General features: G+C 43.5%; 22 non-coding genes across 22 annotated transcripts; 13 read left to right on the forward strand and 9 right to left on the reverse strand.

Moving 5' to 3' along the window:
- The first annotated feature begins 1,066 nt into the window (after positions 1-1,066).
- TRNAI-AAU (transfer RNA isoleucine (anticodon AAU)) lies at positions 1,067-1,140 on the forward strand. The gene has a single exon. It is a non-coding gene; the product is annotated as a tRNA-Ile (tRNA).
- A 5,133-nt stretch (positions 1,141-6,273) lies between these two features.
- TRNAI-UAU (transfer RNA isoleucine (anticodon UAU)) lies at positions 6,274-6,367 on the forward strand. Its single transcript has 2 exons — positions 6,274-6,311; positions 6,332-6,367. It is a non-coding gene; the product is annotated as a tRNA-Ile (tRNA).
- Positions 6,368-11,597: 5,230 nt separating this feature from the next.
- Positions 11,598-11,669, reverse strand: TRNAH-GUG (transfer RNA histidin (anticodon GUG)). The gene has a single exon. It is a non-coding gene; the product is annotated as a tRNA-His (tRNA).
- A 5,861-nt stretch (positions 11,670-17,530) lies between these two features.
- Positions 17,531-17,601, forward strand: TRNAG-CCC (transfer RNA glycine (anticodon CCC)). Its single transcript has one exon. It is a non-coding gene; the product is annotated as a tRNA-Gly (tRNA).
- Positions 17,602-27,975: 10,374 nt separating this feature from the next.
- Positions 27,976-28,048, forward strand: TRNAV-CAC (transfer RNA valine (anticodon CAC)). Its single transcript has one exon. It is a non-coding gene; the product is annotated as a tRNA-Val (tRNA).
- Positions 28,049-28,677: 629 nt separating this feature from the next.
- TRNAV-CAC (transfer RNA valine (anticodon CAC)) lies at positions 28,678-28,750 on the reverse strand. Its single transcript has one exon. It is a non-coding gene; the product is annotated as a tRNA-Val (tRNA).
- Positions 28,751-29,397: 647 nt separating this feature from the next.
- On the reverse strand, positions 29,398-29,470 carry TRNAK-CUU (transfer RNA lysine (anticodon CUU)). The gene has a single exon. It is a non-coding gene; the product is annotated as a tRNA-Lys (tRNA).
- A 770-nt stretch (positions 29,471-30,240) lies between these two features.
- Positions 30,241-30,313, forward strand: TRNAK-CUU (transfer RNA lysine (anticodon CUU)). Its single transcript has one exon. It is a non-coding gene; the product is annotated as a tRNA-Lys (tRNA).
- Positions 30,314-30,960: 647 nt separating this feature from the next.
- Positions 30,961-31,033, forward strand: TRNAV-CAC (transfer RNA valine (anticodon CAC)). Its single transcript has one exon. It is a non-coding gene; the product is annotated as a tRNA-Val (tRNA).
- A 629-nt stretch (positions 31,034-31,662) lies between these two features.
- On the reverse strand, positions 31,663-31,735 carry TRNAV-CAC (transfer RNA valine (anticodon CAC)). Its single transcript has one exon. It is a non-coding gene; the product is annotated as a tRNA-Val (tRNA).
- A 3,288-nt stretch (positions 31,736-35,023) lies between these two features.
- On the forward strand, positions 35,024-35,095 carry TRNAH-GUG (transfer RNA histidin (anticodon GUG)). The gene has a single exon. It is a non-coding gene; the product is annotated as a tRNA-His (tRNA).
- Positions 35,096-44,133: 9,038 nt separating this feature from the next.
- TRNAI-AAU (transfer RNA isoleucine (anticodon AAU)) lies at positions 44,134-44,207 on the forward strand. Its single transcript has one exon. It is a non-coding gene; the product is annotated as a tRNA-Ile (tRNA).
- Positions 44,208-46,292: 2,085 nt separating this feature from the next.
- TRNAI-UAU (transfer RNA isoleucine (anticodon UAU)) lies at positions 46,293-46,388 on the reverse strand. Its single transcript has 2 exons — positions 46,351-46,388; positions 46,293-46,328 (listed from the first exon to the last, which is right to left on the reverse strand). It is a non-coding gene; the product is annotated as a tRNA-Ile (tRNA).
- A 1,731-nt stretch (positions 46,389-48,119) lies between these two features.
- TRNAS-UGA (transfer RNA serine (anticodon UGA)) lies at positions 48,120-48,201 on the forward strand. The gene has a single exon. It is a non-coding gene; the product is annotated as a tRNA-Ser (tRNA).
- Positions 48,202-48,368: 167 nt separating this feature from the next.
- Positions 48,369-48,441, reverse strand: TRNAK-CUU (transfer RNA lysine (anticodon CUU)). The gene has a single exon. It is a non-coding gene; the product is annotated as a tRNA-Lys (tRNA).
- Positions 48,442-48,681: 240 nt separating this feature from the next.
- Positions 48,682-48,754, reverse strand: TRNAK-CUU (transfer RNA lysine (anticodon CUU)). The gene has a single exon. It is a non-coding gene; the product is annotated as a tRNA-Lys (tRNA).
- Positions 48,755-49,699: 945 nt separating this feature from the next.
- TRNAK-CUU (transfer RNA lysine (anticodon CUU)) lies at positions 49,700-49,772 on the forward strand. Its single transcript has one exon. It is a non-coding gene; the product is annotated as a tRNA-Lys (tRNA).
- A 167-nt stretch (positions 49,773-49,939) lies between these two features.
- On the reverse strand, positions 49,940-50,021 carry TRNAS-UGA (transfer RNA serine (anticodon UGA)). Its single transcript has one exon. It is a non-coding gene; the product is annotated as a tRNA-Ser (tRNA).
- Positions 50,022-51,752: 1,731 nt separating this feature from the next.
- On the forward strand, positions 51,753-51,848 carry TRNAI-UAU (transfer RNA isoleucine (anticodon UAU)). The gene is made up of 2 exons: positions 51,753-51,790; positions 51,813-51,848. It is a non-coding gene; the product is annotated as a tRNA-Ile (tRNA).
- Positions 51,849-53,933: 2,085 nt separating this feature from the next.
- Positions 53,934-54,007, reverse strand: TRNAI-AAU (transfer RNA isoleucine (anticodon AAU)). Its single transcript has one exon. It is a non-coding gene; the product is annotated as a tRNA-Ile (tRNA).
- An 11,278-nt stretch (positions 54,008-65,285) lies between these two features.
- Positions 65,286-65,359, forward strand: TRNAI-AAU (transfer RNA isoleucine (anticodon AAU)). The gene has a single exon. It is a non-coding gene; the product is annotated as a tRNA-Ile (tRNA).
- Positions 65,360-68,728: 3,369 nt separating this feature from the next.
- On the forward strand, positions 68,729-68,799 carry TRNAG-CCC (transfer RNA glycine (anticodon CCC)). The gene has a single exon. It is a non-coding gene; the product is annotated as a tRNA-Gly (tRNA).
- Positions 68,800-69,409: the final 610 nt, after the last annotated feature.

The raw sequence follows: 69,409 nt of genomic DNA on the forward strand, positions 1-69,409 counted from the left end.
TATTTCTCTGTCCTTGGGCTCTTTGTCTCTGTTTCTACCAATAAGCCCTGGCTCTTCCGCGCTCCACCCCTCTCTGTTCTGTTACACCTACACAGTGCTCTCCAATCTCAAGGCCGCTTCTCTAAAATATGTTCTCTCGCCCATTTCCCACCTTTCCCAATAGGTTCTCCTTTGATTTCGGGAGTTGCCTGTGATTAAGGCCAGGGAGACTGGAGGTCCAATCAAAAGGGAATGGGGCTTCCCTCCTGCAGGTCCAGCGGGTAAAAAAGAAATGCTAACGAGGTGAAAACAACACCAAAAAAGGCAGAGAAGTGTTGGCCCTGAAGTGTCTCCCACTTAGTCTCCTGCCGTCCTCTCTCTGCTAGGTGCCAGTCTGGCTTCTGGCGTTCTACCTCGCAGGCTCCTGGGTAATCAGTCAGAACCCCAACAATCCGCAGCTCGGCGGGAGCGGGCCCAGTCTGTTAGAGCTCGGCAGTGCAGGGGACGCGCCTAGCTTGGAGGGCTCAGGAGTGGATTGGAGGGGAGAAAGAGAGGGACAGAGACAGACACAGAGACAGAGACAGAGACAGAGATAGTGTGTGTGTGTATGGTGCGTGTGCGTGGTGTGTGTGTGTGTGTGTGTGTGTGCGCGTGTTTATGGTGCATGTGTGTGCTCAGCAGAGGTGACCTGTAGGCAAGAGCGTGAGTGGGCGCGAGCTGGAGATTGGTGTTTTGTGATGTTGGAAGCTCATGAGGTGGGTGTGGAATGGGGGCTATTTGGCTTCAAGACCAAGTTGACTCCCGGTAAGGCAGATCAGGGACCAGAATCTGGAAAGCAGCTGTAAACCCACTACAAAAGGTCAGTAAACAGAGAGCGAGAAACTTCGGGTCTCAGACACATCTCTTGCAGTAAATTAGAAACCAAGTTCTTTTCAGGAGCCAGTGGAGAGGGATAGCTGAAATCCAGTGTTACTCTCTGGAGTTTATCCGGGCTTTGTAAGAATTAAGAATTTGAATCATCATAAACGTCCAGCCAAAATGTTTTTCCTTTTAATGTAATTCTTATAAAAGGAGCCAAACGTATATTGGCCGGTTAGCTCAGTTGGTTAGAGCGTGGTGCTAATAACGCCAAGGTCGCGGGTTCGATCCCCGTACGGGCCAAGATGTTTTAGCAGATTAGTTTACTCCTCTTGAAAAAGTGGTTTTCACCGAGAAACTTCAGAAGTTATTCTAACGGGAGTATGTGATCAAACCCCGAAGTTTACATAGACTGAGCGTCTTCTTTAACCATGGTTATACATGGAAAGGCTGAACCTTATACGTCTATGTTCCCAAGGGATCTTAAATAGGGCAGTAAGCCTCGGGTATTTAAACCCAGTGAAAGAAGCCTGTCTACAGTAGTAGGTGGTCATAGGAACGTGTTTTTGACCCTATGCATTTAAGCAATTTTATGAGTGCTTTGGATAACAGCACAAATAGTATGCCTGTCATATTTCCAGGTGATAGTCAAAATATATTTATCATGCTAAGCACTAGGAAGAAAAGAAGAAAAAAATCCTGCCCTCAAATTTACATTCCAAGGAGAGAGAGAGAGAGAGAGAGAGAGAGAGAGAGAGAGAGAGAGAGAGAGAGAGAGAGAGACTGACTAGATGGAAGATCTTCTCAGAGTGGAAGGCATTAGGACCTGGGGGGACCAGGAAAAACATCGTACTGGAAAGAAGGATTTGAGCCTAGTCTTGAAGAAAGCCACGTAAACCAAGCCACAGAGATAAAGGTTTGGGAGACAGCCTGTACAAAGAGACCATAGAATACATAGAGTGACCAGTTTGAGGAACAGTGAGAAAGCCAGTGGAGGGCACAAAATACGAAGAGTTTTAAATGTCAAAGATAGGAATTTATATTTAATCCTGGACATAACAAGGATCTGCTGGAGTTGATTGAATAGGAAAATTACGTAGTTAGATCAGAACTTTAGGAAGATCACTTTGGTAGCTGAGTGCAGAAAGGATTAGGGAGAGAACTGAGCTATGTGAATTAACAAAACAGAGATTGCAGTTGTGCAGGTGAGGTGATGAAGATTTGAACTAGGATGTCAGCTCCTATGAGTGGAGAGAAGAGAGAGGACTTCTATGAAAGGGGAGAGGCATAGACTTGGTGAGATTTGGCAGTGTAGTTAATTAGAGTGAAGAGTTAAGGCTAACTCCAGGTTGGGAGCATGAGTGACTGGGAAGATAAGTCCCCCAAACTGTAACAGGGCTGTTTGAAAGAAGATAGTGGTTTTGGGGAAAAGAAAATGAATTCTATTTTCACATGGTGAGTTGGAGATGCCAGGAGACAACTTAGATGACCAAGGCAGGATTCAGAAGGCTAATTGAGGAAATAAGGATAGGAACAGAGGGCCGTTAATTTCTGTACCTACCTGGAGTGTTAAGTACTTTGGTGGGGGGAGTATGGTAAGGAATTCTGAGACATCCCACTACCAAGCTGGGAACTGAGACCTCAGACATCTACTGCTCCACAGTGCCTGTTTCTTCCCCGCCCTCAAGTACCTTGACTATTTCCAAGTGACCCCACACTATAGCACCTCACATGTCTCATATAAGGCCTATTTGCTTATTCCATTCTATTCTCATACTGTCAGGGTTAATTTCTGAGAAAGATCATTACCACATGGTTACACTCAAACTCTCCCAGGGTTCTAGGGGTAACTTTATTGTTGGGGAGTGCATGCCCCCTACCACTTCAGCTTAGAAACCCTCACTCTTGTCTTTTCATTTACACAAAATCAGCCACTCACAGTAAAGACACTTTGGGATCTTAAATATAATTACCGAATATAATAATAATATCACAAGTACTTATGTATTAAGTACCAGAATAATAAATATATCATAATCCACACATAAACCTGGATAAACTATCCCACCAAAGTACTCAGCATCTGTCTGTGTGTGGGAGGAGGGGGGTACACGTAGAAATGTGTCAAGGAAGCTCATGAATTAGGAAAACCTATGTGCTAGGAGATAACTAATAAGTCTAGGTGAATAGACCTCAGTGTTATCTTTCTGTCTCAGGATCAGTCCATAAAATTCCTTGATGAACATAACTTCTATATTAGACAGATTGTTCCACTGCTAAGTTGAGATGATCCATTCTGTGCTTACTTAACACTTCCCTGGACATAATGGCCTCAGCCAATCTGGTCAATATGCTTAGTGATCTCTCTGCTTTCAAGTTCTTTCCCTTACTTGAACTTATTTCTCAATAGCAACATCAATCACTTCCAGCTTCCAACTTAACAGATGTAATTTTGAAATCTGTCCTTTTCACTTCTCTCTCTGTCCTCTTTCTGGGTGCAAACTCTGAGTCCTCTCTCAGGATGGTCCAACTTTGGCTCATGATGAATAATCAAATTCTCATTTTCTCCCTGTGATTTAATAGACATTTGTCCCATTATTATAAAACAGTTCTTAGTGACATTCATATCATTCTTGCATACTACAACTTGTCACAGTAAAAAAAATAGTAACTATTTTTCTTAGAATTCTAATCATATGAAAAGTCGGTAACTTAACGGCACATTGCCTCACCTTGGGGAAGCAACAAGGGGAAGGAATGTGAGTTGTATGTAGAATGGTCTAAGCACTTTCTCCTTCCAACCTGTTCCAAACAACCAAAGGATGAACTTGGAGGCTTTGCACATCTCCCTAGCATTACCTGCTGCTTCCCTACCCTCAACATCTCTGATCCCTTCTGTCTCTTTTCATATTTCCCATGTTTAGCACAGTAATTGGCACATAGTAGGTGCTTGATAAATATTTATTAATTGATCGATTCTGTTGCTCTCTCTCTTCCACATTATTGTGTGTATGAAGGGAGAGACCACTGTGTGCAAGCATCTCTATGGCTTGGTAAACTTTGTGTTGCCTGCTTTCACCACCTTTTTTGTCTTAATAGAGGATAATGGCTCTCTGACAACTCCTGTCTAGGACTGACCCTCACCTGCTATAAATTTGAAGAAAATATTTTCCTGCACAAGACAGGAGTAGTGGTAGTAGAGAGAAGAGACTGCTGAGTGGGGAAAGATGCCAGACTTCCTCTTTCAATTAGCTGCTTCACAGGCCACATGTGACTTATATAGGACCTAGTTGTCAAGAAAAATGAGTTAAAACAATGTAAATGTCAAGTGATCCACAGGGGTAAACTCTTATATGTACCATGTCCTGTGCTAGGTAATGGGGATATAAATAAGAAAAAAGAAAGTTCCTGCCCTCAAGGAGCTTCTGTTCTAATGGGGGAGACCATACCCAAAAAGAAACTGAAAAGCAGGGACTGGGAGAGTGCAAGAGGGTACCTATGGCAAGGGATGATATTAATAGAGTGAAAACCAAGCAGAGCAGCTGGTGGGAAATAAAGTAGGAGATGACTCATCAATGGGATGATCACCCCTTGGAAGAAGCTGAGACCTAAGAAAACCTAAGCCATGCCCTGGCTTGCCAAGAGATATAGACTTGTGAATGTCACAGACAGACACTTCAGATATGAAAGTCAAAAGCCTTTTCAGCACTTCTTCTAACATTATCCCCCAAAGAATATACCAGGTTACTATTACAGGTTTTAAGGATCTCTTCATAACTCAGTTTACAGGCATTTTGGATGTAACAGGATGTTCATGAAGATCTATCTATGCCCACTGGAATACAGGAATTCATTAGTTTATCTGTTGGGGTTTCTAGACTGCCTTGCAACTCTGACTGATAGCTTCAGTCCAATCTGAAAGAAGTCAGACCCCAGAGAGCAAATGTGGATCATGGATGAGATCCAGACAGGAACAGTCAGTTGTGTGTGTGGGAGTCACATGAAACTAAATGGAATAGAGTCCTACTGAGAGACAGACCCTCTGAACTGGACTGTCACCAAGCAGTGCCCCCTCAACTTCATGTTTTCATTGATAACACTGTTAGAACTGGTATGCAAGTAAAAGCTGAGATGATTAAAAAAGAAAAAAGGAGAGAGTGAAATGGAACTATGCAGAAGTCACAGACAATCATTGTAAAGCGTCTGGAGCTGTTCATCCTGCCTAAAACAGAACTGGGGAATTTTTGGTTTTTCATTCTTTTTTTTCGCCCCCCACCCCCCCAAGAGTTTTCCACTCTCCTTTTCTCTCGGGAGAAAAATAATGTTGTTTTCCAATTCCTGTTTTTTAAGAGTTCGTTTTGCTTTCTGTTTCAAGGTTTCTCTGAAATAGTGATTATCCACTGAATTGTGCATCTGGGTTTGAAGAAAGAGCAAGACAAAGAGGCAATAAGTAGAAAAGTGTGAAGAGTGGAGGGGGTAGGAGAGAGAAAGAGAAAGAGGCAGAGAGACACACACAGAGAGGGACAGACAGAGAGAAAGAGACAGAGACAGAGACAGAGAGAGATTGAATTTGTATAACTCTTGGGACCTTCCTGACACCGCGGGTGGTCTGAGCGATCCAATGGAAATCTGCATCTGCTGGGCGGATAGTGTGGTCAAGGAAAAATTAGAGTGATCTGCCCAGGTCCACACAGACTGAGTGATTCAAAAGACTGGACTTGCGAACTTTCAAATAGTCCTTATCTCTAACTCGCCCTGGGCTGTATTTTCTTGCCGGTGGGTCAAGGAGACCTTGAGCGGGCGTGTCTCCTCGCGGTGTGGGTTGAGCCTGAGCGTCAAACTCAGCTCTGAAACTATTACTCAGTTGTGTGCCATAATAGACTCATATTTGTGTATTTGGGCCGGGGTCAGTGAGCTTGTGTCTCTTTTCTGCCATTTTCATATGAATTTCACGTACAACGTGAATGTGTCTTTGGTCGTTCCTCTCCCAGGCTGTAACTGTACTTATAGACCAGAGTGTGTGTCAGTCCTGCGTTTCAGATTGCTATGACAACGCCCATACACTGCAGGAGAGTGTGCTGGTGATCTGAGAACAGTGGTCACTCTCCTTTCCTGAGAGATGTTTCACACAGAGGATTCGGCCACCTGTCTCTAATGTACTGAGGCTCCAGACAAAGGACTCTTTGCCTGGTGGCCAAAGGATTTTTGTATAATAGGATGGGGTTCTCTAGACATTTCCCTTTACTTTCCGATGGATGTCCCTAATCTTAACTCCTACTCTTTTTACTTGGACCTACACCTGGTAACCCTACTGATTCAAGTTCACTCAGTGGAAAATGTCTTTAAAACCCATTTGATGAAACCTGGCTTTAAAACTGTAGAAAAGAATTCTGATTCCGATTTATGTACCTTCGCTTGGCTTCCCTTGCTGGAGAAGCTCCAGTGGCGCAATCGGTTAGCGCGCGGTACTTATACGACAGTACAAAGGCGAGTAATGCCGAGGTTGTGAGTTCGATCCTCACCTGGAGCAGGTGTTTTCCCTCGTGCTTAAAAAACTGGTTAGTTTGAAAAGTTATTTGGAATTTTAGTCCAAAAGACCTGTTATGGGTGAGTGGTGGGTTACAGACTGGTGACAGGTCTTTCATTCCTGTAGTCTACTGTTTTGGGTTGGGGAAGGTATTTCATAAACAGCAAAATAGGCAGACATTAACTTACTAGAACTTTGCAAAATGGTATTGGTTTGTTAAATTATCACCAGGAAAGAATGTGAATTACAGAGTTTAATTACCAACTGGGCCCTATGGACCTTTCCTAAGATTCTGTCCTAGTCACTAAAGAGCTATCTAAGATTTGGAACTATGGATTTTGCCAAACACATTTCAGTAGATTTGCTGGAGACAGCAAATATCAGCTCTGGTGGGAGAGTGGAAGAGTGGGATAATTGAATAAATCAACAATCACCCTACTTGCAAGTGATATGATAATCAATCTCAGTCATAGGCTTCAGACTGTGAAAAATCTTTGGATTCTGTGTAATGACTCTAGGAAGGTTTGCATTTGAATGAGGGATTTTGGTAATGCTTTCCATATTCCCACATAAGAGCACAGAGTTAGCTGGAATTGGGGAGTTTGTTAGTAGCATACTGAGGAAGAAAGGGAGAGAGTATTTCCACCAAACTCCCAAGGAGGATCTTCCTAGGGTTGGTAGCAGGAGAAGGAAGAGAGGCTTTGACTTAGATTTCTTTCCCCTCACTCCTTATGTTGGAGGAGGATCTTCAAGGTTGTTGGACTTCCCATCTTTCCATTGATACCCTAGTTGCATCTCTGATTTGACTAACAGGAGGATCTGCATTGGGAGGCAAGGACACACTATACACAGATTCACAACTACATAAGGAGCTCAGCAAAGAAACTGCAAGGGAACTTCTTGAGCACCTCTTACATAGGAGAAAAAGACTTCTAGCAATCTGGAGTTGGGTCATCCCTTTGCCACACATGGTTTCTAGGCTTTAATACTGCTTTCTTCTGGACACTTTGCACATTTGTAAGACTTATAGAGACTTTTGGTGATTACATTTTATATCTACTGTTCTAATCTTAGTAAACACTCCTTTAGAAAAACAATTTAGTCCGGCTGACTAAATTAATTTGGAGCTGATTATCTTGGGTGGTAGGCAGAGGAGTTGGGAAACACACAAGTGGGGTGGGCCAAAGACATAAGATAATGACTCAACTTCTCAGGGAGAACTGTAGAACTGTGAGAGGGAGATATAACTTTGCTCTGGGACCCAAGTTGTGTCTGTTTGAACTGGGACAAGTGGAACATTTTTTCAGTGCTTACTTACTATGTGTCAGGAAGTGTGCTAAACACTTGGAGATAAAAATACAGTCAAGCAAGAGTCAAGCAAGGAAGTTACAATCTGAAGGGGGAAGAAAACACATAAAGGAGCTGGAAAAAAAAGATGTTAGTAAAGAAATAGCCAGGAAGAAGTAAACAAGCTTCTATTCATCTATCATTGTGACATTCCCACCCAAACCCACAAAACTGGTAGTTAAAGTACAGTGTTGAATTCAATGTTAATTTGCACTAGAAACAAAGAAGTCAGACTGAACACCAATGAACTGATGAAAAGTGAAGTGAGCAGAAAAAGATAAAAATAATATACACAATGACCTAAATGGAAGGAATAACTGTTGGGGTCCCCTAGACCATTTACGGGAACCCCTGATCCCGACCCAAGGCTCTTGTCCGGCAAGAGGCCTTGATCTCGTGAGCAATGAAATGGGGCGGGAGACAAAGGTGGTGAAGACTCCGTTTTATTCATCTAAAACACAGGCATATATAGTTTTGACTATGTAAAACATTTCTAATTACATTGAACCTATCACCTATCACCTTTCACATTGAACCTATCACCTATCACCTTTCCTTATATGGGTGTCTTCTCCACTGGACATCCGGAGCCAGGACAAAGAACTGCCATGTTGCAAACAAGGACGAGACCCTTCCTCCTGAATCCATCTAGTTCCACCCCTACTGACAAGCCCCTAGGTTATCTAGGCAGGCCCTCAGTGTGGCGTCCTGAAATGGCTAGGGGTCGGCTCTAACTCGTCCCGTTACAAATAACAACATCAAAACTATACATTGTGCAATTATAATGACTGATATTGGAAGCAAAGAGTGGGTATGAGGATGTACCTCTTATTTTGAAAGGAAGGGGGCTGAATGGAAGTGAAATTAATTTGTTTTGCTGAACTTTCTGGCCTCTCTTTACTTTTTATTTTATTTTGTAAAGCCTCTCTGGATTGAGGAAGGGAAAGAATATATTTAGAAAAGAAGATTATGTAAAAGCAAAAGGTATAAATTAATTTTAATGATAAAAAAGTGACCTACTACACCTAAACAAATAAAATCAATTAATAAATATCTATTTCCTTCGTGTATTCCTTAACCCAAAAGGAAGAGCTGGGTTCTGAGAGACTGGAGGAAAGGGGGCTTTACATTTCTAATGTGCTGAACAGAAGGTAAGAATGGTCCAGGTAGTGGAAGGTCAAGATATTAGGGACACTTGGAATGGAAAGGGAATGGGGCAAAGCCAAGCAGTGGCCAGGGAATAGTTGTCTGTAGTGAAAAGGGGATATGGAGAAGGAAGTGCATATCTCCAACTGATAAAAACAGAGAGAAGATACGAATCAAACAGGTTTACTTGGTGTAAAATGGACCTACTAGAAAGTGGAGCAGTTAGGTAGCAAAGTGGATAGAGCACCAGGCTTGGAATCAGGAAGACCTGAGTTCAGACACTAGCTCTGTGAACCTGACCGAGTCACTTAACCCTGTGTGTCTGAGTTTCCTCATCTGTAAAATGAGTTGGTGAAGGAAATAGCAAATTACTCCAATATCTCTGGCACAAAAGTCTCAAATGGAACAATAAAGAGTCCGAAATGACTAACCATCAACAACTAGATAGAAGGAAAAATGCCTCATCATCACCTTTCAATGACTAGTCCTGACTTCAAGACAAATTAATTATGCTTTTTGCCTGAAGAAGTTTCAGTTCAAACCCACATTCTTTACCTAAGATAATTTTTTTTTTTTAAATTTCCCCATGGTAATCCTTTAAGTCTATTAAGAAATGGTCAGGCAATTCTATTCAAGAAAGATGAGGAGAAGCCCTGAAACTGAATCACATTCATCCTTATCATCAACAATTTATTGAGCACCAATAGACACAATATGCTAGGGGGCTGTGCATACTAAGATGTATAAAATATAGTCCCTGAGTTCAAAGAGTTTACTATTTGGTTGGTAAGCCAGGACACCAACAGAAAAAGATAACAAGTAAGATCAAGTAGCATTTGATACATCCCACATGACAGGTCAGCACTGAAAATGAAAATTTTTGTAGAGTCATATGTTCAAATTTGTTAATTATCAATAAGAGTGGGTGGATTTTGTTTTTGCACATTATTAAAATATGAAGGAATTTTTGAATTGGTGAGACCATTGAGTTCATGGGCTTTAAGTGTTACCTCTGAAAGATGAGGAAACTCAGGTCAAAGAAATAAAGTGGCAATCACCATTGCTTAGCACCATGGTTGAATTAGGACCAAGGGACTAGAATATTGGTGTCTATTGAGCAGATGAACTATCTAGCACATTGCATTGCTGAGCAGCTTATAGTGTCTGAACATTCAATTTGTCCAGGGAAGTGGGGGGAGAGATTTGACCCAACTCTTTTTCTCTTAATTTCTAAGGATTTACTATCAATTCCATTGACTGATTAATTAATGTTGTCCTATTAAGGGTATTCTACAAGTAGGATAAATTATACTGCCAAATGGATCACATTGTTTGAAAGGATAAATTTAGTTTTTGCCATGATCTCTAACAGAATTAGGGGTATCTGGGGATTGGAATAAAGCACAGGACCTGGAAACAAATCTGGCCTCAGACACTTACTAGCTGTGTGACCCTGGGTAAGTCACTTCACCCTGTTTACCTCAGTTTCCTCATCTGTCAAATGAGCTGGAGAAGGAAATGGCAAACCTCTCCAGTATTTTTGCCATGAAAACCCCAAATGGGATCATGAAAAGTCAGAAATGCCTCAGTAACAATAGAATTGCAAAATTTTATAGAATTATAAAATTTAATGTATCAGGAAATGTGATATAAAATAAAGGATATAAATAAATAAAATAAAATGAATAAAATGATAGACCTTTGTTTGGAAGGATCTGGTGATTAAAAAAAAGTAACCCTGACAAACCTTACAATTAAAAAAAATTGTGAAAACTAAGCTCCACAAGTCTAGGTGAAGTATTTCAGTTAGGGATCGATGGGATTAGTGATCTCTGGCTTTGAATACCTACTTATCTGAGTACTCTTGTTTTACTGTAGCTTTCTTTGTATTGATGTGACATCAGTGCCCGTCCTGTGCCAATCTGGTGGGGCATGGCCAGTGCTGAAATAGAAACATCTTGCCACACCTGGTTTGTTTCCTTTTTTCTGCAACCTACAGTAAAAAGTAAGTTGTGATCAGGATCAGCAAGGGATCAAACTGCATAACTTGGCCTGGTCCTCAAGTGGCAAATAGCTTCACCAAAGGCTCTTTAGTCGCTTTCCTGCTCTGGCTTTCCCAGCAACTGTAGCTAGTAACCTTATTGCTCACTGAAGGTGCTCAGTTTAAGAATGCTTAGACTATTTGCTCAACATGGTATCATTCTCCTCAGGTCCCTCCTTTTTCCTTGGCATCTGGAAGAGTTATCACTTTAGGTATAACTCGATATTAGAAATAAAAATCTGAACCTGCTGCTTTAACCCTGGTGCTTGTTTCTGGGAAAACGGAGGATGGATTCTGTTGTCTGCCTTTTGGGGGCTGTGGGAGATCTTCCCTAGGTGAGAGGTTCTAGACTCACCTCGACTTAGGGCATTCTGCCAAATTTCCATCTGCACAACTCCATCCAGAAGTAGAAAGAGGGAGGTGGGGAATCTTTGGGAGGATGGAACTGATTCTTATTAAGCCTGTGTTCCAAACGGCTTCACTTTCACGATTGCGCCGGTCTGACCCTAAAATTTGGCTCTTGTCCTGGGTGCTAGTCTATGCTCCAGGCATTCATTTACGGAATAATGGTACTAACAAATTTCCGCCAGAAGTCTACAGGCTGCGAACTGTAATAGATACACTTTCCGAGGAGGAAGTGGGACGAGAGAACTGTTGGCCGGTGGCAAGGATTGTCATGAATAAAAGTCAAACTTGTCCTGCCGTGACTCGGATTCGAACCGAGGTTGCTGCGGCCACAACGCAGAGTACTAACCACTATACGATCACGGCTCGCCACGAAACAAGGTACCGGATGGTGTTCCACCACACTCTTTCAATACCATTTAAATCCGCCTTCCAAAGGAAATTGCTGCTTTTCGGGGGAGGGGGTAGGAACTGCGGGTGGCAACTGCACCTTCTTCTCTCGCTCTAATCTAAACTCGATTCCCTAGAATAAAGTTCAGTATGGAGAGCACACCGTGAAACCGCTACCCACGAAGCTATTACAACACAGCTTCTTCTTCCATAGAATTACGACACAATTCATGTCCTCTCCATTTCCAAGGAGAAAAAATAAAATCCCACTGCATCTGGGACCATCTTCAACCGTCCTGACCTATATCTTGCCACTGGACTCAGATGATCTTGGAGAAGAGAGCGAGGCTGATAACTTGTATAGCCCTGTCTCACTTAAATCTAAGTCACTTGCAAGTCAAGACATAACCCTCCTGAGGTCTTTGGTCCTCTTCGAGAAGGAAGGATAAACAACAATTCAAGGAAATACAATAGAAATACTTTCCATTCCACAACACCGCACCCTCACTCACCTCTCTTTGTGTCTTTCGGTCTTTCCCTTTTCCTACCCCTATATATTTCATCTCCTAAAACTGACAGTTTCCATCGAACCAGAAGGACAAATTACTTTCCTGGGGTACACATCATGATGTTGTCAAGGAACAGTAGAGATGCACACTGGGCTTCCCAGGTGAGAGCCCAACTGAATGTTTCTCACTGTAAGGGAAAAAGGAAAATGGCAGCCAATGAAAGGGACTTGGAGGAAGAATGTAACTGACTGGGTCTACACCGCTCTGCTCTTTCTTATTCTCTTCTGAGCAAAACATAGTAGATGGACAAAAATTAAAATACAAATGAATATGAAATCTGAATGCTATAGACCATGCAAAGAAAAGGGATGGAGAAAAGACTGGTTCGTTTTTCTGTCCCTCTGACTGTTTCTAACCTGAAGGGTCAAATGGAAGTGTACCAGATTTACTTGGGCATCTGGCCTGTCTGGGTGCTTGGGAGAGGAGTGTGCTGGAACATTTTATACTGAGACATCTTCAGGTGATTCCCAATACAAAGTTGGTTCTCTCTAAGGATAAGCTTCTCTTCTTGACTCTCCCCTCCTTGCTCACACTGGAGTCACAGTTCTTTGCTTATTCCAAACCATTCTGCCCCAGTAGTGTGGTTTTCCTGCTTCTTAAGGATTCATGATAACACACTCTGAACCCTAATATACCACACAAGTTTTTACCCATTGAGATGGTCTTTGTGGATGTGGTTATCTGCTTTTTCATGTGCAAATATTTATTGAGTTCTAACTAGACCCAAAACTGGGCTAGGTGTTAGGGACACGTTGGTAAAATCCAGGAAGTGTCTAAACTCACTGAGCTTTACTTTCTCCTGGGAGGTACAAATGTGCATAAGTAAGGGTAGCTTAAGTATATACAAAGAAATGCAAAGAACTTCATGAGATGGCCGAATTGCTCATAACTGGGATTTATAAACCACAGGCAGACATATAGGTAGGAGAGGTCTTCCATAGGAGGTGACATAGGAGCTTTTCCTGGAGGGAAGCTAAGGATTCTGGGATGCCTAGGTGAGAAAGAATTGCACTGTAGCCAAAGGGTACCACTTGTGCAAATGCACAAAGACCAGAGGTGGTCTGTTGCGTACAGGGAACCTATCAGGACAGATGGACTGGGACAGGAGTAGGGGAAGGGAAAGGTAATATGACTGGAAAGGAAGGTGGGGGGTCAGGTTACCGGGAGTTTTAAAAGCTAAGTTGAGAGAGCCATGCTGGGTACACTGAACAGTTTTGAGTAGGAAAGTTATAAGGGTGAGCCATTTTGTGCTTGGGCCACTTTGTTGATGAAGTAGACACAGTTCTGGACCTTTGTTGGAAGGTATGCTCAATCAGAGTTTCCAGGTGGATGCTCAAGGTCTCTGTCAATGGATGTTTTCTTGAAGATAACTGGTAACTGAACAGGAAGAGTTGCCCACTTCGAAGGCTTAAAAACAAAAATCACTTTTGCTCCAGTTCTCTCTCTTCCTGGCACCTCCTCTTTCAAGTCACATGGAAACCCTGTAAACTCTACTTTGCATTTCTCTGCATGGGTAGGGGGTATAGGCAGAAAGTGTTTTCCCTCTTCCCATCTCCAACAGTATTATTCATGTTCAGCATTACCTGACTTGAGAAGTAGGCAAGCCTGAGATTGGATCACAAAATGTTTTGTGTTTTTTTTACTGAGCATGAGTGACCCCGCACTCATCATTAGGGAAAGGATTCTAGACCTGGAGACTACTGCCTGAGCTCCAGAGGTTCAGGGTCACTGAGAATTCTGATTGCAGGTGGAACAGCAGAAGGTGTTTGCACAGCTCTGATTTTCTCAACATTGGTGTCAGTAGTTATCCTTGCTGGGATAGCCACAAAATATGGACCTTCCTTGAGTAGTGACTCCTACAAGAAAGACTGAGATAAACATGATATTTTTTCAGGAGTCTTCAAATTCTCTCTGGAGTTTTTTCTACCTCTGTGAAGAATAAAAAAAGGAACAGTAGGTGAGAGTTTTTATATTAAGTATGGACAATTTTGTTTATGAGTCTCTTATGTTTTAAGCATTTCTTTTGTGGTGGAAGAAATTGGTAACAGCCTTATATCCAATATTTACTCAAAGGACTGAGTAACTTTTCCAGAAAGCATTCTACTAACTCCCTTTTGGGAAAGACAGATATGAGTCATACTTAAGCTTTGTTTGAGATTTTCCCCAGCAGTTCTGCACTTTGATGGGGTGCATCGTGAACCAGGGAGCATGAGAGAAACTTGATTTTCTCTTTTGGAAGCCAGAATGCCCCAGGACTTAACCCAGATTTGGAAGACAAGGATGGATGCCTTTGCTGGATGGGGTTATACTCTAGGTAGCCTGTGACATTTTGAGGTTAGCTGCTACTGGGATGAGTCAGAGGAGAGTTGCCTAAACGACAGAAGAGTACCAAAATACAGCCCTGCAGGAACCTCCAGGAACTATGGAGAACAACAAGGAAATCCTGCCCTTGTGTCCTTTAGCAAACAGCAAGGAGCATTGCACAAGTTCACCTCTAGGGGAAGTGCTTCAAACCAGCAGATGGTGGTGGGGTTCCCTGATTTAAGCCTGTTACATTGTCATAAAATAAAAAGAGTTTAAGCAGCACCAAGGGCAGATGACAACCAGTTAGGCTAACAGCTAATCTAATGTTGATCAAGCCTCTTTGGCCAACCTGTCCTGGTTTCCATGTATAGTCTCAATACAACTTCTTGTACTTTTTACCTTCCTTTTAGCTGCTGCCTCAAGGGGCGGCTTTGCTGTTTTTTAAAAATTGTTACAAGCATAGATAATCTTTAATTCAATTCAATAAACATTTATTAAGCACAGTGCACAGTGATAGGCACTGGGGTTACAAAAAGAGGTAAAATAGAGTCCCTGCCTTCAAAGACCTTACAATCTAATGGTAGAGAGAGCATGCAAACAAAAATATACAAAGCAAGTTACATACAGAATAAATAGAAATTAATTAACAAAGAGAAGACACTGGAATTAGGAGGGGTTGATGGAGGCTTCCTATAGGAGATAGAATTTTAGTTGGACTTAAAGGAAGCCAGGCAAGGCAGTAGCTAGAGTGTGTCCCAGGCATGGGGGACAGTTAGAAGGAATGCCCAGACTCAAGAGATGGAATGTCTTGTTCATGGAACAGTCAGGAGGCCAGTGTCATCAGACTGAACATTATGTGACTTGGAATATGGTATGAGAAGACTGGAAAAGTAGGAGGGGGTTTAACTCTTAAAAGCTCTGAATGCCAAACAGTGCATTTTGTGTTTGTTTCTTAGGCAATAGGAACCCACTGTGGTTTACTGAGTGTATGTGTGTGTGTGTGTGTGTGTGTGTGTGTGTGTGTGTGTGTGTGTATGACATGATCAGACTTGTGTTTAGGAAAATCACTCTAGTAGCTGAATGGAAAATGGATTGAAGTGGGGTGAGACTTAAGGCAGGCACACCCACCAGCAGGTTACTACAGTAATCAAGGTATGAGGTGATGAGATCTTACACTAGAGTAATGGGAGTGTCAGAGGAGAAAAAGGGGTGGATATTCAGGAGATTTTGCAAAGCTGAAATCAGCAGGCCTTGGGAGTTGCTCAGATAGGGGTTGTGGTCGTTAGATATAATGGGAAGTCCAGGATAAGTCCTAGGTTGTGAACCTGAGAGTTTGGAAGGATGGTGTTGACTTTGACAGTGAGTGAAGGTGTGTGTATATGTGTGTGTGGGGAGTGGGAGGATTTAAGAGGAAAGATAATGAGTTCTGTTTTGGACATATTGAGTTTAAAATATCTACTTCAAGATGTCTGAGAGGTACTTGGTGATGGGAGATTGGATGGCAGAGAGGTAGGGGAAAGAAAGGTATATTTGAAAGTCATTAGCATAAAGACGGTAATTAAATCTGAGGAAGCTGATGAGATCACTAAGTGAAGTTCTATAGAGGGAAGAGAAGAGGACCCAGGACAGAACTCTGAGGAACACCTACAGTTGGATCAATCTACAGTTGATCTGGAAGAGTATCTAGCAAAGGAGTCAGAGAAGGATTGGTCAGTTAGGTAGGAGGCAAACCTGGAGAGAGAGAGAGTGCCCAAAAACCTAAAGAGAAAAAAGTATCAAGGAGAAGAGTCATCAACAAAGGCTGCAGAGAGGTCAGAGAGAAAGAGGATTGAGAAAAGCCCATTGAGTTCAGCATCTGTTAGAAATACACTGCACACTAATAACGTATCAAGGAAAATTTATCACAGCAGAGTTCAGAGGAATTGAACACTTTGAACAAAGTGGGCCCCCACTCTCTTTTTAGGAGGAAGGAACACTGAGTACAGAAGCGAGATGAGTTATATACCATTAGTTCAAGACAGATCCTCCCACCAGGAGATGGATTGGTCCATTCTCAATTAGGTCACCATCTTCTCTACATGCCCATTACATACCCCCCCCTTAGTATAATATCCCTTCCAAAACATGCTCTAACATAGGACCCATGATCAGAAAATGGAGGGACAATTTTATGCGGGATGTGTCTGCTTATGTACATGGGGTTCATTAAACAAGTGCAGTGAAGAAAAGCTTTCTCCAGGTTATCCTAGGTCATTTGTCTTGGCTAGTTCCAGCTAGTTGTAGATTTGGTTCCTTTGTCAAAAACTTTGTAATTTTCTGAAGGCCACTGTCTGTCTTTTGATTGGTTGAATATACCTGCAGTCTACTGGGCTTCTTATTATCTAATTTATTCTCAATGACTTCATCAATTAACAAAAATTTATTGCAGAAACTTAACTTTTGCTGTCTCTCACAGCAACTGAGAGACCATTAGTAACTTTAACTCTCTAGGTTCCGAGTTCCAACTGTCAAATTGAAAGAATTTCATTATTGCTTGATCACCCTCATCACTGCCACTCGACTACCTCTTGTTTCTGCTTAGACTGCAGAGTCTGGGTCAAAGTCTGATCTGAATCTGTGAGGTTGAAGTGATTGACCTTTGGTTTCCTCTTCAAGTGTAGTCTTGTGTGAAAAAAATATAATTGAGTGAATGTTAAGAGTTAAGAGCTAGAGATAATTGTATCTAGAGGTGACTCTCTTGAAGGTGGTCCAAGTCAATCCTTGACTGAGCTGTGGGCAAGTGTGAAGAACCGCAAGGGCAAGAGAAGTATAGGTTCATAGATTTCGAGTTTTCAAGGACGCTAAAGACTATGTATGCAAATCAGAACAGACTCACATAAAATCTAGAAAATTTATTCTGGCATCCTCTAACAGTTTGCTTGTAAGAAGAGGCTCATGAGATACCTACTTACAAAAGTAGCCAAGGCATTGGTGGTTCAATGGTAGAATTCTCGCCTCCCACGCGGGGGATCCGGGTTCGATTCCCGGCCAATGCATTAGTCGATCGTTCTCTTCTGTTTTCTATCCTAAACCAGAGTATTCATGGCTCTTCAATTTCACAAGTGCCCTTCGAAAATTTCATTTCATCTATCCCGGGACGCTTTTCTTTGAATTCAGTTCTAGAGCAGTTGGCCCTTTCTTCTGGGGGGATTAATCCAGTGCTTCAAGAGGCAATGGGCGCCTGCTGTGGGCTAAGATGAATCATGGATTCGCTTGCACTCTCTCTCGACAGAAGGGAGAGGAGGAAGCAAATCTAACTACGTCCATTTCTTGTTCTTTGCCCCAGTCTCAAGATACAATGAGATCCAGAAAACTTCGAAGTGGAGCCTGCAATGTGAAAAGCGCCGAGCTGCGCTGCGCCGCTCTGAGGATATCAAGACAGAGGGAAAAGCTGTATGCCCTCAGAAAGCATAATTACATCTGGAGGGACTGTCAGATCCGGCTGTTGCTGGAGATAGCTCAGGTGATGCGGGGGAGGGGGGGGGGAACCAAGGGCCGGGCAAAAATAGAGCGCTAGAAAAGGAATCATGAACCAAGGGCCTACCTTGAACAGCCCCTTAGCTAGGGAGAACCTCGACTAAAAGGTCCCACCAAGGTTTGGACTGGGATCGTATGCGTCTTTGCAGCACCCATGCTTCATGCTAAATTGTGGTTCTGTCAAGAAACCCTGGCCCACGCCTGAAGATTCCAGCATCAGCTCCGATGCAGACACACTTGCTGCCACATGCACTTGACCTCTCTCCCATATCTCTTTTTACTTTGCCCTCACACTCCAGCAACTGGAAAACCAGTTCACCCAGGCCACTCACAATATAGGGATCTCCCTCCCTCTATATTTCTATGTCTGTCTCTGTCTCTCCTCACTCACCTGTGGACACACAAAAACTCTCTCACCTTTTTCTGATTAATAGAACGATCAATTATAACTGCCGAGGATAGCAGCTTCCTACAGCTTCGAAAAGAGGTGGCAGACTAGAGGCAGACTGAGATATATATCCTCAGTCACAGAGAATATGTGAACTTGTTTTGCTTTATTATATTTGATTGTTACAAGGTAGGACTTTTATTTCTCTTGGTGTTGAGCGCAAGGATGGAGTGGGGTATCAGGTCCAGGCCAGAACTTGGATGAAGTCTGTTCTCTGAGACTGTGCTCACTATCATCCAGCATTGCTCTCCATAATCTCTGGATTTTGCTGTAACCGAGAGGTAAACAGAGAATGTACAGAGTACAAGGAGATAGGTAAAGTCAACAGATGTCCTAAAGGATAACATTCCTGAGAACAAAGAACTAGCCAAAAAGACTAGGACTGAGGACAAACAATTTGTCACTTATACTTGTGGTTTTTTCTCTTTAAAAGTCCTGGCCCTCAGATAGATAAACGGAGTTGTCCGATCTTCCCTCCCCTGCCCCTGTTTTTCTTCACCACTGCATCATTGAGCTACTTGGAGATGCTGGCTGTCGCCCACATCTTGGGGGTGTGCAGAACTGTGGCAGATAAAAGATGAGTAGTGATTTTTGATGAAGATAAGAAAAAAGACCAGAAGAAAGGGAGAGAGGAAGAAATGAAAGAAGAGAGGAAGCAAAGAAAGAAGGAAAGAAGTAGTAAAATGGAAAATTAAAAAAAAAATACCTGGAAGAGAGTAGAAGGATACTTAGAAGGGAACACACAAGCAGAGAAATGTTCTTATTGTTCTATTAAATTTAATATACACCTAAACAAACTCTACTGTTAAAAAACTGCAATTTCATACACAACTTTTTTCTGTTCTTTGTGTATTGAAATGTTTGTTGGTGTTGGTTAAATCCATAATCTTAAATTCTTTAAAACCACATTAAACTTAGTGAATGCTTTCTGTACTCATGTTGAATGTAATTTTTCTGCTATGGTTATGTAAATTTCCTTTGATAATTGTCAAATGGACTGGTATACAATTTAGAGCATGAGCTACAAGACCATCTTGAATCAGATCCAGTCTACCTATAACAACTTGGAAGTGAACCTGAGACTTTGGGTTTCCACCAGAGAATTGTGTGTTTGTCCTTTGTTTTTGAAGAGGATCATGACCTCAGAGAAATGATGACATGACTTGCAGTTGACTTTGATTTGAATGAGTAAGGGCTGTGCAAGGTCACCAGTCTTACTTTCTCCTCCACAGCCATCTGGATCCAGTGACCAAATATTCATCAGGATGACTGGAAATGACCCAGGATGCAATGGGAAACCTTGGCCCTTTTAGGCTAAGGTCTTTTCACATACTTACTTAGAGTGAGGTAATGCCCATTCAGTGAATAGGCTTCTTTAAGAAGTAGTCAAGGGATGGCCCCTTTAATCAGAAAAAAAAAAATCAAGTTGGGAGGGAAAGACCCTCAGGGTTGCTGTTCCAAAGAGAAACAGTAACCATTGATATTCACTCTAAGCCCAGAGGGCCCCAAAAAACAGAGCCATCAGGGTCCAGTGGCCAGTTATTCATCAGGATGACTGCAGATGGCTCTCAATTGTGTGTTCATCCTTTGTTGCTGAAGAAGACCATGCCATCAGAGAAATGATCACATGACTTGTACTTGACTTTGTTTTGAGTGAGGGAGAGCTGTGCAGGTCACCAGGCTCACTTCTCCTCCAGAGCCATCTGAATCCAGTGACCAGATATTCATCAGGATGACTGGAGATAACTCAGGATGAGGCAATTGGGATTAAGTGATTTGCCCAAGGTCACTCAGCTAGTGAGTGTCAAGTGTCTGAGGTGAGATTTGAACTCAGGTCCTCCTGATTTTCTGCACTGGTGTTCTACCCGCTGCACCACCTAACTGCCTGGAGATGGTCTAGGATGCAATGGGAGACCCTGGCTCTTTTAGGCTAAGGCCTTTTCAGGTTCAACTCTCAAAGCTATCCTGCTACAGACGTAACAGACCAAAAATATACTCCTGAGAAACCCCTTTTCCTGGTTTCCAGTAGCGAATGACTCCTGTTACTGAGGTTGTGTGTTATCACCTAATTAGCATATCTGCCAGATAATCCACTACTTTTCCGATATAAGTTTTAGCATCATTCCTGTTAAGTTGCAAGTTCCTTAAGCAACTCTGCCTGCCATACTGATGTTACAATAAACCTTTGCCAACTTGACTTAAAGAATGTTTGAGTCCGTGAATTTATTTCAGATGGCCATCCCCCTCAAATCGCATTACCTTCTCATTATAGTTGCATTAATTCTTTTCTGGGAAAATCTTTTCATTTCATATAACTAAAAGTATCTAATTTCTTATCAATTGTTGGGGGACAGCTCTGGACCGGGGTCCTCCGTGAGGACCGTGAGACGCCTGAGGGTCCGAACCTGCTTACATGGCAGGCTAGCTGTTCTAGTAAGCCACGGGGTACTGGGATGGCCCTGGTAACAGGCTGGCTCCACCCACGGGGAGGCACTTGGGAGGAGCTCGCCCGCCCATGGGAGGTACGGGGGAGGAGACAGGGGATAATAAAAGGGGATGACCACGAGAGCTGGAGGAGGAGAAACGCAATAAAGCTTGCTGGCTGCAACTCCTTTCCGGTGCTCTGCCTGTTTATTCCCCTCCCCCAAGAGGGAGAGGGAATTCCCCTCCCCCAACCAGGAGAGGGGCCAGAGACGTCCGAAGACTGGGGATAGGTAAGTAGAAGGCGAAGGCCCGGGAGTCGCCCTGGGCAATCAATGACCTCTGTTAAGAGTTTCCCTCTTTCCCACCCATTATTCCTTAGTTGTGAAAGGTACCTGATCTGCCTCTCTTCTAATTTTCACATGTGGCATGACCTTTAATTTCAGGTCATGAATCATTTTGAGAATATTGCAAAGCAGTGTAAGATGTTGGGCTAAATTAATTTGTGACAACCTGCTTTCCAGATTTCCTAGAAATTCTTGTCAAATAGGCACTTATTTCTCAAGCAATTTATGCCTTGGAATTTATTGAACACCAAATTATTGAATTCACTTTCCCCCTGTTTAATCTGTTTAATGATGTTCTTTTTCATTAAAAAAAATACAGCAAAATTGCTTCAATGATTTGTTGTTCACTCTTTGTGAGACACTCTTGTGTCTCACTCTTTATGACCATAGCACACAAGACCCTTCTACCCTCTACTGTCTCTCAAATTCTGTCCAAGTTCACATCTATTGTTTCCATGGTATTATCTATCCATCTCATCCTCTATCATTCCCTTTTCCTTTTGTTTTCAATCTTTTCCAACATCAGGGTCTTTTCTAATGAGTCCATCTTCTCATTATGTGGCCAAAATATTTAAGCTTCGGCTTCAATATTTGACCTTCCAGTGAATAGCCTGAGTTAATTTCTTTAAGTATGATTGACTTAATATCTTTGTTGTTCAAGGGACTAAAAAATCTCTGCCATCACAATTTCAAAGCAGTGATTCTGCAGAACTCAGCTTTCCTTATAGGAAAGCTATATATTGCTACTGGAAAAACCATAGTTTTGACTATACAACAAAGACTATACAGACTTGTTGGCAAGGTGAAGTCTTTGCTTTTTAATATGTTGTCCAGATTCGCTCTAACTTTCCTTCTAAGGAGAATGCATTTTTTTTTTCAGGACCCGCAAAAAAAATCTCCCTTTATTTTAAGGAAAAACACGGTGATTTATAAAGACATATTTGGTATAATTTTAGAGCAATATTCTGAGTAAAGTTAATTTACAGAGTGCCTTAGAAGGAAAATCAACATGAGGCAGGTTATGACGGCACCAAGTAAGTATCAATTTTCTTTTTTTTTTTTTTTAATTTTTTTTTTATTTTGTAATGTTTAACAATCACTGCCATACAATTGCAATTTTATCCCTCCCCACCTACTCCCCACTACCCCCCTCCCTCCCCACAACTGCATACAATTCTGTATAGATTCTACATATACTTTCCTATTGAGTATATTTTCACTATAGTCATGCTATGTAGTCAGACTAAGATAAATGAAAGAAATCGTATAACAAATCAGAACATGATACACAAACACATACACATACACAAACATGTTCTGCTACAATGTGTGAGTGACTTCCATATTTCTCTCTCTGAGTGTGGCAGGCATTTTGCCTTGAGATCCTCCATTGGGATTTTTTTTTTTTTTTGGTAAGAAGTTCTTGTGCTATTACAGAAATCTAAGTCTACCAGAAAAAACTCTCACACACTGTGGTTGTTGCTGTGCATAAAGTTCTCCTGGTTCTGTTCCTTTCACTCAGCATCAGGTCATATAAGTCCTTCCAGGCCTCTCTGAAGTCTTCTTGTTCATCATTTCTTATGGCACAATAGTACTCCATTACATTCATATACCATAATTTATTCAGCCATTCCCCAATTGATGGACATCCCCTTGACTTCCAGTTTTTGGCAACTACATAGAGTGCTGCTATAAATATTTTTGTACATGTGGGACCCTTTCCCATTTTTATGATCTCTTGGGGATATAGTCCTAGTAGCGATATTGCTGGGTCAAAGGGTATGCACATTTTTGTAGCCCTTTGGGCATAGTTCCAAATTACTCTCCAGAATGGTTGGATGCGCTTGCAGCTCCACCAACAATGAATTAGTGTTCCAACTTTCCCACATCCTCTCCAGCATTTATCATTTTCTTGTTCTGTCATGTTTGCCAATCTTATAGGTGTGATGTGGTACCTCAGAGTTGTTTTGATTTGCATCTCTCTAACCAATAGTGATTTAGAGCATTTTTTCATATTATTATAGATAGCTTTAATTTCTTCCTCTGAAAATTGCCTGTTCATATCCTTTGACCATTTATCAATTGGGGAATGACTTGTATGATTATACATTTGGATCAGTTCTCTATATATTCTAGAAATGAGGCCTTTATCCCCAAGCTTAGCTGTAAAAATTCTTTCCCAATTTACTACATCCCTCCGGATTTTGGTTGCATTGGGTTTGGTTGTGTAAAAACTTCTCAGTTTAATGTAATCAAAGTTATCCATTTTGCATTTCATAATGCATTCTATCTCCCCTTTAGTAAAGAATTCTTCCCTTCTCCATAGATCTGATAAATACACTATTCCTTACTTCTCCAGTTTATTCATGGTATCAATCTTTATACCTAAATCATACATGATTTAGGTATAAAGATTGATACCATGAATAAACTGGAGAATGCATTTTTAAAAAAATTTCATAGCTGCCATTGACTGTCTACAGTGATCTTTGAGCCCAAGAATATAAAATCTGACACAACTTCCATTTCTTCTCCCTCTATTTGCCAGAAAGAGATGGGACCAGTTACCAAGATCTTAGCTTTCTTATGTTAATCTGCAAGCCAGCTTTTACACTCTCCTCTTTTATGCTCATCAAGAGGCTTCTTAATTCCTCTTCCCTTTCTGCCATGAGAGTGGTAACATCTCCAAAGGTTTATATTTACTCCAGCAACTTTAATTCTGACTTTTGATTCATTCTGCCTGGAATTTCACATGATGTACTCCACATATAAGTTAAGTAAATAAGATGACAATAGATAGCCTTGTTGTATTTCTTTTCCAATCTTAAACAAATGAGTTGTTTCATGTTCAGTTCTACCTCTTGCTTCTTGGCCCACCTATATGTTTCTCAGGAGACAAGTAAAATGATCTGATGCTCTCATCTCTTTGAAGATTTACTACATTTTGCTGTGATCCACACAGTCAAAAGCTTCAGTGAGGTTAATGAATCAGAAGTAGATGTTTTTTTCTTCTGAAACTCCCTTGCCTTCTCCATAGTCCAACAAATATTGGCAATTTGGTCTTTGGTTTCTCTGCCTCTTCAAAACAAAACTGCTTTACTGATAATTCTTGGTTCACATATTGCTGAAGCTTACCTTGAAGAATCTTAAGCATAACCTTGTTTGTACATAAAATGAGAACAATTGTTTAGTAATTTGAACATTTCTTGGCATTGCCATTCTTCAGGATTGGGGTGTAACTAGATCTTTTCCAATCCAGTGTCCACTGTTGAGTTTTCCAGATTTGCTGGGTGTTGGGGTCCCCTAGACCATTTACGGGAACCCCTAACCCCGACCCAAGGCTCTTGTCCGGCAAGAGGCCTTGATCTCGTGAGTAATGAGATGGGGCGGGAGACAAAAGTGGTGAAGACTCCGTTTATTTCAGCTAATTCACAGGCATATATAGTCTTAGTTATGTGAAACATTCTTAAGTCTTACATTGAACCTATCACCTATCACCTTTCACATTGAACCTATCACCTATCACCTTTTCTTATATGGGTGTCTTCTCCACTGGACATCCGGAGCCAGGACAAAGAACTGCTACGTTGCAAACAAAGACGAGACCCTTCCTCCTGAAATCCATCTAGTTCCACCCCTACTGACAAGCCCCTAGGTTATCTAGGCAGGCTATCAGTGTGGCGTCCTGAAATGGATAGGGGTCGGCTCTAACTCATCCCGTTACAGCTGGGCCTCATCTTCCAATGTCATCTCTCTTTTCATTTTAATACTGTCCATGGAGTTTTCTCCACAAAGATATGGGGGGGGGGGGGTTGCTATTTCCTTCTCCAGTGGATCACCTTTTTCAGAATTCTTCCCTATGACCTGTCAGTCTTGGGTAACTCTGTATGGTATAGCTCATAGTTTGATTTAGCTATGCAAGCCCATCTGCCTCTACAAGGCAGTGATGAGGGTTGAAGGTAGGATGGGTCAATGATTACCATTTTATAAAGTAGTTTGAAATCTGAAAATATTATCCTCCTCCCTTTTCATTCCTATTTTCTGTCATTATTCACTTAACAATATAGAACTTTTGCTCCTTCAAATGAATGTTGTGATTATTTTTCTAGCTGTGTAAAGCATCTGGTTGCTAGATTGATCAATGTAACACTAAATCTGTAAAGCAATATAGATAGCATCTACTCTAAGGTGTGCAATGATTTAAAAAATGATTTGATTTACAACATAATATTTATAGTAGCACTTTTTGTAGTAATGAGGAACTGGAATTAACTGGCACAATAATGATCAACTGGGGTAAACAAGCTAAGCTATAGGAATATAATGAAATATTAGTGTCTTGTTGTTAGGCAGTTTTTTTCACTCATGTATAACTCTTCCTGTATGAAATGATGACTATGATTAATACAAAAAGTATGGGAAGACATAACTGAACTGCTGCAAAGTGAAGTAAGTAGAACCAGGAAACCAATACACATAATGATTAGAATAACATAAATGGAAAGAAAAAAACAATAAAAGACTAAAAACTAAATATGACAAAATCAAGCCATGCTTGACCTCAAAGAAGAGACATTTGAATAAGTGGGTTTTTGTGAAGAAAGATCTCTACATAGAATGTCAAGTATCTTATTGTCAGAATGTCAGAAATGTTATTTAGCTTTGCTGAACTATTTTCCCCTCTTTTTTGAATATGATTAAAAGGCCTTCTGATAATACAAGGGATTTATTGATGGTTGTAGGGAATGTAAGCAGAGATATTAATAATAAATATAATAATAAAATAACAAAAGAAAAAAAAAACTTCCAGGAACAATGAAACTCATTTTGGCAGAAAATAAGTTTAGCTCAACATCTTCCATCATATGTTACAAAAAATTGCTTCAGTCAAACTAAGACCTGGGAAAGACCTTAGCTTAAAAAGGTCGAGAACTCCCATTGGATCTGGGACATCTCCAGTCATTCTGACCTATATCTTGCCACTAGACCCAGATGGCTTCAGAGGAAAGAGTGAGGTGGGTGGCTTTGCACAGACCTCCCTCATTTAAATCCAAATTCACTTGCAAGTCATGACATCATCTTCCTGACGTCAGGGTCCTCTTCCATAACGAAGGACAAACAACAATGAACAAGAAGTACCAAATAGAAGATACACACAAAAATCACATAATTAACAACTAAAGGAGCTTGGAAGGTGCTGTCTTTCATAACTACAGCTGAGTGGAAGTTCTTAACCAAATAAGAGATACAGATGAGATTAGATGAGAAAATAGAAGGTGTTTTCTTTTAAACCACAGAAAATTTTAAAAGTTTCTGCAGGAAGAGGATCAATGCAAGTAGCATAAGAAAGGAGACTGTCATGTACAGAAAAAACTTACATCTGAGACCACTTGAAAGAAGTCTGACATGCCGAAAATTTATTCATTTATGTGACACTAAGAACCACCTGCCACTTGGCAAAGCAGGGCATTCCTTCAAACGAATATGATCAATTTCCAAGACTTTCAAATGATTAAGGATCTAATAAAATATTGCTGCAAATCAAAAATAGTAAGAGAAAAAACACAAGTCAAAATGACTCGAAAGTTTCACCTCAAACCCAGCAAATTGGCAAACATAGCAAAATATGGGAATAGACAATGGGACCTCCGGAAGAAAGGAAAACGGAATCACTGATGGTGGAGCTCAATTGAAGATTTGTTTTACCATTTTGGAAAACAGTTTGGAGTTATGTGTTCATACCCTTTGATCTAGTGAACTTATTTCTGGGTATATATTCCCTAAACCAAGAGAGGAAGAAAAGTACCGACACATACCTTAACATTCAAAGCATTTCTTTTTGTAATAGGAAAAAACCCCCCAACAACCCTGGAAACAAAGGGTGCACCAAACAATTAAGGAACAGTTAATTAATTTGTGTCATATGAATACACAGCATAATTTCTCCGTAAGAGGAGAGAAATTGGAGGAAGGGACTATCCAGAGTAAAGTAAGCAGAGAAAGGAAAATAATACACTCAATGACGGAAACGGTGCGGATGAAAGGACCCTCAGATGAAACCAGTCTTGGCCCCGGGAAGAGGTGGGAAAGGTCTTTCTTTCCCACCCTACACACACGGATCTACGTTGCCCTAGGGATGTGAAACGTGTCAGTCAACTGTCAGAACACAATTTACTGAACCATTCGCTTATGGTCGAACATGCAGGTTCTTACCAGTTAGTTGCTTTGTTGTTTTTGCAAGTACATAGCACGCGACTGTGAAAGTCTTCAAACAACTCCTGGTTGTAATTGTCATCGACTTGGATAAGGCTTTCAGGTCGTACCAGGTAATACCCCTCCAAGGCGATATACGCCCGAGAAGAAAGTTTCAGAGGCAGCCTTCAGCGAAGTGGCAGAGAGGGCTGTGGAGAGGAACGGGGGAAGATTCAGGGAGGGGTGAAAGAGAGGCGTCCAGTTGTTTGTGGGTGCGTCGCTGTTGGGAACGCCCGGTAGGGTAGTTAGAAGTGCCCGACTTCCCCTGCGGAGGCTGTCTCATTAGGTCACCGGGGAGTCCTCTGTTCTGCCACAGATTCGAGGCCCTGGGGAAAATCGTCCCTAGTCCAAGGATCTCACCGAGGAGCCGAAACTGGAGAAGGAGTTTAGGGATCACAGAATGCTGGGTAGAGTACCTGCACGGCGTTTCCGTAGTGTAGTGGTTATCACGTTCGCCTCACACGCGAAAGGTCCCCGGTTCGAAACCGGGCGGAAACACCTTCTGTGACTCCCTTTCCTTTTTGACCAACCCAACTCACTTTGTCTCCCAAACCCGCCTCCATCAACCTGTGTCGCGCTGGCAGCTGGGAACAAATCCAACGCGAATCTCTGTTGTGACCATGCGCGCAATTGCCGCTTGCTGCTCCGGCTGCGGCCTCGCCTACCTTGTTGGTGGTAGGTTGTTTGCTTGACCTACCAGAAGGACTCAGCAGCTCACACGTGCGAGTGACGTGGCCATCGCGACCTTGAGTGTGTCAGTCAGACGACTTACCATTTATGAAAAGGCTCGTCCACTAGATGTGGAGCACGTGGCTAAGCGCTGAGGACACAAACGCAGGCAAAGGACAGGCCTAGGCCAATCAACGTGCGTGCGCGCGCGCGGGCCCTTGGCCGCGATTTGCAGGGGCTGTGCTTCGGCCTACAGGTGTGGGTTTGCTTCCACATCGAGATGGTGACAGGAACCCATCGTAGATGCATCGTAGATGCGGGAACGTAACGGTCCTGCTTCGGGCTCACTGACTCAGGCACCAAAAGCCCAGCCATCCCAGCCGAGTAAACGACTCGCTTGCTTCTCTCGTAGTTCGAACCGTGGACCGTCTGGCTGTCGGAAGCGGCCAAAGATGAGCTGTTTCCGTCCGGTTTCGAACCGGGGACCTTTCGCGTGTGAGGCGAACGTGATAACCACTACACTACGGAAACCGCGCCTGAGATGCTTAACAAGGATTAGCCCCTCCGGTGCCGAGGCCTTGCTGAGTCCTTTTCTGGGATCTTCATCCACTTTGGGTGGTCGCCTTCACCCAACTCATCTGTGGCTCCAAGAAATGGTAGCGTGCCCGGCACAATCCCTTCCAGACGCTGAAGCAGACCCGCACGGTGCACCGCGAAGAGCTCGGGCAGACATCGAAGACGCCAGGGTCGTCCACTGCATTCCGGGCCGTGCCAGTCGTCCTGACTTTTCTCCTGCCTCTGGAATTCCACGAGCCTGGAAGAGAGAGCGAGGCTGATGACTTTGTGTAACTCTGCTTCACTTCAGTTCGATTCATTCCCGAGTCCAGCCATCATCCCGTGATGTCATTTGGTCGTCTTGGAAAACGAAGGACTAACAACCATTACCTGTGGAAAGCTGCTCCTGGTCTCGCAAAGCAGAGGTTTGGTCACTGGCTCTCCTGGCTCCGTCCGCCTCTCTCTCCGTGTCTGTCTCTCTCCTGTCTCTGTCCGTCTGTCTGTCTCTCTTCCTTCCCTTCCTCTAGTCCCCAGCTTAAGTGACTGAGTAAATGATTGAGCGTGTTGAGTTGGGTGACTGGTTCTTCAAGGAAAATGGGGGAGAGAAAAAAGAAAAGAAGCAGCGCCCAACGTGGGGCTCGAACCCACGACCCTGAGATTAAGAGTCTCATGCTCTACCGACTGAGCTAGCCGGGCAACGTGCTGAATTCTTTTTTTCACCTTCTTCCCCCACATTAAGTCCTCTTTTCTTGGAATATAGTCCCTAGGAGATTGTCCTCCTTAAGAATCCTTTTGCCCTTTCCAGGGTCAGTTCAGATGCCAGGTTCTCGGTGAAGCCTTCTTGACCCCCACTTTTCTTCAATGATTTGTATATGTTTTTAATCAATTGTCCTCTTGTCCAGTTGCCAGTCACACCTTAACAAAACCAAACCTTGACTTAGCTCCATCTTCTACCTTTTCTCACCTATTTACCTGTGGCTGAAAAGCAATGGAGAAAGTTACGCGATCGAGCAGAGTGAGCTCGCTAGCCATTGATGTCTAATGTGAGCTGGGCTCTTACTGTCGACAACTCCATGGAAGGGCCCGAGTTACAGTGAAAAAATCTCATCAAAGAACCCAAAGTGGGAGCTGTATGTAGTGAACAAAATAAAAAAATCAGTGAGTGAACGTGCTGATAGGGAGTGTGTCTTTTTCCCTTCTCTCCATGCCCTTTGATTCTGCACCTCTTCCACGTTCCTGCACTCTAGATGATTGCGTGCATTCCCAGACCATGAATGAACCCTTCTCGTGGCAGAGGTGCGAAAGTGCGAAAGCCCCATAGTAATGATCCCTTACACGAGTAAGATGGAGAACTGGAAGAATATGGGCGGTACTTTTAACTTTCTCTTAAATCAAAAGCCAGATTCCATAGTCCTTCCCTTCTAAAAAACGAATGGAAAGGAAGAAAAAAAGCAGCTTAACTAATTCCCTGGCTAGCTCAGTCGGTAGAGCATGAGACTCTTAATCTCGGGGTCGTGGATTCGAGCCCCACGTTGGGCGCTGCTTCTTTTCTTTTTTCTCTCCCCCATTTTCCTTGAAGAACCAGTCACCCAACTCAACACGCTCAATCATTTACTCAGTCACTTAAGCTGGGGACTAGAGGAAGGGAAGGAAGAGAGACAGACAGACGGACAGAGACAGGAGAGAGACAGACACGGAGAGAGAGGCGGACGGAGCCAGGAGAGCCAGTGACCAAACCTCTGCTTTGCGAGACCAGGAGCAGCTTTCCACAGGTAATGGTTGTTAGTCCTTCGTTTTCCAAGACGACCAAATGACATCACGGGATGATGGCTGGACTCGGGAATGAATCGAACTGAAGTGAAGCAGAGTTACACAAAGTCATCAGCCTCGCTCTCTCTTCCAGGCTCGTGGAATTCCAGAGGCAGGAGAAAAGTCAGGACGACTGGCACGGCCCGGAATGCAGTGGACGACCCTGGCGTCTTCGATGTCTGCCCGAGCTCTTCGCGGTGCACCGTGCGGGTCTGCTTCAGCGTCTGGAAGGGATTGTGCCGGGCACGCTACCATTTCTTGGAGCCACAGATGAGTTGGGTGAAGGCGACCACCCAAAGTGGATGAAGATCCCAGAAAAGGACTCAGCAAGGCCTCGGCACCGGAGGGGCTAATCCTTGTTAAGCATCTCAGGCGCGGTTTCCGTAGTGTAGTGGTTATCACGTTCGCCTCACACGCGAAAGGTCCCCGGTTCGAAACCGGGCGGAAACAGCTCATCTTTGGCCGCTTCCGACAGCCAGACGGTCCACGGTTCGAACTACGAGAGAAGCAAGCGAGTCGTTTACTCGGCTGGGATGGCTGGGCTTTTGGTGCCTGAGTCAGTGAGCCCGAAGCAGGACCGTTACGTTCCCGCATCTACGATGCATCTACGATGGGTTCCTGTCACCATCTCGATGTGGAAGCAAACCCACACCTGTAGGCCGAAGCACAGCCCCTGCAAATCGCGGCCAAGGGCCCGCGCGCGCGCACGCACGTTGATTGGCCTAGGCCTGTCCTTTGCCTGCGTTTGTGTCCTCAGCGCTTAGCCACGTGCTCCACATCTAGTGGACGAGCCTTTTCATAAATGGTAAGTCGTCTGACTGACACACTCAAGGTCGCGATGGCCACGTCACTCGCACGTGTGAGCTGCTGAGTCCTTCTGGTAGGTCAAGCAAACAACCTACCACCAACAAGGTAGGCGAGGCCGCAGCCGGAGCAGCAAGCGGCAATTGCGCGCATGGTCACAACAGAGATTCGCGTTGGATTTGTTCCCAGCTGCCAGCGCGACACAGGTTGATGGAGGCGGGTTTGGGAGACAAAGTGAGTTGGGTTGGTCAAAAAGGAAAGGGAGTCACAGAAGGTGTTTCCGCCCGGTTTCGAACCGGGGACCTTTCGCGTGTGAGGCGAACGTGATAACCACTACACTACGGAAACGCCGTGCAGGTACTCTACCCAGCATTCTGTGATCCCTAAACTCCTTCTCCAGTTTCGGCTCCTCGGTGAGATCCTTGGACTAGGGACGATTTTCCCCAGGGCCTCGAATCTGTGGCAGAACAGAGGACTCCCCGGTGACCTAATGAGACAGCCTCCGCAGGGGAAGTCGGGCACTTCTAACTACCCTACCGGGCGTTCCCAACAGCGACGCACCCACAAACAACTGGACGCCTCTCTTTCACCCCTCCCTGAATCTTCCCCCGTTCCTCTCCACAGCCCTCTCTGCCACTTCGCTGAAGGCTGCCTCTGAAACTTTCTTCTCGGGCGTATATCGCCTTGGAGGGGTATTACCTGGTACGACCTGAAAGCCTTATCCAAGTCGATGACAATTACAACCAGGAGTTGTTTGAAGACTTTCACAGTCGCGTGCTATGTACTTGCAAAAACAACAAAGCAACTAACTGGTAAGAACCTGCATGTTCGACCATAAGCGAATGGTTCAGTAAATTGTGTTCTGACAGTTGACTGACACGTTTCACATCCCTAGGGCAACGTAGATCCGTGTGTGTAGGGTGGGAAAGAAAGACCTTTCCCACCTCTTCCCGGGGCCAAGACTGGTTTCATCTGAGGGTCCTTTCATCCGCACCGTTTCCGTCATTGAGTGTATTATTTTCCTTTCTCTGCTTACTTTACTCTGGGTCGGTCCCCATAGACGTTCCAGTTCCTTCGATTTTCGTTTTGTTTTTTAATTGTATTTTCCCCAAGAAGCGGTTAGCTCATTTCGCTAGGGCGTGCCCCTAATAATGCTAAGGTCTCCCTCTAACCCGATACTAGCTATTGCACTTTAGGGGAGACAGACTGCTGGAAACCATATTACTTGTCTAGTAAACTGTGATCCACCTCAGACCCACTTGGTTGATACATGCAGATGAGGTGGTGGACCGGCGGGCGACCAACTCGGAAGCAACTCTGCAAACAAAGTGTGCGATTGAAAGGCCTATAGAAATGTGTACAGCATTCTTACTATTCAAGGCGCAAATCCCAGGATAGAGGGAGAAGCAACAAAGAAGAAATTTCAGATTCATCAAGGATTGAATTATGAAACTCTGGGAAAATACCTTTCTCAATAAACTCCTCTTATTTGCTTTTTAAGAGAAAAGGAGGGAGTAGATTGTTGGGGCAATTCACAATGGCCAAGAACCCACTGGATCACAAATTCAATGTAAGCATGTATGTACGTGTTTGTGTGGGGGCGGGGGGAGAGACAAAAAGACCAGCTACACATTTTGATTGTCTTATCCATTGAGGAAAAATGCTAAGAATGAATTTGACTTCCTGTCTGGGATAAACTCTTCAGTTTGTTTCCCGTAGTTTCTGTCACTTACATCGTTATCTGTTCTTACAAGCGGCAAAGTACCGTCGTTTAACTGGAAATTGGGAAGAAACGCCTGGATTTTTCTTCTGGGATCGGAGACTTGGGTATCGCAGAAGAAAAATTCATCCTCACCTCTCAGTGAGAATAGAGGTAATGGTCAATTAAAAGCCATCGACTGACAAGGAGACAAACAGCGGTCTTGATCCTCAAGCTCTGGAGCAAAGGTTTCGCTTTTCAGGTATCTCGTGCATAATGGCACTGAAACAACTGAACAATTTGAGTAGAAATCTTTCACTGCCTTTTTTCCTATGCCAGGGAACCCAGAGGTAGGGAAAAAATAAAATAAAATAAAATTAAAAGTCGTCTTCTTCTCGTGGGAGAGGAGGCAGCGATACTCGAAGAAGGAAAGGAGAAAACTAGCCTCTCTAGCACGATTCTTAAAGAGAACATGGTTGAGACCAACAAGCACCAACGAATTTCCAGGTTGTTCACTAGCAACAGAAGGCAGGGAATAAGCCAACACTCTATTTAACGCGCTTCGTTGCCAGTTCATTGACTTTGCTTTAATTCCACGGGATAAAGCTGACGTTCTCCCGAAACACAGGTTGCTTTTATTGGATGTGTACGACACATTCTAGTATCTCCGTCCTCTCATGCACTCACCCCTCCCTCCACAGGGAGCATGTGTCTCCTTTATTTTGTATTAAATGAAATTGTTTATTTAAAATTAAATTTAGTTGTTTCAGTTGGTTTAGCCGCTGACCAGCTGGCGGTAGGGAGGGAAGGGTGGTGGTGGTGGTGGGGAGTGGTGGGCATGGTAGGGTGTCTCTTCTTGCCCTTAGGGTGCCCTGGTTCCTTTCCCACCTCTGTCTGGCCTTCCAGATCCTAGTGGGACGTAGAAGGGTCTTCTCGATTACGCCCTTTAGGACTCAGGTCGTGCCTTAACCGGAGGTGGGGGGGAGGGGGGAAAGGTAGGGTGACGGGGAGCTAAAGAGACAGGTGGCAAGGAGAGATGGAAGTGTGGGGTGGACATTTGTGAAGGTGCAGGTGAGGAGAAACCATCCCCAAGCCCAAAGGAGTCTAGAACCTCTCATCCAAGAAAGATCTTCCACAGCCCAAAGAAGGTCAGACACCTAATCCATCTTCCTTTCTCCCAAGCATAGGTACCAGAGGCAGGCTTAACCCCGAAGGCAGAGGGGCGAAGAGATACTGATGACTAAGATCCAATAAGAGGGGTGAAAGAGCTCAGCCAAGAATAAAAATCGAGGGAAGTCGTATTATCCTCCTGATTTATTTCATCTCTTGGAACACGAGTCAAGTTCCTTGGCAGAAGGTCAGAGAGAGTAAGGGAGAAACCAGCTCTCATGCACCTGTCACCCGCTTGCCATCTCCCCAAAACATTTTCCCTGGACTCTGTTACTTTTTAGGGAAGACGAAGATTTCACAAATCACGAAAATTCAAACCCAGACAAGTCCCCAGAGGATTTGCCACTGGCTTGAGGGTGTGGGAGAGAGAGAGAGAGAGAGAGAGAGAGAGAGAGAGAGAGAGAGAGAGAGAGAGAGAGAGAGAGAGAGAGAGAGAGAGAGAGAGAGAGAGAGAAAGAGAGAAAGAGAAAGAAAGAGACAGACAGACAGACGGAGGGAGGTGTGATGTTGTGGATGGGGACTGTTGTTTTTCCCTGTGAATGGAGAAGAGTCCTTTTTCTGATTGTTCTTTAGGACAGGTTTCACAGTGCCCTCTCCACAGTGAACTCCACTCTTGGGAAGTGAGTTTAGATTTGAGTAGAAATAGGTGTCATTTGAAAGGGAAAAGAAGGATGACAGTTAAAAAGAAACAACTTCCTTGGAAAGAAAGGTTTAAATAGAGTTAAAAGTGGTAGGTGAAAGTCTCAGGCTGTCTCGTTTCCTGGCGGGCCGTGATCGTATAGTGGTTAGTACTCTGCGTTGTGGCCGCAGCAACCTCGGTTCGAATCCGAGTCACGGCAGTACAAGTCTGTTCTTGATTTTGGCTTTTTATTCTAGCCAACCACCAAGATAATTCTTTTGCACCACTGGCGCCAAGGAAACCCCAATCAAAATCCATTGCCTTCAAGACTTCCACCTGAGAGTTCTGCTTCCCTTATTTGGTTTGGGATAAATGCCAAGGGTAGGGACCAGCACTCCTAGAAGGTTCCAGTCCTATTGTCTCCAGAGAACAGTTGTGAAAGTGAAGTCCATTTTGACACAAGCCAAAAGGTAAAGTTCTCATCTTTTCAATGATTCCCAACTCCTTCCTCCTTCTGACTGGAGATAACGAAGATAAATGCAAATTTAGGAGAAAGGGGTGGTGAGTTCCCCAAGCCCAAAGCAGTCTAGAACCTCTCATCCAAGAAAGACCTTCCACAGCCCAAAGAAGGGCAGACACCAGAATCCATCTTCCCTTTTCCCAAGAATAAGTACCAGAGGCAGACCTAACCCTGAAGGCAGAGGGGCGAAGAGATACTGATGGCTAAGATCCACCAAGAGGGGGGAAAGAGCTCAGCTAAGAATAAAAATCCAAAATGAATGTCAATTTGTGGCAACATTCTAGACAGATTGATTTATATAGGCCCCATGTTCTTTCTCCACACTCACCTTACTGCTTCTTTTGCCAGTGTCCTTAAAAGAAGGAAATTCCCTTGTGATCTTTCATTTGCCTTGAGAAATAAACATGTACACATATACATATACACATACACATACATATACTCTGTGCACAGCTGTATATTTATTTTAGGTTCCACTTTCAGTTGGGGGAATCGTTATTTGCAGGGGGGTTATTGCTGTTATCAGAATATCAGATAATGTTGTCTTGTATCTAAATCTCGTATCCGATGATTACTACATGTGTGACCCTCAGTCAAGAATTTAACAGCCTCTCTGGCACTAGGTTTCCTTATCAATAAAATAAGTGGGGTTGGACTACATGGTCTTTAAGGTCCCTTCTGAGTTCTAAATGTATAACTCATATGTATAAACCTGAGGAAAATGGCACCAAGTATTCAAGATATCCTGGGCTATGCTTCCAAATTTGTCCTTTAGGTTGCAGACTAGGTCTCCATAAGGTTATATAGGGTTGTATATTCTGTGCATCTGGGCTCCTGCTACTTTGGTTCATTGTCCCTTTGTACTTTCCTTCAAGGCTTGTTGCTCTGCTTGGTGGCACTTTGAATAGAGGGCTGAGCTCTTATCTAACCCAGAAAGATCTAAGTTAAAAGCTCTCAGTCTCTAGCAGTGTGGATCTTGGTGTAATGCTAATGAGAGTTAAAGATCTTCCCCACTCATTAGTGAGTCTGCCCATTAAAGGAAGCTTGATTAGGGACGATTTGTTTCTGAAGAAGAAACCTTTTGTTAATTTCTAATGAGGCATCAGTTCTCAAGGGTCATGATGCCCTCTGTCTCTGAAAAGTGTATATATATTCTGAGGTGAGATGAGGTTTTACTTTGGGGTTTACTCGTTGGAAGTGTTTGTTTAACCAGATGAGACTCTGGGTAGTCAATAAGGAGCCCTCCAGCTTTGAAAACCTAGATGTTGGTGCTTCTTTCTCTGGTAACTATGTATGTATATAATGGTCAGACAGTTGGATCTGTCTCTTCATCTGTGACGTATTGCTTATGGTCAGACAGTTGGAAGCCCTGACTGTTGATTTTTATTTCTCTGTTTATATTTTCTCTAAAGTTCAGGGTACCGACTTTTCCTCCTGAGCTAAGTGAATGATATATGTGCCTGAGTAGATTGTTGACCCCTCAAAAGTTGCTTTTCTTTTAAAAAAGCAGATCTAAGAACCTGTACAACAGGCCCTCTTGTGTATGTAGGGATCTTTGCTGTTACATTTGGTGAATCCCTTAACTATAAAATGGGAATAATATTAACACCTACCTCCCAGGCATGTTTTATTTATCAAATGAGTTGATACATAGTAACACCTTAATAAATGCACGTTTGCTTCTTTCCTAAATCAGTGAGCAAACAGAATTAGTTCTCAGGAAAGACCTTTACCAAGGTAAGATAAGAACAGTAGCTATTAAATATTCTCTCCTCCCCTTGCTCCTCAAAATCTGGGTCACAAATATACTTCTGCAAATATATGCCATGTCTGTAGTTAGAGAGAGCACACATTTAGAGTAGCAGTAGTGAGGCAGACACGTAGAGAACATGTAGCTAAGGCAATTCACACCTCCAGAATTATAGAGAATTCAAGTCCCATTTTTCTCAGTGGAGTCCTCATATACTCACCTCAACTGGGCTTCCAGGGCCTGCTTCTCTCCCCCATCCAGCTCTTGATAACTAGGGTTAGATCTGGGGAGATGAATATAAAATCAAAACAAACCCTGCCATCAATATGTTTACATTGTAGTGGTAGCAAACCCAGAATTGCCAACACAAAATAAGTTAAAATACGTGTTGTTGATGTTCGCTGCTGCTACTGTTGTTCTTCTTGTTTGTTCTTCATTCTCAAAGAGGACCATGACATCAGGAAGGTGATGCCATGAGTCAGCTGTACAAAGTCACCAACCTCATTTTCTCCTCTGGAGCCATCTGGGTCCAGTGGCAAGATTTAGATCAAGAGGACTGGATATGGCCCCTAAAAATACATATAAAATGAATGAGGATTGGTACATCCATGTTGCATGTTTGATTGGTTTCTCACTTGATGCTTTGGCTTTTGTCTAAGCAAGAGCCGCCTATACTTATTTCTTCATACAGCTTGTAGATTCATAATAAACAGTGTGTCAATATTAATTAATTAAATAGAACAAGTTCTTCTGTATTCCTGTTCACTAGTACTCCAAACTAGATAAAAGGAAAAGAGTATTTAATTACCATCTTCCCATTCTCTCCTAGCTCCCCTACCTAGTTGATTAAAGAAAGTAAAGATAACAGAGTTGAGTATTCATATGGTAAGGAAATATATGTATTAACAACCTTGTTCTGGACTGAACCTAACTCAAGCCAGTCTCCTGACAGTTTATATTGACTATTAGGTTGAAGCAAGATTTTCATAGGTCATTCAAAAGTTTAAGAAAGGAAGTTTCTTCAGCAATGATAAAAAAATGACATCGAACAAAGATTTAATAGAGGACATCTCAAATTTATTCAGTTGAGTGAAGCTTTCCAGCCTCTCATTTGCTCATTCTGGTACACTTCTCTTTTGAAATAGATGCCTACAGGCTCTGGTAGACAGGGATCCTGCTGCTGTTTTTCCCAATAAAGAGGCTCCTTTCCAGAGCCATTGGGGACAATGTGATATTCACAGTGCCTACTGCAGCCATGAATATGCTGATGCAATTCTGAATCATTAAATACAACAGATTCTCCACATGGAAGACATAACCAAAACATTTATTCAGACACCAGAAAGCTAAATCCATCATAATCTATACACAATAACAATGCAGAGGGAAACACCAGCCTCAAGCCTTCTCCCTTCTAGGCTTCCCACAAACCAGATCCTTTAAACAAATCACAAGCAGGTTCCCTTAAACAAAATTACAAACAAGCTCTCTCACTCACACGGGCCAGCTGCCTGCTTGCTTGCATCCTTCAGTTTTGACTGCTCTTATGACTAACTTCTTCTAACCTCTGCTCCAGCTCTGTCTCTTCCTGTTCCACTTGTTCAGCAAACCCTTCCCACCACTGGCTCCTTGTGACTCAGACTTCCATGTGGTGCAGTCAGATCACATGGACCTATTAATAAATGGGAAAGATCTTCCCACTTAAATTACCATTACAGAGCCATGTTTTATAGGTGATTGTAAAATGTCTATAATTTAAAAAAAACAATCAAGAGCATTTCTTAAGCATCTATGATGTGCCAGCAGCTGGGTTAGGCACTGAAAATACAGACACTCCCAGATCTTAAAGTGTTTGACATTGGTTTGGAGAGACATCATGCACAGATATAAGTAGGCAGATAAAAAATACATAGAAGGTGATATTGGGTAGGGCTGGAGTCTTGGAGGTTTGGGGGAGTGGCGGATGGATCAGAGAAGGCCTTGTGTAGAAGGAAGACCTTAAGCTAAATTCAGGCATTTTTAAGAGGCAGAGGTAAGGAAGGATTGCATTTCAGATATGGGAGACCACAGTGCAAAGGCATGAATTCTCATGTACACAGTTAAGCAATTTTGCCAAGATGGCAGCCTGAAAAGAAGGTAGACAGAAATAGATATGAGCAACTGTAATCATTTGATAAAATTTAGGTGAAGCCAAAACACAAGGGAATCCAAAACAGCAGCTTGGGGTAGGCTGTTCAGGAGTTTCTGGATGTGATAACCCAAAACAAGAATGCTTTGGGTGAATCTGGGGTCTGAAGGAATTGAAATGGCTACCTTGTAGCCATCTCTAGCATTCCTAGAGAGTTACTGGGATCAAGAGACATTCTCATGTGGACATAATCATGTAAGTTTGGATTTAAATAAGAATTTTTTCTGAAAAGTATAATGAATCATTTTTCCTACAATACAAGGAGATGGGGGTGAATATGGGACTATGTTTGAGGTAAGAGTGAAGAGGCAGACAGTGGACGTTAAGGACAAATCCTGGTGAAACCCTGTCTACAGGTAAATGCTTCTGTTGTGGGGCTTCACTATAACATGGGAGAGTACATGAATGGAGGAGTGGGAGCAGGGAGATAGAGAGGCATGAGGGATACACTACTTTTATTTGATATCTAACCAGGTGTGGACTTTCATATCCAATTTTCTTTATTTGACAAGTCAAACCAGATTTTTGCAGGTTCTTTTGCTTTCTCAGATCTTCTGACCTCCTGACTGTGGCAACTGACTTTCACTGGCTAAGTTTCTCTACAAGATTATAATCAATCTCATTTTTAAATTCTCATTCTGAGCATCAATTACTTGTTAAAAATCATTCAAAATTGAATTGTTCCCATGTGTAATTCTTCTTCAATGACAAATGAGTGATTGAATTGCTGAAAGAATATAGGATCATGGGTTTATAGCTACAAGAGATGAAAAAAAACCACTGAATCCAACCAAAGTTCAGAAAGTTTAAGTGACGCATCTAGAATTATAAAGCTATTAGGCATCTGACACAAGTTTTGAGCTCAAATTTTTCTAAACAGCTCTATCCAATGCTCCCCATGCTTACTTGAGAGAGGTTGATGAAAGAAAGGAGTGGGAAGAGTGGATTTAATTTTATACCCAAAGGTACAAGGAGACATTATTTCAGAGGAGATCTGGTTCTTGGGTACTGCAAAAATATGTATTTGCAAAAAGGCTTCATGGAAATCTTTGCAGCTGATGATAAACATTAATTGTTGGGGCTGAAGAGATGGACAAATTCTCCAAAGAACTCAGTAAACACTTAGAACTAAATCAACCACACACCATGATATGTGGTGATTTCAATGCAAAGTTGAGGATAAGGAGACATGATATGGAAAAGCATAGTTCAGGAAGAAGGAATGAGGGCAGGAACAAATTCTTATAAATTACTTAAAAGCCTCTAGCTTATATCATGAACACTTCTAAAAAAAAGTAAGTACTGCTCACTGCTAGATATTGCAGGCAGTAGATAAGTAGGTAAGAATAGGAAAAGAAGTATATTTTTAACAGACAAGAAAGGACTTCTAAATGATATGAGAGTTATTTTTTGTGCTTTAAATAGTATTTTATTTTCCCCCACAATTACAAATCAAGAAGATTTTTAGCATTCATTTTTATAAGATTTTGAGTTCCAAAATTCTCTCTCTCTCTCTCTCTCTCTCTCTCTCTCTCTCTCTCTCTCTCTCTCTCCCCTCTGTCTCTGTCCCCCTCTGTCTCTGTCTCTCTCTGTCTCTCTCACTCTCTCTCTCCCCTCTCCTCTTCTGAAAATGGTAGGCCATTTGATATAGCTTATACATATGCTATCACAGAAGACATATTTCCATATTCATCATGGTTGTGGAAGAAAAAAAGATGAAAAATAAAAAAAAAACAAGAGAAAGAATAAAGTAAGCAAAAAAAATGCTTCTATTTGCATTCAGAGTTCATCAGTTCTTTATCTGGATATGGATAACATTTTCTTTCATGAGTCCTTTGTACTTGTCAATCGTGTTACTGAGAAAAGCAGAGTCATTCATAGTTGATCATCACATGATGCTGCTGATACTGTGTACAGTGTTTTTCTGGTTCTGCTCATTTTCACTTTGCATCATTTTGTACGTCTTTCCAGGTTTTCCTTTACTCTGTGTGTATCATTTTCTGAGTGATATTCATCATTAGTGATGAATGCTAAAAACAACAAAAGGGACTTCATTTGTTCATTCATCCATTTATTTCTTTAGCTTGTTGGGGACAGAACGTGCAAATGGATGAACAACGAGAACAGAAGACAAGGGAGAATCCTGTTTTTGTATGAGAGGGGAATGATCTTTGAATTGGGAAAGGTAGAACAAAAATGGTTAATAAGGAATTGAAACTCAGGAGAAGTGAGGATATAATAGGAAACAATCTAACAGCTCTCAGGTAGGTACAAGTCACTCAGTCAGATGAACTGGCTCCTAGGGTAGGAAAAGAGGAAAGTTGACTTCATTTTTCACCTGGCTGCACTACTTTGGGACTTGTCTGATGGACTTCACTGTGGCCTGGGAAGATCATTACAGGGATAATCTTATCATTCTATATAAATAATCTTATCAGCACTAGTGTTCCACCTCATCACTAATTCCCTTTCTCTAAATGGAAGGTGGAATCATGAAAGCTCTGTTTAAGGAAACAACTCAGTTCAGACATCTCATTTCTTACCTGACTGTATTACTTTGGGACTTTTCTGACTGATTTCTTTACCATGTCCCAAGTTGGATTTTTTTCCCCTCTGCTTTACCATTCCCTTGCTTTTTTTGTATTTGCATCTCTAGCACTTAATAAATGGTTATTGACTATTCTTTGATAAATTTGATTACTTACCCGTTGTCTTTTGATATCTATATGTTGATGCTCATCGCTGAATTTACCTTCCTCTCTGATGCTGATAATCTGCCTCACATCATCACCTCTGCTAAATGCACAATTTTTGCCACACAGTTCTACAATGGGTCCATGTTCGTGACTCAGTGCTGCTAGGCATGGTTCACTCAGCACCAGACAATCATTTTTTTTTTTACTTATTATTTTTTTAAATTTATTTTCGGCAAGTACGAAAACTTAAATATATAGCAAGAAAAGCAAAAGAAACATTATAAACTGAAATCACTTTTTTTAAAAAAAGAAAAGCAGCAGCCAATGACCATTGAAGATTTCAGAGAGATTGATAAGGAAACGTGCTACCCATCTCCAGACAGAGAGGACATAGACTCATGGTGTAGACTGAGACATTTGTGGACGGTACTAATTTGGTAATTTCTTTTGCTTGACTCTGTATATTTGTTACAAGGACTGTGTTTTCCCTCTCCTTTTGCTCCTTCAGAGGACAGGGAAGTGGAAGGGAGAGAAAATACATGGTTTTTAATTGAAAAAGAAACAAGGGGTCATGTGAGGCTAAACATCAATTGTGGGAGGAAAAACCTTATATCTGTTTTTTGTCAGAGAAAGCGTTGTTTGATCCTTTGAATATTTGGCTACAAAATGCTTTTGATCCTCACCAGGAGTTTCTTTGCCAAAAGCCTACATTCATTCCTCTTCAGCTGTTTTCCTCAGTCTCATTCTCCACTTTGAACTCCACTTCTTTGTCAGGGAAGGGTTTGGGGGTGACATACCTTACCCTAGCTTAAGGTGGGCATTCCTTCTAACGGATTCCCAGTGATTAGGCTTCACCTAAGCCTCAGCTCCATACAAGTTATGAGTGGCCAGTAGCCCTCCAGTTCCTAAAGATTAAACCACTTCCACTCTCCCCTATGGTAGAAGACATTCTGACCTTTCCCATTTCCATAGTTCCCAACATCACAGCTTCAGAATCTAGCTCCTACCAGGCTAACTGTCCACCTCCACAGCTTTGGTGTCAAGCAGTAGGCAGGCAGCCAGGCCACACGTCCTACCTGTGATCGGGTCAACTCCCCCAAGACCCCTCAATCTCCAAATCCCAGCTTCTCTGTGAGAGGGAGAAGGCCCAGAGTTGGGGCACTCTCCAGGTGGATAGCCCCTTCCTAGGCAACGAGTCTACTTGTCGCCTGTAGGAGAGCAGAAACAAAAGGGAATACCCTTTGTCACCCGGGGAAGTAATGCACCCCTGGATTCTGACTTCCAGCTGCCTCCTCTGGAAGTCACTTGTCCTAAAAAGGAGATCACCAAGGGACCTCCAACCTCAGGTGTGATACAAGTGCAGCGAAAGATACAGCATCGTGTTGAAACTCAGCGAACATACTACTGACCTTGATGTTTGCATTTTGGCAAACCTTCCCCAGGAAAGAAAGATTAGCTAAGCCATGTCCCAAGCGAAAGGGTCCGGGCCGCATTGAGCAGGGGAGAAGGTGAAGGTTTCTTACTGAACCCATGGAATCTCTGGGCTGTACGTAGTAAGGACAAGGAATGGCACTGGGGCGGCGGGATGGTGCTGAAGCGAACCCTCTTTGGAGTGCTAGTCTGTTGCTAGGATCCTTGATTTCAGGCCACCTCGGAGACCTGTGGTCTGGTGACCACAAACGAAGTCCTTTTGCTTGTGAGTTCTACGCAGTGTTTCTGCAATCCGTTGCCCCCTGAGCCCCGTGGTCTTCGTGTGTCTGGACGGGAAGATGTGGGTATTCCTTCGTAATTTCCAGTGTCAGGTCCCCTAGGACTCTTTTTCCTTGTCTTCAGGATTCCGTGCTTCACACTCCAAGTTCCAGGTCTGTTCCCCACTGCAGTCTGGAAATGGAGTTGAAACGAAACGGGATGTAAAAGAGGTACTCTGTAGACCCAGAGAAGTGGGGGCCAAGTGTCATCCAGGAGGCGGTTGCTGCGGCAGGTGCAGGAGGAATGGCAAATCTTGAGACCAATTGTTCAGCTGAGTTTGTCAGGAATAATGATAATGACTACCCCAGTCATACCCTGAATTTCTTAATAAAGGCCTTAGGGAAAGCGTTACGTTGGCCGGTTAGCTCAGTTGGCTAGAGCGTGGTGCTAATAACGCCAAGGTCGCGGGTTCGATCCCCGTACGGGCCATTTCTTTTGGAAGGGATGACAGAAACTCTTTAGCGGAGGGACATCATGCCTCCTGAACTCGGGGCGTTCTGAATCTAGAATCTAATAATTGGCTGTTGGAGCGTCCCTATGGAAATCCAACTGTCCCAAAGCAAGCGACCAAAGAATAAAAATGTAAAGCAGTCTCTGTTGTCCTCCTGAGACAAAGGGAACCTGATTTGACACAACGTGAAACTGGGAAAACATCCGTAGAAAGGGGCTCTAGGGCTGACTCTGGAAAGAACTGGAAATTCGGCCAGGCCGAGGTGAGGAGTTAGTGCATTCCGGAACAGAACTACAAGCCTCGGGAGGCCGACTGGTCATTAGATTTTTTTTACTGCCCATGTTGTTGTTGTGTTTGTCCTTCGTTCTCAAAGAGGACCATGACATCAAGATGATGACATGACATGTCGTTGACTTTGATTTGAGTGAGGGAGGGCTGCGCAAGGTAACCAACCTCACTTTCTTCTCCAGAGTCATCTGGGTCCAGTGGCCTACCAGATCACAGTAAACTCCTTGAGAGCAGGGGCCATACTTAGAATCGAAATCCTCTAGTTTTGCACCCCAGCAGTACCTGCTCACTAAAGTGTTGATAAAGAGGAAGAAAGATTGCCACCGGGCCCCAGGGTCTCTGGTTTCTCAATGTGTTTCACCTGGGAAGGGAAAAATCTATGCAAGAAGGCTGTGAAGAGGTGAAACCGAAGCCTCTGTGGTCAGGAGCCATAGTGTTTTCACCCCTAGGAAAGGACAGCTCCTGACAGGATGACAGAGGATGTTTCCCCCTTGTCCTTATCGGGTAGCAAGCCCACTTCATTTTCCAATTGTCCTCTGCTCTTTTTTTTCTCATTTTTTTTTTCCTTATTGTGCTATACACAATTCCCCACCTCTTCTACCCTTGACTCTAGACTCCAATGGTTCCTTCTCTACTCGAGTCTGGCTCTCCACCCTGAGTAGCCAGGGGCTGCTGAACTTTGCTTTCCCTTCTTGCTCCGGGGAAGGGTCTCCACGAGAATCACAACACGGGCCCGTTAGCTAGTTTAGAAAGAAATTTAAACCCAAAGGTGGTGATCCCAAGATCCAAAGATCCAAGTCTCTCAACTTCCCAGAAGCTTCCACCTCTACCCGGGAGCCCATTGGCTCCTTTAGCTCCACACACTTCGCCCAGCTCCTGCCATAGGCTATGATGCCAGTTCACTCTTTGCCAGGAGACGGTTGGGGTCCAGGAGGTTTGTGCGCCTAAAAAAATCGAACACACACATTTCTCTGGCAAACAGTGCTCACATCCAGGTAGGGGTGGTTTCAGCCTTTCAAGGATGCAGACTATCCTAGTTAGTTTAGGCCTCATCACGCATCTCACCGGAACTAAGTAGCCGCCAGTTATCTGTCCTTCCTGCATCCCACCTATTCTGCCGTCTCCGATCGGTCCTGCGGCCAAAAGAAGCTGGGGTGGGGGTGGGGGTGGGGGGCCGGTGTCTGATCTTGCTTCTTTGCCGTTTGAGAATCTTCAATGGCTCCCTATTATCCATTAGTCTAGGATTCGAACTCCTCAGCTTGGTTTTTCTAGCAGTGGCTGCACATTCTGCCCTGGATTCCCTTTCCAGACAAAGATCGCGTGTCTCTCTTTCACCTTCTCTACCTTCCGATCCCAACTGGCCTACTTGCCGATCCCATCTGCTGTTTGCCTGCCTGGACAGTACCCGACCTCCTTGGAGCAGCCTCTCGGAAGCCTTCGCTCCCTTAAAATCTCAGCTGAGACGCTGTATGGCTGCGGAAGATTTTCCTGAGATTCTGCCCGCATCCCTCCTTCCAGTTGTCAGGGGCCCCTCCCTCCCTAAAGTATCTCGCTTTCACCTCTAGCTGTGTTTGTTCTAGCAGGGCAGTTTTGACTTCAGAGCCAGCTTTGCAGTCGGCGCAATCTCCCGGACCTACTAGGTGCTTAATAAATGCTCGTCGAATCTTGCTTTCCCTTTGATAATGGTCCGTCCCCGCGCGCCTACTGCCACTCCACTGAAGTGAAAGATAAAAACAAAATTTCCGAGCGTCTGTTTTCTTTGGAAAAAACGGCAATGCTCCAGGTGAGGATCGAACTCACAACCTCGGCATTTCTCGCTCACTAGTACTGCTCTATAAGTACCGCGCGCTAACCGATTGCGCCACTGGAGCCACGAAGGCCTTCTCCCTCGCCTCCCTCACCAGCCGGAACACACACAAGGAGTTGGCTCTTCCAAATTCAATCTCGCCTCATACCGCGGGACTCCTGACCCACCCAGCCGCAACTGAAGAATCTGGGACAGCACTGCTTCGCGTGCCAGCACACGCAGAATGTCTTGGACAAAAGGAGAGCCAAGGGGAAAACGGCCCGCATCCCAGGCCCTACACCCATGCCTTGGAGCCCAGGGAGCTCCTCCGGGAACCAAGTAGGGAACGACGCCTCCGCGACCAAGAGAATCCTTCCGCGCACCGGACTGCGCTGAGTGCCGACAGGTGCACTGAGCGCGCACGCCGTGGTGTGCCGGGAAAGGGAAATAACCGAGCGCCTTACTCCCAACACTTTGCTTTTGAGAACGCGAGCGGCCGGGGAGGGCGGGAGGATTCACTTGAGCACGAATCTTTCTCTGATTTTGCATCTTCCTTTTTTTTTCTTTCAGAAAACAGAGCAAGCACGTGAAGCTCAAAGCAAAAAGGGGATGTGAGCCAAGGCTCCAGACCGATTCGGCACAATCGTGGAGCCCTAGTGGGGGACGGGACTGGAGGCATATGAGGAGATCTCAGTACTTATACCCATGGCCACACAGTGAGCTGTAGCCCTGACAATGAGGGCTAACAGCAACAATGAGACAAGAATGATTCGTAGCAGGGCTTCATGACGAGAGAACGTGGATACAGGAGGTGCTTGTCTGAGATCAGAGAACTCCTGGTGCTGGCCAAAGCAATGTAATAATTATAGGAAGCAATTCTGGGATTTTACTGTGGCTAAAATCATCCAGAGGGTGAGCGCAAAGGATTGTTGTTATGCCAAGCTCGGAGCACAGCTGACTTGCTGGGCCTCAGCTCTGGAAAACAGGGTGACTTCCAATATCTTGACAAGTTCCATCTGCTTCTTTTCCTCCACTAAGCGCTGACTGCCGAGTCCCGGTCCCTGTTGCCCTTTACCCAGATAACTGAAAGAGCCTTGCTTGCATTACCCTTCCCTCAATTCGTCACGGTCTCCTCCTTTTTCCACCCTCACCCCCAATCACAGAATTTTTAAGAAGTGTTTGGTGCCTTGCTGATGACCCTATGTTGGCTCCCGGCTCCCTACCTCAGCAAAGTCCCGTGTTTTCGACCTGACTTGGACCAGCCTCTACCATCTGGTCCTACTCCATCTGGCAACCGTTCATTTCGATCTACTCGGCTACGCTGATAACCTCGCTTCCCCACCCCACCCCCAAATACCTAACAGACACTCCCTCCGCGCAGGTCAGGACAACGACATACACCACTAACACCCCGCTGCCGTCTTCGACCTGGATGGACAGTCAGCGATGTGCGGTTGGTTGGTTACTGTCTTTCCTTCTGGAAGAGGTCAAAATGACACCACTATGTTGAAGTCACGGTGGAGTGCGTCCGAGGGTGCCTGACCAGAACGATTCGAGCTCAGAAGGCTCCACCACAGGTCGGGCACAAAAAGTCCATAGGAACATTTCGAATGGGCCTGCCTTGCGTGAGTTCTCGGTAAAAAAAAAAAAATCTTTTAGACAAACTTACGTTTTGGCATTCTAACAACACGGCCAGGCCATCGGAGATACTATCTCAGCAGTAGACTCCGAATAGTTGGCAGTTTAACGCAAGAGAAAGCGCCTCAATGTCTGGCAAACTTATCTTGGCAGGTGAGGAGAAAGGCTTTTTCGGTAGGTAGTCGTGGCCGAGTGGTTAAGGCGATGGACTTGAAATCCATTGGGGTTTCCCCGCGCAGGTTCGAATCCTGCCGACTACGGCATCGTATTTTAATAATGACCACGATTCATTATCAACGATCCATCCATGTGATTCGGTTCCTGATGTCGCTCGATATCTTTCGGTTTGTGTGTGTTTTGTTTTGGTTTCCGATATGTAGTAACCTTGTACAGTTGAAGTTGACGCATCGTCGGAAAAAGTAATACGCGCCCAACGTGGGGCTCGAACCCACGACCCTGAGATTAAGAGTCTCATGCTCTACCGACTGAGCTAGCCGGGCGACAGGCTCAGTCCTTTTTTTCACTTTCTTCGCCCACATTCAGCCCTCATCACCTTTCTTGGAATACAGTTCCCGGCCGATTGTCCTTCTTTTGCCCTTTCCGGAGTCAGTTCAGATGCCGGGTCCTCCGTGACGTTTCTCAGATTGTCCCTCAGTTCCTCTGTCTCTGTTTCTCAGTTTGACGTTGAGAAACTGTTTTCCTTCAAGGAAGATGGGAGAGAGAAAAAAGAAAGGAAGCAGCGCCCAACGTGGGGCTCGAACCCACGACCCTGAGATTAAGAGTCTCATGCTCTACCGACTGAGCTAGCCGGGCGACTCCGTTGTAACTTCTCCCCACTTCATACTTCAAGAAGACCCAGGGCGCCAGGAGTAGTTCAGCAACTGAAAGTAATCATTCAGTCAGTCTAACGGTTAGTAAAACCAAGGTCTACCCTCCACGCTCACTAGTCTCTCCAACCCTGCCCAACATCTTGCGAACGTTTTCTCAGCCCCTCGACCTGACCCACAGGAAGGAAACACTCAAGCGCGGGGAATTCCACAATCTTCGCGGCACTACGTGCCAACAAACACTCGCGGAGTAGGAGAGGGGAGTCAGTCGTCTCTTTGCCCCTTTGCTTCAGTTCCTTTTTATTTCTTCCACTTTCCATTCTGGAAGAGTTCCCTAATTCAGCTATTATTACTGAGTGTTAGCACTGAATTTGAGTTACATGCAGTCATCTGTGACATCTATGTTTTAGATTTCAAAACATTTTGCTTCACAAGACTTCACAAGAATGTTTTAATTATCGAGGATACTCGAAGGATTCAGTTTCTGCTTTTCCCTTTCTTAGTTTTTGGCAATTTCTCCATTCCCTTCTCTACTGCAAAACCTCCAAGAGACAATTATAAAACCAATTTCTTATTTCGGTCACCTGTTTGGGAGGGGAGAGGACAAGGGGATGGTGGAAATAGAGACAGTAATTATCTAATACATAAAATTTCTTTCCTTTTTGTGGAGCAAAATATTTTAATTTTTTCATTTGCAAGTTCTTTCTCCATAGCTCCGCTCCACCACACAGTGAAGAGGTACTCCCCCACCCTAAAGACAGTGGGGTGGACGGATGTAGAGACAGCCCTACACGCTACGTATAGAGAAACTTTTCCTTTTGTTTGCGCATATTTGTTAGACCTGACTGAATGATTACTTTCAGTTGCTGAACTACTCCTGGCGCCCTGGGTCTTCTTGAAGTATGAAGTGGGGAGAAGTTACAACGGAGTCGCCCGGCTAGCTCAGTCGGTAGAGCATGAGACTCTTAATCTCAGGGTCGTGGGTTCGAGCCCCACGTTGGGCGCGTATTACTTTTTCCGACGATGCGTCAACTTCAACTGTACAAGGTTACTACATATCGGAAACCAAAACAAAACACACACAAACCGAAAGATATCGAGCGACATCAGGAACCGAATCACATGGATGGATCGTTGATAATGAATCGTGGTCATTATTAAAATACGATGCCGTAGTCGGCAGGATTCGAACCTGCGCGGGGAAACCCCAATGGATTTCAAGTCCATCGCCTTAACCACTCGGCCACGACTACCTACCGAAAAAGCCTTTCTCCTCACCTGCCAAGATAAGTTTGCCAGACATTGAGGCGCTTTCTCTTGCGTTAAACTGCCAACTATTCGGAGTCTACTGCTGAGATAGTATCTCCGATGGCCTGGCCGTGTTGTTAGAATGCCAAAACGTAAGTTTGTCTAAAAGATTTTTTTTTTTTTACCGAGAACTCACGCAAGGCAGGCCCATTCGAAATGTTCCTATGGACTTTTTGTGCCCGACCTGTGGTGGAGCCTTCTGAGCTCGAATCGTTCTGGTCAGGCACCCTCGGACGCACTCCACCGTGACTTCAACATAGTGGTGTCATTTTGACCTCTTCCAGAAGGAAAGACAGTAACCAACCAACCGCACATCGCTGACTGTCCATCCAGGTCGAAGACGGCAGCGGGGTGTTAGTGGTGTATGTCGTTGTCCTGACCTGCGCGGAGGGAGTGTCTGTTAGGTATTTGGGGGTGGGGTGGGGAAGCGAGGTTATCAGCGTAGCCGAGTAGATCGAAATGAACGGTTGCCAGATGGAGTAGGACCAGATGGTAGAGGCTGGTCCAAGTCAGGTCGAAAACACGGGACTTTGCTGAGGTAGGGAGCCGGGAGCCAACATAGGGTCATCAGCAAGGCACCAAACACTTCTTAAAAATTCTGTGATTGGGGGTGAGGGTGGAAAAAGGAGGAGACCGTGACGAATTGAGGGAAGGGTAATGCAAGCAAGGCTCTTTCAGTTATCTGGGTAAAGGGCAACAGGGACCGGGACTCGGCAGTCAGCGCTTAGTGGAGGAAAAGAAGCAGATGGAACTTGTCAAGATATTGGAAGTCACCCTGTTTTCCAGAGCTGAGGCCCAGCAAGTCAGCTGTGCTCCGAGCTTGGCATAACAACAATCCTTTGCGCTCACCCTCTGGATGATTTTAGCCACAGTAAAATCCCAGAATTGCTTCCTATAATTATTACATTGCTTTGGCCAGCACCAGGAGTTCTCTGATCTCAGACAAGCACCTCCTGTATCCACGTTCTCTCGTCATGAAGCCCTGCTACGAATCATTCTTGTCTCATTGTTGCTGTTAGCCCTCATTGTCAGGGCTACAGCTCACTGTGTGGCCATGGGTATAAGTACTGAGATCTCCTCATATGCCTCCAGTCCCGTCCCCCACTAGGGCTCCACGATTGTGCCGAATCGGTCTGGAGCCTTGGCTCACATCCCCTTTTTGCTTTGAGCTTCACGTGCTTGCTCTGTTTTCTGAAAGAAAAAAAAAGGAAGATGCAAAATCAGAGAAAGATTCGTGCTCAAGTGAATCCTCCCGCCCTCCCCGGCCGCTCGCGTTCTCAAAAGCAAAGTGTTGGGAGTAAGGCGCTCGGTTATTTCCCTTTCCCGGCACACCACGGCGTGCGCGCTCAGTGCACCTGTCGGCACTCAGCGCAGTCCGGTGCGCGGAAGGATTCTCTTGGTCGCGGAGGCGTCGTTCCCTACTTGGTTCCCGGAGGAGCTCCCTGGGCTCCAAGGCATGGGTGTAGGGCCTGGGATGCGGGCCGTTTTCCCCTTGGCTCTCCTTTTGTCCAAGACATTCTGCGTGTGCTGGCACGCGAAGCAGTGCTGTCCCAGATTCTTCAGTTGCGGCTGGGTGGGTCAGGAGTCCCGCGGTATGAGGCGAGATTGAATTTGGAAGAGCCAACTCCTTGTGTGTGTTCCGGCTGGTGAGGGAGGCGAGGGAGAAGGCCTTCGTGGCTCCAGTGGCGCAATCGGTTAGCGCGCGGTACTTATAGAGCAGTACTAGTGAGCGAGAAATGCCGAGGTTGTGAGTTCGATCCTCACCTGGAGCATTGCCGTTTTTTCCAAAGAAAACAGACGCTCGGAAATTTTGTTTTTATCTTTCACTTCAGTGGAGTGGCAGTAGGCGCGCGGGGACGGACCATTATCAAAGGGAAAGCAAGATTCGACGAGCATTTATTAAGCACCTAGTAGGTCCGGGAGATTGCGCCGACTGCAAAGCTGGCTCTGAAGTCAAAACTGCCCTGCTAGAACAAACACAGCTAGAGGTGAAAGCGAGATACTTTAGGGAGGGAGGGGCCCCTGACAACTGGAAGGAGGGATGCGGGCAGAATCTCAGGAAAATCTTCCGCAGCCATACAGCGTCTCAGCTGAGATTTTAAGGGAGCGAAGGCTTCCGAGAGGCTGCTCCAAGGAGGTCGGGTACTGTCCAGGCAGGCAAACAGCAGATGGGATCGGCAAGTAGGCCAGTTGGGATCGGAAGGTAGAGAAGGTGAAAGAGAGACACGCGATCTTTGTCTGGAAAGGGAATCCAGGGCAGAATGTGCAGCCACTGCTAGAAAAACCAAGCTGAGGAGTTCGAATCCTAGACTAATGGATAATAGGGAGCCATTGAAGATTCTCAAACGGCAAAGAAGCAAGATCAGACACCGGCCCCCCACCCCCACCCCCACCCCAGCTTCTTTTGGCCGCAGGACCGATCGGAGACGGCAGAATAGGTGGGATGCAGGAAGGACAGATAACTGGCGGCTACTTAGTTCCGGTGAGATGCGTGATGAGGCCTAAACTAACTAGGATAGTCTGCATCCTTGAAAGGCTGAAACCACCCCTACCTGGATGTGAGCACTGTTTGCCAGAGAAATGTGTGTGTTCGATTTTTTTAGGCGCACAAACCTCCTGGACCCCAACCGTCTCCTGGCAAAGAGTGAACTGGCATCATAGCCTATGGCAGGAGCTGGGCGAAGTGTGTGGAGCTAAAGGAGCCAATGGGCTCCCGGGTAGAGGTGGAAGCTTCTGGGAAGTTGAGAGACTTGGATCTTTGGATCTTGGGATCACCACCTTTGGGTTTAAATTTCTTTCTAAACTAGCTAACGGGCCCGTGTTGTGATTCTCGTGGAGACCCTTCCCCGGAGCAAGAAGGGAAAGCAAAGTTCAGCAGCCCCTGGCTACTCAGGGTGGAGAGCCAGACTCGAGTAGAGAAGGAACCATTGGAGTCTAGAGTCAAGGGTAGAAGAGGTGGGGAATTGTGTATAGCACAATAAGGAAAAAAAAAATGAGAAAAAAAAGAGCAGAGGACAATTGGAAAATGAAGTGGGCTTGCTACCCGATAAGGACAAGGGGGAAACATCCTCTGTCATCCTGTCAGGAGCTGTCCTTTCCTAGGGGTGAAAACACTATGGCTCCTGACCACAGAGGCTTCGGTTTCACCTCTTCACAGCCTTCTTGCATAGATTTTTCCCTTCCCAGGTGAAACACATTGAGAAACCAGAGACCCTGGGGCCCGGTGGCAATCTTTCTTCCTCTTTATCAACACTTTAGTGAGCAGGTACTGCTGGGGTGCAAAACTAGAGGATTTCGATTCTAAGTATGGCCCCTGCTCTCAAGGAGTTTACTGTGATCTGGTAGGCCACTGGACCCAGATGACTCTGGAGAAGAAAGTGAGGTTGGTTACCTTGCGCAGCCCTCCCTCACTCAAATCAAAGTCAACGACATGTCATGTCATCATCTTGATGTCATGGTCCTCTTTGAGAACGAAGGACAAACACAACAACAACATGGGCAGTAAAAAAAATCTAATGACCAGTCGGCCTCCCGAGGCTTGTAGTTCTGTTCCGGAATGCACTAACTCCTCACCTCGGCCTGGCCGAATTTCCAGTTCTTTCCAGAGTCAGCCCTAGAGCCCCTTTCTACGGATGTTTTCCCAGTTTCACGTTGTGTCAAATCAGGTTCCCTTTGTCTCAGGAGGACAACAGAGACTGCTTTACATTTTTATTCTTTGGTCGCTTGCTTTGGGACAGTTGGATTTCCATAGGGACGCTCCAACAGCCAATTATTAGATTCTAGATTCAGAACGCCCCGAGTTCAGGAGGCATGATGTCCCTCCGCTAAAGAGTTTCTGTCATCCCTTCCAAAAGAAATGGCCCGTACGGGGATCGAACCCGCGACCTTGGCGTTATTAGCACCACGCTCTAGCCAACTGAGCTAACCGGCCAACGTAACGCTTTCCCTAAGGCCTTTATTAAGAAATTCAGGGTATGACTGGGGTAGTCATTATCATTATTCCTGACAAACTCAGCTGAACAATTGGTCTCAAGATTTGCCATTCCTCCTGCACCTGCCGCAGCAACCGCCTCCTGGATGACACTTGGCCCCCACTTCTCTGGGTCTACAGAGTACCTCTTTTACATCCCGTTTCGTTTCAACTCCATTTCCAGACTGCAGTGGGGAACAGACCTGGAACTTGGAGTGTGAAGCACGGAATCCTGAAGACAAGGAAAAAGAGTCCTAGGGGACCTGACACTGGAAATTACGAAGGAATACCCACATCTTCCCGTCCAGACACACGAAGACCACGGGGCTCAGGGGGCAACGGATTGCAGAAACACTGCGTAGAACTCACAAGCAAAAGGACTTCGTTTGTGGTCACCAGACCACAGGTCTCCGAGGTGGCCTGAAATCAAGGATCCTAGCAACAGACTAGCACTCCAAAGAGGGTTCGCTTCAGCACCATCCCGCCGCCCCAGTGCCATTCCTTGTCCTTACTACGTACAGCCCAGAGATTCCATGGGTTCAGTAAGAAACCTTCACCTTCTCCCCTGCTCAATGCGGCCCGGACCCTTTCGCTTGGGACATGGCTTAGCTAATCTTTCTTTCCTGGGGAAGGTTTGCCAAAATGCAAACATCAAGGTCAGTAGTATGTTCGCTGAGTTTCAACACGATGCTGTATCTTTCGCTGCACTTGTATCACACCTGAGGTTGGAGGTCCCTTGGTGATCTCCTTTTTAGGACAAGTGACTTCCAGAGGAGGCAGCTGGAAGTCAGAATCCAGGGGTGCATTACTTCCCCGGGTGACAAAGGGTATTCCCTTTTGTTTCTGCTCTCCTACAGGCGACAAGTAGACTCGTTGCCTAGGAAGGGGCTATCCACCTGGAGAGTGCCCCAACTCTGGGCCTTCTCCCTCTCACAGAGAAGCTGGGATTTGGAGATTGAGGGGTCTTGGGGGAGTTGACCCGATCACAGGTAGGACGTGTGGCCTGGCTGCCTGCCTACTGCTTGACACCAAAGCTGTGGAGGTGGACACTTGGAACTACGGAAATGGGAAATCATTCTGTCATTCTGTCAGCTGCTGGATTGTGATCATGGCATGTAAATGTATAAATCAAGCAGTTGCTGGAATCTGGAGCTGTGGAAGTTTGGGAGTGGGAGGATTTGAGAGTTGCCCAAGACTAGCAGAACTGAAATAATGGGAAGTGCAGAATGGCTGCACAGTGTGGACTTGGCCTTTGATGAAAGTAAGCTGATAAAAACCAGAGATGATGGAAATCAGGATAAATTTCAGGAAGGAGAGGATATTCTCTTTGCTCTCAGTGGAGATACCAGTTTCTCTTCATTGAAAGAAGCTTTGACTGTTGACCATTATGAGAAGTTCTTTCTTATTGTCTCACTTCTCTTAGGTCTCAGTTCCCTGTTAACCATTTTCTCTCCCTCTGTTTTCCAATTCAAAGATCATTCCCCTCATTTGGGAAAAATAGAAAAATTCTCTCCAGTCTTCTATTATTATTGTTGCATCCCTCTGAGCAGCCATACTTTCTGCTCTTTTACAGTTGCAGATTAATGAAAAGATAGTTTGGAGAATCAAAGAAATTGGAAAAGTTGCTTTTATTTTGTACTCAAAAGCATCAAGAAACATAATTTCTATGAAGAGTTGGTCCACGCATTATCTCAAAACTTCCTCAGTGTCTGAAACACCTTCCTTGTGAAACACCTTCCTTCTTGAATTGCCTCTTTCACAATTGTTTTGTTTTTTGAGAAGTGTTGGACCTTAAGAGAAACCTTGACAAATCACATCAACCCCCCCCTCCTCTTACCTCTCTGGAGGTCAAGCAACCTCTGGCATTTCCTGATTTGTGTGTAGGTTTAATTCCTTGTCTGCTTATCTTACTGACAATCATATTTTGCCAAAACCAATCTGCTTATGGAAGATATTATACTATGAGTTTATTATACATTAATGCTATCTAATCTAAATCATGTGCCTCCTGCTAGCAACTCTGCATAAGCTAGTGAGATGGCATTCCTTACAGTTAAAATGACAAACTAAATGAATGTTGTTTTTCAGGGATAAAAGACAGTGTCTAAGATGGATTGGGAAAGGTTAAAGGGGAAGAGGGACTAAATTTTGAGGTGGGGAGAGGCATTGAATATTGAGGTGTGAAAAGGCAGGGAAAAGAAAGGTCTCTACCTCTCAGTCCATTTTGTTGCTATTTGTTCAGTCATTTCAGCCTCTTTGGAACCCTATTTGGGGTTTTCTTGGTAAAGATACTGGAGTGGTTTGCCATTTCCTTCTCCAGCTCATTTTACGGATGAGAAAATGGAGGCAAAAAGACTTAACCAACTTGTCTACGGTTGGATTTGAACTTAGATATTTTTGACTCCAGGCCAGGTGTTCTGTGTGTCTTGGATTATTACAACGTTACCATGGAAATTTTGAGTCCAAAATGGATAAATGGCCCAAAGTTATGAAAACATAATTTAAAAAAAGGAAGCATAAATTGTCCATAATAAATGGGGGGGGGCAGCTTAGATTCATTTCATAATCAAAGAAATGAAAACTAAAACTACTTTGAGGTACAGACTTTTCACTCACTAAATTAGCTAATAATAGTAATGATAATAACAACAAAAACTAAAAGCAATGAAATTCCATACTGCTCAGATAGCAGAAACACAGGTGTATCCATCAATTTCTGGTGTAACTGCAAAATTGGAATCCTTTTGGTAGAACAATCTCTCAGTATTCAGTAAAAATAAAAGGATATCTTTTTATCCAGTATTGCTGTGTATTTACTCTGGTAGAGTTATCCAAAAAGCCAACCAAAAGGAAGGAACTTTTGGAAGATTTTCATGGCTGCATTGTATGTAATGAGGGGATGAAGATTTCAGTGACTTTTGACACATAACTTGTAATTGTTTTCCAGAATGATCCAACCAATTTCCACTTCTACCGCCAGTGAATTATTGTTCTTGTCTTCCCACTATTGACTATTTCCATCTTTTGCTATCTTCATCAATTTGCTGGTTGTAAGGATAATCCTTAGAGATATTTTGATTTGCATTTCTCTTACTTACGATTTGTAGCACTATTTCATTAGGTGGGCGATCATCTGAAATTTTTTTGAAAACTCTTCATATGCATTGATGTAATGACATATCTTGTCAACCAGTGAATTGACTCTTCCTCTTTCATAAATGAAGAAATTCTAATATTTCCTTTATATCAATTTTCAGAAGTAACAAACATATTTTTCCTATCCTTGAAGTCTCCCTTCATAAGCTGCTTTCACTGATCTTGTTCCTGAAGAATTTAAATATTGTGTAGTAAAAAAGTATCTATTTTTTCTTTTAATATCTCTATCCCTTGTTTTGTTAAGTATTCTCCTACCTAGCAATAGTTATGAAAAATAATTCTTTCTAATCTCCTCTAATTAATAATGATGTGACTGGACGTGTTTGGGTGAAGTATTTATTTGGAATTTGTAGTATACATTGGAAGGAGTGTCAACCTATTTTCTGCCTAAGTAAGTTCACATGTTTCCATTTTTTCTTTTATTAAATGAACTTCTCTTGATTTTTTTTTGTTTTAGTATCACTTGTATTTGGCAATATTTCCCTGACTTTCTCATAAAGCCCTATGACAAGAAATAGGAATGTGGGGAAATAAGTCAGCAAAACTAAGCAACACAGAAACAATATGACATTTTAGACATTAGTCCACAGTAAAGGTCGCCCACCTCTTCAAATGGCTCTTTTCTGGCCTTTATACTGTCCATATTCAATGTTAATTCTTATTTTTTCTTTCCATTTATGTTGCTGTAGACATTGTGTGTGCTGATTTCTTAGTTCTGCTGCTTCACTTTGCAGCAGTTTATAATATCACTTCCCATTCTTTTCTATGGTCATCATGGTCATCATTTCTTACAGCCCAGGCATAATCCCTTACATAGAATATAACATACCTTGATTAGCCATTACCCAATAAATGGGCTTCCACTTTCATTAGTGTTCCTTATTACTACAAATACGATTACTATGAATATTTTGGTGCAAATGGAATCTTTGTTTTAAAAAAATTTGTCTCCTTGTGTTATATGCCTAGCAGTGTTCCAATTTGATTGTTTTAAAAAGATGAGACTATCCAAATTAGTTTCCAGATTTAGTGCTATACTGATCAAAATAGTACAGAAGTATTGTAACAAGTGAGATAAGAGGCAAGCAGCCAATGGTGGTGATAGTAGAGGATACTTTTGAATTACACATCTCTGAAAACATGTGCTCTCCAAGCTAGGCACCTAACAGACATACAGAAGACCAAAAGCCATTCTCTGCCTGGATTGCTTGTCAAAGGGGATGAACAAAGTGTCCTTAAAAAAGGTGGTGGGTATTTTAAAAGAATCTTGTGAAACATTGCTTGAAATCACCAATAATAAGAGAAATGCACATCAAAACAATTTTGAGGTTTCATCTCACACTTAGAAAGTTAGCAAAGATGGCAGAAGTTAGGAATAATCAATGAGGAAGGGGTTGTGGGAAAACAGAGACACTGAAACATTCTTAGGGAAGATGCCATTGGTCCAAATAGTCTAGAAAGCAATTTGGAATTAAGCTAAGAAAGTGACTAAAATGTCTCTTTGTTTCAGAATTCCAAGAAATTTTTGACACATACTCAGTGAAAAGGTAAAATTTGCATTTATTTGCAAAATGAGGCACATCAACAGGAAGACAATAGATCCAAAATTCTGAATTCTGTGTAGGAGGCACACAGACAGTCAGGCCTAAAATTAAAGATGAAACCTCCTAAGAGGTTGACAGACTTGGACCTTTGCGAATTTCTGTAATTCTGCTATCCTGAAATCTCTTTTACAAGCTGAATTTCCCAAGACAATGTTGAAAGCAATATTCTTTGGGAATCCCTTGGGGATCTCTCCTGGGAGCAAAGGAAAGGGTTTCATCTTCAAGAGGGCTTTATATCCTCACTATCCCCCATATCCCCCATATCCCCCACTTTACCACCTCCTCAGCTAGGGTCAGTGCCCTTCTTCCTATACTGTGAAACAATTGTCCCACCTTCCATTTACTCATCTTAGACAGCCCATCTCCACCCTCTTCTTATGACCTCTCCTTCTTCCACAATCCTACTTGCCTCTATAGTTCTATCTTCTATTAGCTGCCTGCCTAAATACCTTCATGTATAGATCAGATTCCAGGAGCATCCAGAATGACTTAATGAGTAGATCAATTCCACATCCTCATGGCTCTAGACCCTAGATGATAGCAGGCTGACCAATCATGTTCACAGCTTTGGCTGAAGATGTCTGTCAGATGGCTAGTAAACATGTTCTCATACACAGCTTCCAGTCTTAAGGCTGGAACTCATTCAAGTCCCAAGATCTGCTTTTTTCTTCCCACAAAATCTCTGAATTCTGTTATCTATGTTGGAGGGGAGGTAGGGAGGCTTGAGTGGGAAGGGATGCACAGTTCAAAGACTATCCAGTCTGGCAAGGACTTTACCAGAATATGACTATGAAGTAAAAATGAAAGGAATTAATAAAACTTTAAAAACTATGGAACAAAAAAGTTACGGTTCATGAGCCCACATTGATGTCTTTACTTTTACCACTTACCTAAAATACATTTGACTTCAAATCAAGAGATATTTAATCAGAAAATATAGCACGTCGATTTCCTCCTCTAAAGCAAAAACCCCAACCAGAACAACACATCTATGTTCTTCCATGCCTACATGATGCTCACTCTTCCTCAGATTAAGACTGCGAATAGGGCATGCACAGAGATATCACATATGATCAGACAACAGGAGGCATACATGTGCAACACTGGTGAAGATGTACATGCTAGAAATCCCTGTGTCCAGGGCACAAGTGTTTTTGGTTTTGTTTTTTGTACATACACTTGGATTGACTCCCACCTCCAAAGCTTTAGGGCTGCTGGTGTTCTCCGGTAATGTCAATTTTATGCTCTCTATTGCTCTTCTGACAAATCTTTCTTATATTTTCATATAACATCATATCATTTCTCCTCAGCATCTCCTCTCATCTTGTGGCTTCTCTCTGCACCCAATTTCTGTGTTTCATATCTTCAGGACCATCTGTAGGACGTCTGAGTTGTCATCTGCTAAGGAAATGACTAAGAAACCCTTCCCTGATAAGGACAGGCTGACAGCTCTTTTAGTCCATACGTATGAGTCATGGGTTTGGAGTGCCTGTAACTTGAGTTTCATTTTATCTCTTATGGCCACTCTTTGCCCACAAAATTTGTTTTAGGAACCTCTTTGGAGGTAACTCCACAGTAATTGTATGGAATCTGGAGTTACAAAACTAATTTCACTCCAAGTCCCTCTTGAGACTGGCATGAAAGTGAATTTAAACAAGACCAAAACTAAACAAAGAAGGCATAGCGAAGGCATAGCCATTATCCTGCACCTGTATTCTGCTGAAACACGTTCTTGATTTTATGATCTAATTCTGTCAACAGCCAAAGGCAAACAACAGCCCCAGTTTCACCTTCCCTCTCTTCCCGGCTATCACCCCCTTCCCAATGCTCCCTCTTTTTTCATAATCTTCTGGTTGACACAGATCCTTACTGCTTCCCTACTTCCCTCCCTGGGACAGAATTTGCTGTTCCAGCTAATTGCATAAGGCATACTTGAACTATCTATGAACATACAGCACAAGTGATTTAAATTGACCTATCATATAGACAGAAGTGATCATCCCAGTTACATAATATGATGTATAGGAAGGAACCTAATACCAAAAATTCAAATTATGATTAGATTTTAAATCTTTCCCCTCTCTAGGTGAAGGTGGGTGGTATGTTTCATTTTCAGTCCTCTGGACTGCTGGTTTACTATTGCGTTGATTAGAGTTCTTGTCTTTCAAAGTTGTTTTTCTCTATAGTGGTTCTATCATTGTATAATTTGTTTTCGTGGTTCTGCTCATTTCAGTTAGCAACAATTCATAAAAGCCTTCTGAGCTTCCTATGAAACTGCTCATTTGGTCTTTTTTAAGGCTCAATAATATTCTATTCTGTTCATATATCATAATTTCTTTAGGCGTGCCCTAATAGGTGTCTACTCTTAGTTTCTAGTTCTTGGTCACTACAGAAAGAGCTACTATGCAGACTGTTGTGCATATAGATCCTTTTCACTTTCTTTGTTCTTTTTGTTACATAATGTAGTAGTAGTAGTAGTAGTAGTAGTAGTAGTAGTAGTAGTAGTAGTAGTAGTAGTAGTAGTAGTAGTAGTAGTAGTAGTAGTATAGTTGGGACTATGGGTACAGTTTAACTTTGGGCGTATAGTTCTAAATTGCTTCCAGAATGACTAGACCAATTCATATCCCCACGAATAGCCCATTACTCTGCCTGTTTCTCCACAGACCCAATATTTGTCATTTTCCTCTTTTGTTATTTTTTCCAATGTAAAGGATATGAAATGGAACCTCACAGTTGCTTGAATGTGCATTTCTTTAATTCTTAGTAATTTGGAACTTTTTTTCCCATATGTTTATTGATAGCATAGATTTCTTCCTTTGAGAACTGATTATTCTTATATTTTTATCATAGGGAATGGCTCTTCATCCTATAAATTTGAACCCTAGCTTATTCCAAAGAAACCATTAACAAGGGAGAAATCTTCATATACTCCAAAACACAGACAGCAACACTTCTTGTGATAGCTAAGAATTGTAAACAAAGTAGACACCTATTTGATAAATGGGGAATGGCTAAATAAATTTTGATACATGAATACTAGTGGAATATTACTGTATTGTAAGAAATAACATGTGTGATTAATATAGAGAAGCATGGCAAGTTCTATACGAACTGATGCAAAGTGAAATAAGCATAGCCAAGAAAACAATATACACAGTAACTATAAAATGTAAATAAAAAGAATGACCTACCTCCCAAAACCCCAAAAGTAAATATAAGAAAGTTATAATGATCAAATAGGAATTGAATGAAGAGATACTAGAAGACACCCCCAACCTAACCATTCATGGAGGTTAGATGTGATCCATAGGTGTGATATATTACCTATGTTTTTAGATTTTGTCAGTGTATTGATCAGTTATACTAGCTTTTTTTTCCTCTCTAAAAATACCATTTGTCATTTGAGATGGCTCTCTTGGAGAGATGGGGGAGGGATAGATGTGGTGCTATGATGATGTAAGAAACAGAAAATATCAGTATAAACTATTTGCTTTCTCATTTAGATAGCATTAGATTTATTTGCACAAAAACTCTTAAATTTTATACAAACAAAATTGTCCTTTCAATTTTCTGTCACCCTTATTGTTAACACTGCTTCTGTAGCCAACGTCTCTTCTATATCCATACATCTGAAAAGTAATTTCTTCCTTGTCCTCTAATGTGCTTGTGATGTCACTATGTTTAAGTCACACATCAATTTTAGAATTTTTTTTGGCATATGGTGTGAAGACTGATTTACACCCATTTTCTGCCGTACTGTTATCTGATTTTCCCCAGCAGCTTTTTTCAAATAGTGAGTCCTGACTCTAGTAGTTGGGGTTTTGGATTTGTGGAACACTATGCTACTGTCTTTGTTTGCCTCTGTGTATTGTATATCTAACTTGTTCCACTGTTTGACTTTATATATTTTTTTAATCCCATTTTAGTCAAACCATTTGTAATGATTACTGTTTTTTATATTTTGAGTTCTGGCACCAATAGTCTCTCTTCTTTCACACTTTTTCCATTGTTACACTTTTGACCTTTTGTTCTTTCATATGAATTTTGTTATTATTTTTAGCTCTATAAAATATACATATGGGAATTTGATGGGTAGAGCAATTAACAAGCAAATTAATTTAGGTGTTAGTATCATTTTTATTATATTGGCTTTATCTACCTATGTGTAACGAATATTTCTCTAATTATTTAGGTCTGCCTCTATTTCTGCAAAAGGTAGGTTGAATATGCTTCAGGTTAGAGTTTATAAAGGAATGTACACTTCCAGTCCATCTAACAGTTATCAAAAGAAGAATTATTTAGTCACAACAGAAAATATAGCATTGATTCAAGCTGTCAGTCTTACCTTTAAAATTTTTAAAGTATGAATTTAAAAAACACCAACAAACACAAAAATTTCAATAGAAAGAGATAATTGTCTATGAAACTGAATTTCTATTACATCTAGTATTTTAAAGTGTATATTAAATTCAACATGATAATAACAAAATTGCCCTGCTCATCTGCATCCTCTTTTGAACTTCCTTCTTCTCACTTCTGGAGTTTAAAAAACTGTTCTCAATGTTGCTCTTTTCTTTTTCTTCTTCGAATTCATTACTCATCCCCAATCTCCCATACCTCCTTCCTCCAGCAAAGAAAAAGGAAATAAAGGGTCTCCTTTTTAACAACTAAATACAGTCAAGTAAAATAAGCTTGACCATTTCTGAAAGCATATGTTTCAGTCCTGCTCTAATTCACTGCCTCTGTGCCAGGATGTAGGAAGCAAGGTTTAGGATTAGTGTCCTGGAGTTATGATGGGGTATGGGGGATTGAAATCTAATGAAATCTTTGAAAGCTATTTTTTCTTTCCATTATTGCAGTCATTGCATAAATTGTTCTCCTAGTTCTGCTCCCTAACTCTGCCTCATTTCCTCTAAGTCTTTCCAAGGATTCTCTAAATTCATCCCCTTTCACCATCATCTTTTAGCAAAATGTATTCCCTTCTATTCATTCAGTTTATGCTTATCAATATTCTGCAATCAATGTACACTCCTTTCCCTTTGTTTTCCGTTCTTTATTACTACAAAAGGTGTTTCTATAAATATTTGCCTACTTATGTGTGCCTTTCTCCCTTTGTCTTGGATCACTTTAAGGTATGTAGGTAGCAGTGGTCAGTTACTTTATTAATTTTTGGTGAAAAGTTCCCAAATGCTAATTCCTGGCACCACCAACAACCAATTCAAGATTGTCTGACTTCCCACATATTGCATTTCAAAAGGCAATTCACTTAGGAAGAAAAACTGTTAATGAAAAACGGCTTCTGGTGTTAAAAGCAGGGCAAGAGAAGTCCTAAAATAGTCAGATGGCTGCAGAAGTTGATTTATCGAGCACAGTCCTCTCCCACGTTTTCCATGTTCTAGCTATTACTGAAACCTGACTCCTCCTCCCTTTCAGTAGTGCCTACTCCTTTATTCATTTCCCTTGACTTTTTTTGAGACAGCAGTTAGACTACTCCTTTTTCCTCTTTGCTACTTCCACATTCTCCCCCAATCTCTACCACTCAGTAACATTTCCGTCTTTGAGGGTCACGTATTTCATATCTGCAACCTAATCAAAATACTGGTAACTGTTCATAGATCTCCTGGTCACTCCTCTTTCTTCACAAATGAGTTTGGCACCTGGTTCGATTCATTCCTCTCCTTTCCCACTCTTGCCTTCATGCATGGAGGGGCGGGGGGTGGACTTCAAAATACATATTATTTTTCTCTCAAATACTCTAACCACTCAGTTCCCGAAGCTACTCACTTCCCACAACTTACCCACGCACAAGATGATCATACTATTGATCTTGCTATTAGCCACAAATACACCACCTCAGCGTTCAAGAATCCTGAAATTCCTAATCTAAACCTAACTCCCTGGGCTTTTCACTTCTTCCTCTGTCTTCTCCTCTGTTTCTACACACAGTGATCTTCAATCCTTCAATCCCAGTTTTCTCTCAGGCTATCTCTCTGGCTCTAGTCACGCTCTCCTGACTGTTTTACTGTCTTGGTGCACCAACGTATAACTCCTCACTGTCTACTCTTGAGTCCTTGGTCCCTTCTCATACCGCAGATTTCGCCGGGTCAAACCTCACTACTGGATTATTCCCACCTAAGGGCCCCATGCCTGGAATGTGTTCCCTCCTGTCTGTCTACTAGCTTCTCTGGCTTCCATTCCCAACGAAAACCGCATGTTGCAAAGGAAGCCTTTCCCAAGCCCTCTGAATAATTTATCCTATAGAGAGTTTGTTGCAGATATTTATTTGCTTGTTGTGAATTCCTTTGTCTTTTGTCTCATTTTGTATCCTCAACCTTTAGGAGAGTGATTAGCCAATAGTAATCACTTTCATAAACGTTTAACTGCTGAACTTATCCCCTAAAAATAAACAGCAATTTTAGGGGCACAACAATAGGTTTTCGTAGTACATATTAGTATTGATTAAAAAGCCCACCATCAGAGGCCGGTTAGCTCAGTTGGTTAGAGCGTGGTGCTAATAACGCCAAGGTCGCGGGTTCGATCCCCGTACGGGCCAACTGATTTTACGAGAGAGACACTCGCTGGAATCCCACTCTTAACTGGACCGAAGTAAATTCCCTACTGCAACAGCCCTTTGCGGGGTCAACGAAACTAGCCAACGAAAGATAAATGTGGAATGCCAGCTACCTCGACTCCACCTTAGCACAACCAAGGATAATAGATCGATCTTCCTGAAACATCTGTGCCACCTGCAGCAGCAGATCGGGCTGGTTGGGTGAAGTGGGGAGTACGGGAAACCCTAGACTGATCTCCCTACTCTTTAAAAAATACAGTTTTTACTGATAGATCTCAGGTCACCAGTATTTCTTCCTCTTCCCCCAGCCCCTCCACAAAACCAACCCATTCAACGAGCAATATAGTCTTTACGAAAAAAAAGGGGGGGAGGGGGAAACACTAGCAAAATTCAACATGCATTGAAAAAGTCTGAAAAAATAAGTGCAACGTTCCACAACTGTGGACCTCCGACACTTCTCCCAAAGAGTGCGGGTCGGAATGTCTTCTTAAATCCCTTTTTGGGGGTCATGCTCTTTGTAATCTTGCAACATTCTCTTGTCAACCTCGTGTGGTTGCTCTTTCCACCCACATTGTGGTAGTCCTTGTGGATACTGTTTTCTCGGTTCCGCTTACTTCACTCTGCATCAGAGAGAGGAAATCATTCCTTGCTTCCTTGCAGTCATTCGTGGTTGTTCGTTGCTTCTTACACCACTGTCGTAGTCCTTGACATTCCCGAAACATCATTTTTTTAGTTATTCCTCCCAATCCAGGGGCACCCACGTCTCATTCCCTGAAACACAGGAAGTCTCCTCACCGCAAGTAGCCCCTGACTCGTACATCCGCTGAAGTACGTTTGCTGTTCTACAAAGTGAAGGGAAGCAAACATTCAAATGCGTTGCATGGTCAGTGAGAGAAATGGGGAGAAATACCTGACAATGGAACCAGGAAACGCGCAGAAACTGGATTGTTATAGTTGCTCAGCAGTGAACACCACCCTCAGGATAAACTGACAGCAAGGATTTTTTAGTCCATCTCCTTCGACGCCAAGCTAGAGAGCTGACTTGGATAGGGATGTGCAGCTAGTTAGCTGGCTGTTCAGGGGCTGGAGCGGCCCAGAGAACAGTTCCGAGATGCTGCAGGAATGAAGAGAAACTTCCTCGGAGCAATAAGGGTCCGGACAGACTCGAGCCTGGAAAGAGGAACACCCCCACCCCCAGTCCCCTCTATCTCTGCTCATCCTTTCTTTGCAGGAGCCCTCAACCTGGAGTCCCCGGGAGGAGCACGCGGCCTACCAGACCCGACACACTACTGGTCTCCTGTGAGTGTTCTGGAACGACTTCGCACTATTCCGTGCAAAGGATGCCAGGAGCTAGGTGGGGTTGCCCTGCTACTAGCTCTATACACTAAAGGAAAGAAAAAGAGGGGAAAGGATCCGTGTGTGCAATACATTTTTATGGCAGCTCTTCCCGTAGAGCAAAGAACTGGAAAAGAAAGGAGTACCCTCCAGTTGGGAACGGTCATTGGGAACGGTCCAGATTGTGATATCTGAGTGGAATGGCACACTAACGTAATGGGGCAAGAGAGTTTCAGCGAAACCACCGAATTTTATAAGATCTTTGACATTTTACCACCGTTGTTCAAACCCCAACTGTAAAAGGATGCAGTTCTGTCAGGTCAAAGCGGCTTGGAGGTTGGAGCAATCTGTTTCCTTCTTGTTAAAGCACTGGATTCTCTTTTAGTTTACGTGACTGGTTTGGGTCTGTTTTTGTTTCTGACAGTCCTTAGTGAACTGCACTGTGTTAGGAGCCCCACTGATGTCTCTGTGATAAAGATCAAGCAGAAGACTGCACTCTGTCTTTCCGGTTTCTCTCTCTGTGTTTCTCTCTGTCTCTCTCTCGTTCTTTCTGTCTTTGTCTCTGTCATTCCGGGTCTCTCTCTCTGTGTGTCTCTGTGTTTGTATCTCTCTGTCCCTCTCTTTCTGTCTCTGTAACTCTGCCTCCTTCTGTCTCCTACTCTTCTCTCAGTGTATCTCTGTCTCTCTGTATGTCTTTGTCTCTGTCATTCTATGTCTGTCTCTGTCTCTCTGTGTCTGTCTCTCTCTGTCTCTGTATTTCTGTCTCTGCCACTGTGTCTCTCAGCCTCCTCTCTTCTCTCTTCTCCCTGTGTGTCTCTGTCTGTCTTTGTGTCTCTCTCTCTCTGTGTCTGTCTCTATCTCTCTGTTCTTGTCTCTGTCTGTCTCTCCGTGTCTGTCTGTCTGTCTCTCTCTCAGCTTTAAAGCATTTCTCCATGCCGATTCCCCAGTCACCCTTATTCCCCCTTACTCCCTTTTCGGTCTTATCCTCATCACCACTGGGTCAGGTTTCGATTTCCAGCGCTGGCTTTGAAGGGGTATCATTAGCACGATCTGTGTGAAAATGTGACTGAGGCTAAGTACAGGAGGCCAGGACGAGCTCCAACGCTCTCTCGGAAGCTTCTGACCCCGGACCCAACGCCTGATTAGCCGCGGGGAAGCTGTGCTTGGTCGAATCACTGCGGTGCCTTGACTGAGTATCCGTGTTGAATGTCCTGCCAGCGCGTCATAGTCTGCATGGAAGTATGCTCGTTAAGTGTTCTGGGGGAAAGCTCTGGGTTTCTTGGCTCTACGCTCTTCAGTACGGCTGTACAGCTCTTGGCATCTTCGAAGATGTTTGTGGTGAGATCATGTATTCCGGGCCCTCAGTGGAGTCTGCAGTCCAGAACTGTTGACGTTGTCTTTGCAGAAAATCTGAGTCAATCATTTTAACATTTTCCAAAGAATCGACGGGATAACTGCGAAATTCCCAAGTGCCCCTGAATCAACTGTTTGTCAGAGTACTGTAATTGACTTGGAAGGAGCAAACACGTTTAGGCATCGGGTCCCAGTTCTATTAAAAGCCACAGTTCCCTAAGCCATATTAGCTTGTGCTCTCCCTTGTGCTATGCTTGGTTATTATGAAGTAAAGCCACGTAAAGGTAAGAAAGAAAATGTAAGCGAAGCTCAGGAGAGGGCTAAGAGCTAGAGATGTCCATGTAGGAGCGACCCGAGTGAAGTCGAGCCCTGCAGGGGGCTGAGCGGTGTGGGCAAGCGTGGAGGAAGGTAAGCCTGGGCTGAGAGGTTCGTAGGCTTGGAGCAGTCTGCTAGTGACCTCGGGGTCTTAGGGGTTATTTGGTACAAGTCCGTGAAATTGTAAACCAGGAACGTGAGGCCTGGAAAGATGAATGGATTTTAGAAAAAGTTTTTAGAAAAGGAATTTCTTTAGAATGAGGAGCCCCCTCTTACCTCCCGCCCCACCCTCCCACAGCCCCCCAGATCCTGGAGAGGTACAGTAGTAGAAAAGAGATCAGCACGAGCGCATTGGTGGTTCAGTGGTAGAATTCTCGCCTCCCACGCGGGAGACCCGGGTTCGATTCCCGGCCAATGCAGCAGTGTTTTAGGTATCTCCTCCCTTCTTGCTCCAATACCACTAACACGGACTCCTCTCCCCACTCCCTCCACCAAGTAATTGCTCCCTTGCTGGGATTCCACTCAAGCCTCTTGGCATCTCCCAGGCGACCCCATCACGCGGACCTCACACCCCTGTTTCTTTGTAGTCTCCAATCTCTTCTTGCTGATCGCCGTTCTCTATGTGAGCTTCATCTTCCATTCAATACACGTTCGTTGAACACCTCCTGCGCCATGTAGCTTTTGTTTTGTGTGCCTGTCTTCCTGCCCTCGGTGCTTACCACCGCGCCTGCCACAGAGCTGGCGCTTAATAAATGAGAGCTGACTGACAACTAGACCGACTCACTCACTGCTTGACTGACTCTTTGCTGGGCGCGATAAGACAGACGGGTATTCGCACTGACCCTGGAAGGCGAAAGGAGTCCAGAGATCGGGGTAAAGGATCAACTCAGTCGACACAGGATTTCGCCGAAGATACATAGCAAATCATGCCCCTTTCCAGTTTCTCTCTTTCCTAGGCTTAAGATACGACCTAACCCGTGTAAAAATCGACTAAGAGATAAGTAGCATAGTCGTCCTCCACTTTGGACC

This window comes from Notamacropus eugenii, chromosome 2 (genome assembly GCF_028372415.1).
Source record: "Notamacropus eugenii isolate mMacEug1 chromosome 2, mMacEug1.pri_v2, whole genome shotgun sequence".
NCBI lineage: Eukaryota > Metazoa > Chordata > Mammalia > Diprotodontia > Macropodidae > Notamacropus > Notamacropus eugenii.